The sequence below is a fragment of the Pimephales promelas genome, chromosome 13, assembly GCF_988280905.1.
Source record: "Pimephales promelas chromosome 13, fPimPro1.hap1.1, whole genome shotgun sequence".
Lineage (NCBI taxonomy): Eukaryota > Metazoa > Chordata > Actinopteri > Cypriniformes > Leuciscidae > Pimephales > Pimephales promelas.
This window is the reverse complement of record NC_142781.1, coordinates 30407375-30479463: the sequence shown is the minus strand read 5'-3', so window position 1 is coordinate 30479463 and position 72089 is coordinate 30407375. Positions and strand designations below refer to the sequence as shown.

Here is a 72089-nt window from a genome sequence, read left to right as displayed (position 1 = left end):
GCGAAAAATTAAGTATCCCCAATCTTCTCGAAACTCTGGATTCTGATACAGGGCACTGAGACTTACACCTGAGTGCAAAAATGGAGGCTCTAGACCCTTCCAGAGCTGAGATATCGAAACTCAAAATTTGGACCCAAAAAAAAAAACGACAGTGTTACCCCTTACGTTTTTTTTGGGGGGGCGAAAAATTAAGTATCCCCAATCTTCTCGAAACTCTGGATTCTGATAGAGGGCACTGAGACTTACACCTGAGTGCAAAAATGGAGGCTCTAGACCCTTCCAGAGCTGAGATATCGAAACTCAAAATTTCGACCCGAAAAAAAAACGACAGTGTTACCCCTTACGTTTTTTTTTTTTTTGCGAAAAATTAAGTATCCCCAATCTTCTCGAAACTCTGGATTCTGATAGAGGGCCATGAGACTTAGACCTGAGTGCAAAAATGGAGGCTCTAGACCCTTCCAGAGCTGAGATATCGCAACTCAAAATTTCGACCCGAAAAAAAAACGACAGTGTCACCCCTTACGTTTTTTTTTGGGGGGGCGAAAAATTAAGTATCCCCAATCTTCTCGAAACTCTGGATTCTGATAGAGGGCACTGAGACTTACACCTGAGCGCAAAAATGGAGGCTCTAGACCCTTCCAGAGCTGAGATATCGAAACTCAAAATTTCGACCCGAAAAAAAAACGACAGTGTTACCCCTTACGTTTTTTTTGGGGGGGCGAAAAATTAAGTATCCCCAATCTTCTCGAAACTCTGGATTCTGATACAGGGCACTGAGACTTACACCTGAGTGCAAAAATGGAGGCTCTAGACCCTTCCAGAGCTGAGATATCGAAACTCAAAATTTCGACCCGAAAAAAAAAACGACAGTGTTACCCCTTACAATTTTTTTTTGGGGCGAAAAATTAAGTATCCCCAATCTTCTCGAAACTCTGGATTCTGATAGAGGGCCATGAGACTTAGACCTGAGTGCAAAAATGGAGGCTCTAGACCCTTCCAGAGCTGAGATATCGCAACTCAAAATTTCGACCCGAAAAAAAAACGACAGTGTTACCCCTTACGTTTTTTTTTTGGGGCGAAAAATTAAGTATCCCCAATCTTCTCGAAACTCTGGATTCTGATAGAGGGCCATGAGACTTAGACCTGAGTGCAAAAATGGAGGCTCTAGACCCTTCCAGAGCTGAGATATCGCAACTCAAAATTTCGACCCGAAAAAAAAACGACAGTGTTACCCCTTACGTTTTTTTTTTTTGGGCGAAAAATTAAGTATCCCCAATCTTCTCGAAACTCTGGATTCTGATACAGGGCACTGAGACTTACACCTGAGTGCAAAAATGGAGGCTCTAGACCCTTCCAGAGCTGAGATATCGAAACTCAAAATTTCGACCCGAAAAAAAAACGACAGTGTTACCCCTTACGTTTTTTTGGGGGGGGCGAAAAATTAAGTATCCCCAATCTTCTCGAAACTCTGGATTCTGATAGAGGGCACTGAGACTTACACCTGAGTGCAAAAATGGAGGCTCTAGACCCTTCCAGAGCTGAGATATCGAAACTCAAAATTTCGACCCGAAAAAAAAACGACAGTGTTACCCCTTACGTTTTTTTTGGGGGGGCGAAAAATTAAGTATCCCCAATCTTCTCGAAACTCTGGATTCTGATAGAGGGCACTGAGACTTACACCTGAGTGCAAAAATGGAGGCTCTAGACCCTTCCAGAGCTGAGATATCGAAACTCAAAATTTCGACCCGAAAAAAAAATGACAGTGTTACCCCTTACGTTTTTTTTTTTTGGGCGAAAAATTAAGTATCCCCAATCTTCTCGAAACTCTGGATTCTGATAGAGGGCACTGAGACTTACACCTGAGCGCAAAAATGGAGGCTCTAGACCCTTCCAGAGCTGAGAAATCGAAACTCAAAATTTCGACCCGAAAAAAAAACGACAGTGTTACCCCTTACGTTTTTTTTGGGGGGGCGAAAAATTAAGTATCCCCAATCTTCTCGAAACTCTGGATTCTGATAGAGGGCACTGAGACTTACACCTGAGCGCAAAAATGGAGGCTCTAGACCCTTCCAGAGCTGAGATATCGAAACTCAAAATTTCGACCCGAAAAAAAAACGACAGTGTTACCCCTTACGTTTTTTTTTTTTGGGCGAAAAATTAAGTATCCCCAATCTTCTCGAAACTCTGGATTCTGATAGAGGGCACTGAGACTTACACCTGAGCGCAAAAATGGAGGCTCTAGACCCTTCCAGAGCTGAGATATCGAAACTCAAAATTTCGACCCGAAAAAAAAACGACAGTGTTACCCCTTACGTTTTTTTTTTTGGGCGAAAAATTAAGTATCCCCAATCTTCTCGAAACTCTGGATTCTGATAGAGGGCACTGAGACTTACACCTGAGCGCAAAAATGGAGGCTCTAGACCCTTCCAGAGCTGAGAAATCGAAACTCAAAATTTCGACCCGAAAAAAAAACGACAGTGTTACCCCTTACGTTTTTTTTGGGGGGGCGAAAAATTAAGTATCCCCAATCTTCTCGAAACTCTGGATTCTGATAGAGGGCACTGAGACTTACACCTGAGCGCAAAAATGGAGGCTCTAGACCCTTCCAGAGCTGAGATATCGAAACTCAAAATTTCGACCCGAAAAAAAAACGACAGTGTTACCCCTTACGTTTTTTTTTTTTGGGCGAAAAATTAAGTATCCCCAATCTTCTCGAAACTCTGGATTCTGATAGAGGGCACTGAGACTTACACCTGAGCGCAAAAATGGAGGCTCTAGACCCTTCCAGAGCTGAGATATCGAAACTCAAAATTTCGACCCGAAAAAAAACCGACAGTGTTACCCCTTACGTTTTTTTTTTTGGGCGAAAAATTAAGTATCCCCAATCTTCTCGAAACTCTGGATTCTGATACAGGGCACTGAGACTTACACCTGAGTGCAAAAATGGAGGCTCTAGACCCTTCCAGAGCTGAGATATCGCAACTCAAAATTTCGACCCGCAAAAAAAAAACGACAGTGTTACCCCTTACGTTTTTTTTTTTTTGGGAGAAAAATTAAGTATCCCCAATCTTCTCGAAACTCTGGATTCTGATACAGGGCACTGAGACTTACACCTGAGTGCAAAAATGGAGGCTCTAGACCCTTCCAGAGCTGAGATATCGAAACTCAAAATTTCGACCCGAAAAAAAAACCACAGTGTTACCCCTTACGTTTTTTTGGGGGGGGGCGAAAAATTAAGTATCCCCAATCTTCTCGAAACTCTGGATTCTGATAGAGGGCACTGAGACTTACACCTGAGTGCAAAAATGGAGGCTCTAGACCCTTCCAGAGCTGAGATATCGAAACTCAAAATTTCGACCCGAAAAAAAAACGACAGTGTTACCCCTTACGTTTTTTTTGGGGGGGCGAAAAATTAAGTATCCCCAATCTTCTCGAAACTCTGGATTCTGATAGAGGGCACTGAGACTTACACCTGAGTGCAAAAATGGAGGCTCTAGACCCTTCCAGAGCTGAGATATCGAAACTCAAAATTTCGACCCGAAAAAAAAACGACAGTGTTACCCCTTACGTTTTTTTTTTTTGGGCGAAAAATTAAGTATCCCCAATCTTCTCGAAACTCTGGATTCTGATAGAGGGCACTGAGACTTACACCTGAGCGCAAAAATGGAGGCTCTAGACCCTTCCAGAGCTGAGAAATCGAAACTCAAAATTTCGACCCGAAAAAAAAACGACAGTGTTACCCCTTACGTTTTTTTTGGGGGGGCGAAAAATTAAGTATCCCCAATCTTCTCGAAACTCTGGATTCTGATAGAGGGCACTGAGACTTACACCTGAGCGCAAAAATGGAGGCTCTAGACCCTTCCAGAGCTGAGATATCGAAACTCAAAATTTCGACCCGAAAAAAAAACGACAGTGTTACCCCTTACGTTTTTTTTTTTTGGGCGAAAAATTAAGTATCCCCAATCTTCTCGAAACTCTGGATTCTGATAGAGGGCACTGAGACTTACACCTGAGCGCAAAAATGGAGGCTCTAGACCCTTCCAGAGCTGAGATATCGAAACTCAAAATTTCGACCCGAAAAAAAAACGACAGTGTTACCCCTTACGTTTTTTTTTTTGGGCGAAAAATTAAGTATCCCCAATCTTCTCGAAACTCTGGATTCTGATAGAGGGCACTGAGACTTACACCTGAGTGCAAAAATGGAGGCTCTAGACCCTTCCAGAGCTGAGATATCGAAACTCAAAATTTCGACCCGAAAAAAAAACGACAGTGTTACCCCTTACGTTTTTTTTGGGGGGGCGAAAAATTAAGTATCCCCAATCTTCTCGAAACTCTGGATTCTGATAGAGGGCACTGAGACTTACACCTGAGTGCAAAAATGGAGGCTCTAGACCCTTCCAGAGCTGAGATATCGAAACTCAAAATTTCGACCCAAAAAAAAAACGACAGTGTTACCCCTTAAGTTTTTTTTTTTGGGCGAAAAATTAAGTATCCCCAATCTTCTCGAAACTCTGGATTCTGATAGAGGGCCATGAGACTTAGACCTGAGTGCAAAAATGGAGGCTCTAGACCCTTCCAGAGCTGAGATATCGCAACTCAATATTTCGACCCGAAAAAAAAAAACGACAGTGTTACCCCTTACGTTTTTTTTTTTTTGGGCGAAAAATTAAGTATCCCCAATCTTCTCGAAACTCTGGATTCTGATACAGGGCACTGAGACTTACACCTGAGTGCAAAAATGGAGGCTCTAGACCCTTCCAGAGCTGAGATATCGAAACTCAAAATTTCGACCCGAAAAAAAAAACGACAGTGTTACCCCTCACGTTTTTTTTGGGGGGGCGAAAAATTAAGTATCCCCAATCTTCTCGAAACTCTGGATTCTGATAGAGGGCACTGAGACTTACACCTGAGTGCAAAAATGGAGGCTCTAGACCCTTCCAGAGCTGAGATATCGAAACTCAAAATTTCGACCCGAAAAAAAAACCACAGTGTTACCCCTTACGTTTTTTTTTTTGGGCGAAAAATTAAGTATCCCCAATCTTCTCGAAACTCTGGATTCTGATAGAGGGCCATGAGACTTAGACCTGAGTGCAAAAATGGAGGCTCTAGACCCTTCCAGAGCTGAGATATCGCAACTCAAAATTTCGACCCGAAAAAAAAACGACAGTGTTACCCCTTACGTTTTTTTGGGGGGGGCGAAAAATTAAGTATCCCCAATCTTCTCAAAACTCTGGATTCTGATAGAGGCCAATGAGACTTAGACCTGAGTGCAAAAATGGAGGCTTTAGACCCTTCCAGAGCTGAGATATCGAAACTCAAAATTTCGACCCGAAAAAAAAACGACAGTGTTACCCCTTACGTTTTTTTTTTTTGGGCGAAAAATTAAGTATTCCCAATCTTCTCGAAACTCTGGATTCTGATAGAGGGCACTGAGACTTACACCTGAGCGCAAAAATGGAGGCTCTAGACCCTTCCAGAGCTGAGAAATCGAAACTCAAAATTTCGACCCGAAAAAAAAACGACAGTGTTACCCCTTACGTTTTTTTTGGGGGGCGAAAAATTAAGTATCCCCAATCTTCTCGAAACTCTGGATTCTGATAGAGGGCACTGAGACTTACACCTGAGTGCAAAAATGGAGGCTCTAGACCCTTCCAGAGCTGAGATATCGAAACTCAAAAATTCGACCCGAAAAAAAAAACGACAGTGTTACCCCTTACGTTTTTTTTGGGGGGGCGAAAAATTAAGTATCCCCAATCTTCTCGAAACTCTGGATTCTGATAGAGGGCACTGAGACTTACACCTGAGTGCAAAAATTGAGGCTCTAGACCCTTCCAGAGCTGAGATATCGAAACTCAAAATTTCGACCCGAAAAAAAAACGACAGTGTTACCCCTTACGTTTTTTTTGGGGGTGCGAAAAATTAAGTATCCCCAATCTTCTCGAAACTCTGGATTCTGATAGAGGGCACTGAGACTTACACCTGAGTGCAAAAATGGAGGCTCTAGACCCTTCCAGAGCTGAGATATCGAAACTCAAAATTTCGACCCGAAAAAAAAACGACAGTGTTACCCCTTACGTTTTTTTTTTTGGGCGAAAAATTAAGTATCCCCAATCTTCTCGAAACTCTGGATTCTGATAGAGGGCCATGAGACTTAGACCTGAGTGCAAAAATGGAGGCTCTAGACCCTTCCAGAGCTGAGATATCGAAACTCAAAATTTCGACCCGAAAAAAAAAACGACAGTGTTACCCCTTACGTTTTTTTTTTTGGGCGAAAAATTAAGTATCCCCAATCTTCTCGAAACTCTGGATTCTGATAGAGGGCACTGAGACTTACACCTGAGTGCAAAAATGGAGGCTCTAGACCCTTCCAGAGCTGAGATATCGAAACTCAAAATTTCGACCCGAAAAAAAAACGACAGTGTTACCCCTTACGTTTTTTTTTTTGGGCGAAAAATTAAGTATCCCCAATCTTCTCGAAACTCTGGATTCTGATACAGGGCACTGAGACTTACACCTGAGTGCAAAAATGGAGGCTCTAGACCCTTCCAGAGCTGAGATATCGAAACTTAAAATTTCGACCCGAAAAAAAAACGACAGTGTTACCCCTTACGTTTTTTTTGGGGGGGCGAAAAATTAAGTATCCCCAATCTTCTCGAAACTCTGGATTCTGATAGAGGGCACTGAGACTTACACCTGAGTGCAAAAATGGAGGCTCTAGACCCTTCCAGAGCTGAGATATCGAAACTCAAAATTTCGACCCGAAAAAAAAAACGACAGTGTTACCCCTTACGTTTTTTTTTTTGGGCGAAAAATTAAGTATCCCCAATCTTCTCGAAACTCTGGATTCTGATAGAGGGCCATGAGACTTAGACCTGAGTGCAAAAATGGAGGCTCTAGACCCTTCCAGAGCTGAGATATCGCAACTCAAAATTTCGACCCGAAAAAAAAAACGACAGTGTTACCCCTTACGTTTTTTTTGGGGGGGGCGAAAAATTAAGTATCCCCAATCTTCTCAAAACTCTGGATTCTGATAGAGGGCACTGAGACTTACACCTGAGCACAAAAATGGAGGCTCTAGACCCTTCCAGAGCTGAGAAATCGAAACTCAAAATTTCGACCCGAAAAAAAAACGACAGTGTTACCCCTTACGTTTTTTTTGGGGGGGCGAAAAATTAATTATCCCCAATCTTCTCGAAACTCTGGATTCTGATAGAGGGCACTGAGACTTACACCTGAGTGCAAAAATGGAGGCTCTAGACCCTTCCAGAGCTGAGATATCGAAACTCAAAATTTCGACCCGAAAAAAAAACGACAGTGTTACCCCTTACGTTTTTTTTGGGGGGGCGAAAAATTAAGTATCCCCAATCTTCTCGAAACTCTGGATTCTGATAGAGGGCACTGAGACTTACACCTGAGTGCAAAAATGGAGGCTCTAGACCCTTCCAGAGCTGAGATATCGAAACTCAAAATTTCGACCCGAAAAAAAAAACGACAGTGTTACCCCTTACGTTTTTTTTGGGTGGGCGAAAAATTAAGTATCCCCAATCTTCTCGAAACTCTGGATTCTGATAGAGGGCCATGAGACTTAGACCTGAGTGCAAAAATGGAGGCTCTAGACCCTTCCAGAGCTGAGATATCGAAACTCAAAATTTCGACCCGAAAAAAAAACGACAGTGTTACCCCTTACGTTTTTTTTGGGGGGGGCGAAAAATTAAGTATCCCCAATCTTCTCGAAACTCTGGATTCTGATAGAGGGCACTGAGACTTACACCTGAGTGCAAAAATGAAGGCTTTAGACCCTTCCAGAGCTGAGATATCGAAACTCAAAATTTCGACCAGTTTTAACTGTTGAAGGTATAAAGGAGTTGGACAGTACAGAATAGTTGTGATTTTGCTGTAAACACATCTTTTATTATGTATAGCTAGTTATCAGGGGAGCTCCAGTAAGCACATGTACGTAAAGTTACATTTCTAAAGTGGATTTACATAACCATACATCTTAAACACGCTTATTTAAAATGTCTATTTACATCCGGAAGGAAAATATTGTATAAGTTTTGCCAGTGAGCACATCCCAACATGAAAAATACATCTGAGTGATGTAACGTTATGTGTGCTATTATGTAGGATAATTCACTGTTGTCAACACTGCTAGACAAATGTGCTGTAAATAAGGAAAATAAACAGATCTAAAAAGTAACTAAACATGATATATATTTAATTTGTCCCTTATTAGTGTTGATATATTGAGGAACATTTAAGTTGGATTAAAAGTGAGTTAAGACATCAACCTCAGCATGTGGGCCAAATGCAGTGTTGAGCTCATAATATGAATCTTGTCTGTATGTTACAGGGACAGAAGAACACGCATGTGTTTATCCGGTGGAGGCTTTGAGTGAGTATACTACAGAAATGGATAGAAATTACAACATTTTTCTGAGTCTTGATTTCTGTGCATTTGCTGCAGAGCTTGTGTGGTGGAGCAGGACCTGCAAGGAAAGATGATGGCAGCATTTGTTTGGGAAAAAAAGTTTTGGGGATTTTACTCAGATATAAAGTAAGGTTATTTTTAATACATAGATCAAATGACATTGTGCTGTTAAAATGACTGCTTTTGTGTAATGTTTGTGCATTTTTGTAGGATCTGAAATGTCTGCAGACTGGTGTGAGCACTGAGGATGAGGAGCCCAGAGCTGAATCCTGGAAGTGGTCCCATGGATGAGTCCCTCTATCGCTCCACCTGCCCTTATTGCCTCAGATTGTGAAGCGCAGCACAGCAACAGGCTCTGGGACGAAGGCACTGGTGAATCCATCAGACTAAAGCTGCAGAATGGGAACCGCTGTGTTGAGTCGGCATTAGGATGTGGTGTTCAGCGCCTGTGAATACATGCTTGTAGTTTGAATAAAGCTTTGTTTCATGTGTTGTTGACTTGTATATGCATTTGTTTATTGTGATGGTTACTTTTATTTGTTCTTTTACTCATTTATTCATGTTTCTTATTGTTGTCAGTATATAAAATATAATTATTTCATTAATGTATGCATTCATTCATCGATTGACTGCTAAATGCAGTGAAATATCTCAATTATCAATGTATTCATGAATAACTGTGATATGAGAAAACAAATTTCATTTTGCTTGTTTTATTAAATTCTATTTTTAGTATGTAAAAAAGTTTTATAATTAAGTATTGGTCAGCATTTAATATTATTGTTGTGTTTAAGTTTTGGGGTGGGTTAACAATGCGATTCATTCTGAGGTAATATTAATTTTTAAGGCATGATACTTACGTTTTTTCAAGTACAAAATCAACAGTTTTCTCCAAAAGAGATCTTCGAGCAGCTGCCCGTCTCCTTTGTGGAGACATTACAAACGCAGAGAAAAACTGTTCTAGGTTGTGCTGTCGAGTTACTGATGTTATGAAGTGTTAGTGCACCTGTTGCATATAGTTTAAACTTATTACATACAAGATCATGGAAAGATACCATAGTTGTACGTAACAATCATAATGACAAAACAGAAAATATAAGGATCATTGGTTTGTGTACATCATAATGTGACATCATAAAATTATATTTATACACAGGAAAAAACAATAACAAGGCTATATATCTTCATAATAGTTCATAAAACATTAAAAAAATTTGTTGTTATAAGTCTGAGGGATGAAACGAGGTAAATTCATCAAGAAAAAGAGGAAAACTTTAAGGAGAAACTTTTTTGGGTATAAAAAGCTGAGATATTGAGATTTTTATAATGGCATAAATGCTACGTGAGATCTCAATATCTCAGCTCTGGAAGGATCTAGAGCCTCAATTTTTGCACTCAGGTCTAAGTCTCTTGGCCCTCTATCAGAATCCAGAGTTTCAGAAAGATCAGAGAAATTAAAATTTCGACCCCCAAAAAAAACGACAGTGGTACCCCTGTCGTTTTTTTTTTTTGGTGCGAAAAAAAAAGTTTCTCCAATCTTCTCAAAACTCTGGATTCTGATAGAGGGCTGTGAGACTTAGACTTGACTGCAAAAATGGAGGCTCTAGACCCTTCCAGAGCTGAGATATCGAAACTCAAAATTTCGACCCGAAAAAAAAACGACAGTGTTACCCCTTATGTTTTTTTTGGGGGGGGCGAAAAATTAAGTATCCTCAATCTTCTCGAAACTCTGGATTCTGAAAGAGGGCACTGAGACTTAGACCTGAGTGCAAAAATGGAGGCTTTAGACCCTTCCAGAGCTGAGATATCGAAACTCAAAATTTCGACCCGAAAAAAAAAAAACGACAGTGTTACCCCTTACGTTTTTTTTTGGGGGGGCGAAAAATTAAGTATCCCCAATCTTCTCGAAACTCTGGATTCTGATAGAGGGCACTGAGACTTACACCTGAGCGCAAAAATGGAGGCTCTAGACCCTTCCAGAGCTGAGATATCGAAACTCAAATTTTCGACCCGAAAAAAAAACGACAGTGTTACCCCTTACGTTTTTTTTTTGGGGTGAAAAATTAAGTATCCCCAACCTTCTCGAAACTCTGGATTCTGATAGAGGGCCATGAGACTTAGAACTGAGTGCAAAAATGGAGGCTCTAGACCCTTCTAAAGATGAGATATCGAAACTCAAAAATTCGACCCGAAAAAAAAACGACAGTGTTACCCCTTACGTTTTTTTTTTTTGGGCGAAAAATTAAGTATCCCCAATCTTCTCGAAACTCTGGATTCTGATACAGGGCACTGAGACTTACACCTGAGTGCAAAAATGGAGGCTCTAGACCCTTCCAGAGCTGAGATATCGAAACTCAAAATTTCGACCCGAAAAAAAACGACAGTGTTACCCCTTACGTTTTTTTTTTTTGGGCGAAAAATTAAGTATCCCCAATCTTCTTGAAACTCTGGATTCTGATACAGGGCACTGAGACTTACACCTGAGTGCAAAAATGGAGGCTCTAGACCCTTCCAGAGCTGAGATATCGAAACTCAAAATTTTGACCCGAAAAAAAAACGACAGTGTTACCCCTTACGTTTTTTTTGGGGGGGGCGAAAAATTAAGTATCCCCAATCTTCTCGAAACTCTGGATTCTGATAGAGGGCACTGAGACTTACACCTGAGTGCAAAAATTGAGGCTCTAGACCCTTCCAGAGCTGAGATATCGAAACTCAAAATTTTGACCCGAAAAAGAAACGACAGTGTTACCCCTTACGTTTTTTTTTGGGGGGCGAAAAATTAAGTATCCCCAATCTTCTCGAAACTCTGGATTCTGATAGAGGGCACTGAGACTTACACCTGAGTGCAAAAATGGAGGCTCTAGACCCTTCCAGAGCTGAGATATCGAAACTCAAAATTTCGACCCGAAAAAAAAACGACAGTATTACCCCTTATGTTTTTTTTGGGGGGGCGAAAAATTAAGTATCCTCAATCTTCTCGAAACTCTGGATTCTGATAGAGGGCACTGAGACTTACACCTGAGTGCAAAAATGGAGACTCTAGACCCTTCCAGAGCTGAGATATCGAAACTCAAAATTTCGACTTGAAAAAAAAAACGACAGTGTTACCCCTTACGTTTTTTTTGGGGGGGCGAAAAATTAAGTATCCCCAATCTTCTCGAAACTCTGGATTCTGATAGAGGGCACTGAGACTTACACCTGAGTGCAAAAATGGAGGCTCTAGACCCTTCTAGAGCTGAGATATCGAAACTCAAAATTTCGACCCGAAAAAAAAACGACAGTGTTACCCCTTACGTTTTTTTTGGGGGGGCGAAAAATTAAGTATCCCCAATCTTCTCGAAACTCTGGATTCTGATACAGGGCACTGAGACTTACACCTGAGTGCAAAAATGGAGGCTCTAGACCCTTCCAGAGCTGAGATATCGAAACTCAAAATTTCGACCCGAAAAAAAAAACGACAGTGTTACCCCTTAGGTTTTTTTTTTTTGGGCGAAAAATTAAGTATCCCCAATCTTCTCGAAACTCTGGATTCTGATAGAGGGCCATTAGACTTAGACCTGAGTGCAAAAATGGAGGCTCTAGACCCTTCCAGAGCTGAGATATTGAAACTCAAAATTTCGACCCGAAAAAAAAAACGACAGTGTTACCCCTTACGTTTTTTTTTGGGGGGCGAAAAATTAAGTATCCCCAATCTTCTCAAAACTCTGGATTCTGATAGAGGGCACTGAGACTTACACCTGAGTGCAAAAATGGAGGCTCTAGACCCTTCCAGAGCTAAGATATCGAAACTCAAAATTTCGACCCGAAAAAAAAACGACAGTGTTACCCCTTACGTTTTTTTTGGGGGGGCGAAAAATTAAGTATCCCCAATCTTCTCGAAACTCTGGATTCTGATAGAGGGCACTGAGACTTACACCTGAGTGCAAAAATGGAGGCTCTAGACCCTTCCAGAGCTGAGATATCGAAACTCAAAATTTCGACCCGAAAAAAAAACGACAGTGTTACCCCTTACGTTTTTTTTGGGGGGGCGAAAAATTAAGTATCCCCAATCTTCTCGAAACTCTGGATTCTGATACAGGGCACTGAGACTTACACCTGAGTGCAAAAATGGAGGCTCTAGACCCTTCCAGAGCTGAGATATCGAAACTCAAAATTTCGACCCGAAAAAAAAAACGACAGTGTTACCCCTTACGTTTTTTTTTGGGGGGCGAAAAATTAAGTATCCCCAATCTTCTCGAAACTCTGGATTCTGATACAGGGCACTGAGACTTACACCTGAGTGCAAAAATGGAGGCTCTAGACCCTTCCAGAGCTGAGATATCGAAACTCAAAATTTCGACCCGAAAAAAAAACGACAGTGTTACCCCTTACGTTTTTTTTTTTGGGCGAAAAATTAAGTATCCCCAATATTCTCGAAACTCTGGATTCTGATAGAGGGCCATTAGACTTAGACCTGAGTGCAAAAATGGAGGCTCTAGACCCTTCCAGAGCTGAGATATCGAAACTCAAAATTTCGACCCGAAAAAAAAACGACAGTGTTACCCCTTACGTTTTTTTTTTTGGGCGAAAAATTAAGTATCCCCAATCTTCTCGAAACTCTGGATTCTGATACAGGGCACTGAGACTTACACCTGAGTGCAAAAATGGAGGCTCTAGACCCTTCCAGAGCTGAGATATCGAAACTCAAAATTTCGACCCGAAAAAAAAAAATGACAGTGTTACCCCTTACGTTTTTTTTTTTTGGGCGAAAAATTAAGTATCCCCAATCTTCTCGAAACTCTGGATTCTGATAGAGGGCCATAAGACTTAGACCTGAGTGCAAAAATGGAGGCTCTAGACCCTTCCAGAGCTGAGATATCGAAACTCAAAATTTCGACCCGAAAAAAAAAACGACAGTGTTACCCCTTACGTTTTTTTTTTTTGGGCGAAAAATTAAGTATCCCCAATCTTCTCGAAACTCTGGATTCTGATACAGGGCACTGAGACTTACACCTGAGCGCAAAAATGGAGGCTCTAGACCCTTCCAGAGCTGAGATATCGAAACTCAAAATTTCGACCCGAAAAAAAAACGACAGTGTTACCCCTTACGTTTTTTTTTTTGGGCGAAAAATTAAGTATCCCCAACCTTCTCGAAACTCTGGATTCTGATAGAGGGCCATGAGACTTAGAACTGAGTGCAAAAATGGAGGCTCTAGACCCTTCTAAAGCTGAGATATCGAAACTCAAAAATTCGACCCGAAAAAAAAACGACAGTGTTACCCCTTACGTTTTTTTTTTTTGGGCGAAAAATTAAGTATCCCCAATCTTCTCGAAACTCTGGATTCTGATACAGGGCACTGAGACTTACACCTGAGTGCAAAAATGGAGGCTCTAGACCCTTCCAGAGCTGAGATATCGAAACTCAAAATTTCGACCCGAAAAAAAACGACAGTGTTACCCCTTACGTTTTTTTTTTTTGGGCGAAAAATTAAGTATCCCCAATCTTCTCGAAACTCTGGATTCTGATACAGGGCACTGAGACTTACACCTGAGTGCAAAAATGGAGGCTCTAGACCCTTCCAGAGCTGAGATATCGAAACTCAAAATTTCGACCCGAAAAAAAAAACGACAGTGTTACCCCTTACGTTTTTTTTTGGGGGGCCAAAAATTAAGTATCCCCAATCTTCTCGAAACTCTGGATTCTGATACAGGGCACTGAGACTTACACCTGAGTGCAAAAATGGAGGCTCTAGACCCTTCCAGAGCTGAGATATCGAAACTCAAAATTTCGACCCGAAAAAAAAACGACAGTGTTACCCCTTACGTTTTTTTTTTTGGGCGAAAAATTAAGTATCCCCAATATTCTCGAAACTCTGGATTCTGATAGAGGGCCATTAGACTTAGACCTGAGTGCAAAAATGGAGGCTCTAGACCCTTCCAGAGCTGAGATATCGAAACTCAAAATTTCGACCCGAAAAAAAAACGACAGTGTTACCCCTTACGTTTTTTTTTGGGGGGCGAAAAATTAAGTATCCCCAATCTTCTCGAAACTCTGGATTCTGATAGAGGGCACTGAGACTTACACCTGAGTGCAAAAATGGAGGCTCTAGACCCTTCCAGAGCTGAGATATCGAAACTCAAAATTTCGACCCGAAAAAAAAACGACAGTGTTACCCCTTACGTTTTTTTTGGGGGGCGAAAAATTAAGTATCCCCAATCTTCTCGAAACTCTGGATTCTGATAGAGGGCACTGAGACTTACACCTGAGTGCAAAAATGGAGAATCTAGACCCTTCCAGAGGTGAGATATCGAAACTCAAAATTTCGACCCAAAAAAAAAAACGACAGTGATACCCCTTACGTTTTTTTTGGGGGGGCGAAAAATTAAGTATCCCCAATCTTCTCGAAACTCTGGATTCTGATAGAGGGCACTGAGACTTACACCAAAGCGCAAAAATGGAGGCTCTATACCCTTCCAGAGCTGAGATATCGAAACTCAAAATTTCGACCCGAAAAAAAAACGACAGTGTTACCCCTTACGTTTTTTTTTTGGGCGAAAAATTAAGTATCCCCAATCTTCTCGAAACTCTGGATTCTGATACAGGGCACTGAGACTTACACCTGAGTGCAAAAATGGAGGCTCTAGACCCTTCCAGAGCTGAGATATCGAAACTCAAAATTTCGACCCGAAAAAAAAAAATGACAGTGTTACCCCTTACGTTTTTTTTTTTGGGCGAAAAATTAAGTATCCCCAATCTTCTCGAAACTCTGGATTCTGATACAGGGCACTGAGACTTACACCTGAGTGCAAAAATGGAGGCTCTAGACCCTTCCAGAGCTGAGATATCGAAACTCAAAATTTCGACCCGAAAAAAAAACGACAGTGTTACCCCTTACGTTTTTTTTGGGGGGGCGAAAAATTAAGTATCCCCAATCTTCTCGAAACTCTGGATTCTGATACAGGGCACTGAGACTTACACCTGAGTGCAAAAATGGAGGCTCTAGACCCTTCCAGAGCTGAGATATCGAAACTCAAAATTTCGACCCGAAAAAAAAAACGACAGTGTTACCCCTTACGTTTTTTTTTTTTGGGCGAAAAATTAAGTATCCCCAATCTTCTCGAAACTCTGGATTCTGATAGAGGGCCATTAGACTTAGACCTGAGTGCAAAAATGGAGGCTCTAGACCCTTCCAGAGCTGAGATATTGAAACTCAAAATTTCGACCCGAAAAAAAAAACGACAGTGTTACCCCTTACGTTTTTTTTGGGGGGGCGAAAAATTAAGTATCCCCAATCTTCTCAAAACTCTGGATTCTGATAGAGGGCACTGAGACTTACACCTGAGTGCAAAAATGGAGGCTCTAGACCCTTCCAGAGCTGAGATATCGAAACTCAAAATTTCGACCCGAAAAAAAAACGACAGTGTTACCCCTTACGTTTTTTTTGGGGGGGCGAAAAATTAAGTATCCCCAATCTTCTCGAAACTCTGGATTCTGATAGAGGGCACTGAGACTTACACCTGAGTGCAAAAATGGAGGCTCTAGACCCTTCCAGAGCTGAGATATCGAAACTCAAAATTTCGACCCGAAAAAAAAACGACAGTGTTACCCCTTACGTTTTTTTTGGGGGGGCGAAAAATTAAGTATCCCCAATCTTCTCGAAAATCTGGATTCTGATACAGGGCACTGAGACTTACACCTGAGTGCAAAAATGGAGGCTCTAGACCCTTCCAGAGCTGAGATATCGAAACTCAAAATTTCGACCCGAAAAAAAAAACGACAGTGTTACCCCTTACGTTTTTTTTTGGGGGCGAAAAATTAAGTATCCCCAATCTTCTCGAAACTCTGGATTCTGATAGAGGGCCATGAGACTTAGAACTGAGTGCAAAAATGGAGGCTCTAGACCCTTCTAGAGCTGAGATATCGAAACTCAAAATTTCGACTCGAAAAAAAAACGACAGTGTTACCCCTTACGTTTTTTTTTTGGGGGCGAAAAATTAAGTATCCCCAATCTTCTCGAAACTCTGGATTCTGATACAGGGCACTGAGACTTACACCTGAGTGCAAAAATGGAGGCTCTAGACCCTTCCAGAGCTGAGATATCGAAACTCAAAATTTCGACCCGAAAAAAAAACGACAGTGTTACCCCTTACGTTTTTTTTTTTGGGCGAAAAATTAAGTATCCCCAATATTCTCGAAACTCTGGATTCTGATAGAGGGCCATTAGACTTAGACCTGAGTGCAAAAATGGAGGCTCTAGACCCTTCCAGAGCTGAGATATCGAAACTCAAAATTTCGACCCGAAAAAAAAACGACAGTGTTACCCCTTACGTTTTTTTTTGGGGGGCGAAAAATTAAGTATCCCCAATCTTCTCGAAACTCTGGATTCTGATAGAGGGCACTGAGACTTACACCTGAGTGCAAAAATGGAGAATCTAGACCCTTCCAGAGGTGAGATATCGAAACTCAAAATTTCGACCCAAAAAAAAAACGACAGTGTTACCCCTTACGTTTTTTTTGGGGGGGCGAAAAATTAAGTATCCCCAATCTTCTCGAAACTCTGGATTCTGATAGAGGGCACTGAGACTTACACCAAAGCGCAAAAATGGAGGCTCTATACCCTTCCAGAGCTGAGATATCGAAACTCAAAATTTCGACCCGAAAAAAAAAACGACAGTGTTACCCCTTACGTTTTTTTTTTTTGGGCGAAAAATTAAGTATCCCCAATCTTCTCGAAACTCTGGATTCTGATACAGGGCACTGAGACTTACACCTGAGTGCAAAAATGGAGGCTCTAGACCCTTCCAGAGCTGAGATATCGAAACTCAAAATTTCGACCCGAAAAAAAAAAATGACAGTGTTACCCCTTACGTTTTTTTTTTTGGGCGAAAAATTAAGTATCCCCAATCTTCTCGAAACTCTGGATTCTGATAGAGGGCCATAAGACTTAGACCTGAGTGCAAAAATGGAGGCTCTAGACCCTTCCAGAGCTGAGATATCGAAACTCAAAATTTCGACCCGAAAAAAAAAACGACAGTGTTACCCCTTACGTTTTTTTTTGGGGGGCGAAAAATTAAGTATCCCCAATCTTCTCGAAACTCTGGATTCTGATACAGGGCACTGAGACTTACACCTGAGTGCAAAAATGGAGGCTCTAGACTCTTCCAGAGCTGAGATATCGAAACTCAAAATTTCGACCCGAAAAAAAAACGACAGTGTTACCCCTTACGTTTTTTTTTTTGGGCGAAAAATTAAGTATCCCCAATATTCTCGAAACTCTGGATTCTGATAGAGGGCCATTAGACTTAGACCTGAGTGCAAAAATGGAGGCTCTAGACCCTTCCAGAGCTGAGATATCGAAACTCAAAATTTCGACCCGAAAAAAAAAACGACAGTGTTACCCCTTACGTTTTTTTTTTTGGGCGAAAAATTAAGTATCCCCAATCTTCTCGAAACTCTGGATTCTGATACAGGGCACTGAGACTTACACCTGAGTGCAAAAATGGAGGCTCTAGACCCTTCCAGAGCTGAGATATCGAAACTCAAAATTTCGACCCGAAAAAAAAAAATGACAGTGTTACCCCTTACGTTTTTTTTTTTTGGGCGAAAAATTAAGTATCCCCAATCTTCTCGAAACTCTGGATTCTGATAGAGGGCCATAAGACTTAGACCTGAGTGCAAAAATGGAGGCTCTAGACCCTTCCAGAGCTGAGATATCGAAACTCAAAATTTCGACCCGAAAAAAAAACCGACAGTGTTACCCCTTACGTTTTTTTTTTTGGGCGAAAAATTAAGTATCCCCAACCTTCTCGAAACTCTGGATTCTGATAGAGGGCCATGAGACTTAGAACTGAGTGCAAAAATGGAGGCTCTAGACCCTTCTAAAGCTGAGATATCGAAACTCAAAAATTCGACCCGAAAAAAAAACGACAGTGTTACCCCTTACGTTTTTTTTTTTTGGGCGAAAAATTAAGTATCCCCAATCTTCTCGAAACTCTGGATTCTGATACAGGGCACTGAGACTTACACCTGAGTGCAAAAATGGAGGCTCTAGACCCTTCCAGAGCTGAGATATCGAAACTCAAAATTTCGACCCGAAAAAAAACGACAGTGTTACCCCTTACGTTTTTTTTTTTTGGGCGAAAAATTAAGTATCCCCAATCTTCTCGAAACTCTGGATTCTGATACAGGGCACTGAGACTTACACCTGAGTGCAAAAATGGAGGCTCTAGACCCTTCCAGAGCTGAGATATCGAAACTCAAAATTTCGACCCGAAAAAAAAACGACAGTGTTACCCCTTACGTTTTTTTTTGGGGGGCGAAAAATTAAGTATCCCCAATCTTCTCGAAACTCTGGATTCTGATAGAGGGCACTGAGACTTACACCTGAGTGCAAAAATTGAGGCTCTAGACCCTTCCAGAGCTGAGATATCGAAACTCAAAATTTTGACCCGAAAAAGAAACGACAGTGTTACCCCTTACGTTTTTTTTTGGGGGGCGAAAAATTAAGTATCCCCAATCTTCTCGAAACTCTGGATTCTGATAGAGGGCACTGAGACTTACACCTGAGTGCAAAAATGGAGGCTCTAGACCCTTCCAGAGCTGAGATATCGAAACTCAAAATTTCGACCCGAAAAAAAAAACGACAGTGTTACCCCTTATGTTTTTTTTGGGGGGGCGAAAAATTAAGTATCCTCAATCTTCTCGAAACTCTGGATTCTGATAGAGGGCACTGAGACTTACACCTGAGTGCAAAAATGGAGGCTCTAGACCCTTCCAGAGCTGAGATATCGAAACTCAAAATTTCGACTTGAAAAAAAAAACGACAGTGTTACCCCTTACGTTTTTTTTGGGGGGGCGAAAAATTAAGTATCCCCAATCTTCTCGAAACTCTGGATTCTGATAGAGGGCACTGAGACTTACACATGAGTGCAAAAATGGAGGCTCTAGACCCTTCCAGAGCTGAGATATCGAAACTCAAAATTTCGACCCGAAAAAAAAAACGACAGTGTTACCCCTTACGTTTTTTTTGGGGGGGCGAAAAATTAAGTATCCCCAATCTTCTCGAAACTCTGGATTCTGATAGAGGGCACTGAGACTTACACCTGAGTGCAAAAATGGAGGCTCTAGACCCTTCCAGAGCTGAGATATCGAAACTCAAAATTTCGACCCGAAAAAAAAACGACAGTGTTACCCCTTACGTTTTTTTTGGGGGGGCGAAAAATTAAGTATCCCCAATCTTCTCGAAACTCTGGATTCTGATAGAGGGCACTGAGACTTACACCTGAGTGCAAAAATGGAGGCTCTAGACCCTTCCAGAGCTGAGATATCGAAACTCAAAATTTCGACCCGAAAAAAAAACGACAGTGTTACCCCTTACGTTTTTTTTTGGGGGCGAAAAATTAAGTATCCCCAATCTTCTCGAAACTCTGGATTCTGATAGAGGGCCATGAGACTTAGAACTGAGTGCAAAAATGGAGGCTCTAGACCCTTCTAGAGCTGAGATATCGAAACTCAAAATTTCGACTCGAAAAAAAAACGACAGTGTTACCCCTTACGTTTTTTTTTGGGGGGCGAAAAATTAAGTATCCCCAATCTTCTCGAAACTCTGGATTCTGATACAGGGCACTGAGACTTACACCTGAGTGCAAAAATGGAGGCTCTAGACCCTTCCAGAGCTGAAATATCGAAACTCAAAATTTCGACCCGAAAAAAAAAACGACAGTGTTACCCCTTACGTTTTTTTTTTTGGGCGAAAAATTAAGTATCCCCAATATTCTCGAAACTCTGGATTCTGATAGAGGGCCATTAGACTTAGACCTGAGTGCAAAAATGGAGGCTCTAGACCCTTCCAGAGCTGAGATATCGAAACTCAAAATTTCGACCCGAAAAAAAAAACGACAGTGTTACCCCTTACGTTTTTTTTTGGGGGGCGAAAAATTAAGTATCCCCAATCTTCTCGAAACTCTGGATTCTGATAGAGGGCACTGAGACTTACACCTGAGTGCAAAAATGGAGGCTCTAGACCCTTCCAGAGCTGAGATATCGAAACTCAAAATTTCGACCCGAAAAAAAAACGACAGTGTTACCCCTTACGGTTTTTTTTGGGGGCGAAAAATTAAGTATCCCCAATCTTCTCGAAACTCTGGATTCTGATAGAGGGCCATGAGACTTAGAACTGAGTGCAAAAATGGAGGCTCTAGACCCTTCTAGAGCTGAGATATCGAAACTCAAAATTTCGACTCGAAAAAAAAACGACAGTGTTACCCCTTACGTTTTTTTTTGGGGGGCGAAAAATTAAGTATCCCCAATCTTCTCGAAACTCTGGATTCTGATACAGGGCACTGAGACTTACACCTGAGTGCAAAAATGGAGGCTCTAGACCCTTCCAGAGCTGAGATATCGAAACTCAAAATTTCGACCCGAAAAAAAAACGACAGTGTTACCCCTTACGTTTTTTTTTTGGGCGAAAAATTAAGTATCCCCAATATTCTCGAAACTCTGGATTCTGATAGAGGGCCATTAGACTTAGACCTGAGTGCAAAAATGGAGGCTCTAGACCCTTCCAGAGCTGAGATATCGAAACTCAAAATTTCGACCCGAAAAAAAAACGACAGTGTTACCCCTTACGTTTTTTTTGGGGGGGGCGAAAAATTAAGTATCCCCAATCTTCTCGAAACTCTGGATTCTGATAGAGGGCACTGAGACTTACACCTGAGTGCAAAAATGGAGGCTCTAGACCCTTCCAGAGCTGAGATATCGAAACTCAAAATTTCGACCCGAAAAAAAAACGACAGTGTTACCCCTAACGTTTTTTTTTGGGGGGCGAAAAATTAAGTATCCCCAATCTTCTCGAAACTCTGGATTCTGATAGAGGGCACTGAGACTTACACCTGAGTGCAAAAGTGGAGAATCTAGACCCTTCCAGAGGTGAGATATCGAAACTCAAAATTTCGACCCCAAAAAAAAACGACAGTGTTACCCCTTACGTTTTTTTTGGGGGGGCGAAAAATTAAGTATCCCCAATCTTCTCGAAACTCTGGATTCTGATAGAGGGCACTGAGACTTACACCAAAGCGCAAAAATGGAGGCTCTATACCCTTCCAGAGCTGAGATATCGAAACTCAAAATTTCGACCCGAAAAAAAAACGACAGTGTTACCCCTTACGTTTTTTTTTTGGGGCGAAAAATTAAGTATCCCCAATCTTCTCGAAACTCTGGATTCTGATACAGGGCACTGAGACTTACACCTGAGTGCAAAAATGGAGGCTCTAGACCCTTCCAGAGCTGAGATATCGAAACTCAAAATTTCGACCCGAAAAAAAAAAATGACAGTGTTACCCCTTACGTTTTTTTTTTTGGGCGAAAAATTAAGTATCCCCAATCTTCTCGAAACTCTGGATTCTGATAGAGGGCCATAAGACTTAGACCTGAGTGCAAAAATGGAGGCTCTAGACCCTTCCAGAGCTGAGATATCGAAACTCAAAATTTCGACCCGAAAAAAAAACGACAGTGTTACCCCTTACGTTTTTTTTTGGGGGGCGAAAAATTAAGTATCCCCAATCTTCTCGAAACTCTGGATTCTGATAGAGGGCCATAAGACTTAGACCTGAGTGCAAAAATGGAGGCTCTAGACCCTTCCAGAGCTGAGATATCGAAACTCAAAATTTCGACCCGAAAAAAAACCGACAGTGTTACCCCTTACGTTTTTTTTTTTGGGCGAAAAATTAAGTATCCCCAATATTCTCGAAACTCTGGATTCTGATAGAGGGCCATTAGACTTAGACCTGAGTGCAAAAATGGAGGCTCTAGACCCTTCCAGAGCTGAGATATCGAAACTCAAAATTTCGACCCGAAAAAAAAAACGACAGTGTTACCCCTTACGTTTTTTTTTTTTGGGCGAAAAATTAAGTATCCCCAATCTTCTCGAAACTCTGGATTCTGATACAGGGCACTGAGACTTACACCTGAGTGCAAAAATGGAGGCTCTAGACCCTTCCAGAGCTGAGATATCGAAACTCAAAATTTCGACCCGAAAAAAAAAAATGACAGTGTTACCCCTTACGTTTTTTTTTTTTGGGCGAAAAATTAAGTATCCCCAATCTTCTCGAAACTCTGGATTCTGATAGAGGGCCATAAGACTTAGACCTGAGTGCAAAAATGGAGGCTCTAGACCCTTCCAGAGCTGAGATATCGAAACTCAAAATTTCGACCCGAAAAAAAAAACGACAGTGTTACCCCTTACGTTTTTTTTTTTGGGCGAAAAATTAAGTATCCCCAATCTTCTCGAAACTCTGGATTCTGATACAGGGCACTGAGACTTAGACCTGAGTGCAAAAATGGAGGCTCTAGACCCTTCCAGAGCTGAGATATCGAAACTCAAAATTTCGACCCGAAAAAAAACCGACAGTGTTACCCCTTACGTTTTTTTTGGGGGGGCGAAAAATTAAGTATCCCCAATCTTCTCGAAACTCTGGATTCTGATAGAGGGCACTGAGACTTACACCTGAGTGCAAAAATGGAGAATCTAGACCCTTCCAGAGCTGAGATATCGAAACTCAAAATTTCGACCCAAAAAAAAAACGACAGTGTTACCCCTTACGTTTTTTTTGGGGGGGCGAAAAATTAAGTATCCCCAATCTTCTCGAAACTCTGGATTCTGATAGAGGGCACTGAGACTTACACCCGAGTGCAAAAATGGAGGCTCTAGACCCTTCCAGAGCTGAGATTTCGAAACTCAAAATTTCGACCCGAAAAAAAAACGACAGTGTTACCCCTTACGTTTTTTTTTTTGGGCGAAAAATTAAGTATCCCCAATCTTCTCGAAACTCTGGATTCTGATACAGGGCACTGAGACTTAGACCTGAGTGCAAAAATGGAGGCTCTAGACCCTTCCAGAGCTGAGATATCGAAACTCAAAATTTCGACCCGAAAAAAACCCGACAGTGTTACCCCTTACGTTTTTTTTTGGGGGGGGCGAAAAATTAAGTATCCCCAATCTTCTCGAAACTCTGGATTCTGATAGAGGGCACTGAGACTTACACCTGAGTGCAAAAATGGAGTCTCTAGACCCTTCCAGAGCTGAGATATTGAGATCCCACGTAGCATTTAGGCCATTATAAAAATCTCAATATCTCAGCTCTGGAAGGGTCTAGAGCCTCAATTTTTGCACTCAGGTCTAAGTCTCTTGGCCCTCTATCGGATTCCAGAGTTTCAAGAAGATCAGAGAAACTCAAAATTTTGACCCCCCAAAAAAACGACAGTGGTACCCCTGTCGTTTTTTTTCCGATGCGAAAAAATAGGTTTCTCCAATCTTCTCAAAACTCTGGATTCTGAAAGAGGGCCATGAGACTTAGACCTGAGTGCAAAAATGGAGTCTCTAGACCCTTCCAGAGCTGAGATATTGAGATCCCACGTAGCATTTATGCCATTATAAAAATCTCAATATCTCATTTCTGGAAGGGTCTAGAGCCTCCATTTTACATAACAATACATTACGCATACAATAACGAACGCCATAGAAGAAGTCATCTTAAAGGCATATCAACATGTCATGAACACTACTGAACACTAGGTGGCCATTACGGAGTTCCATCTTTTGGACATTCATCATACCGCATTGGTTTTCATTTCTTGTCCTCAAAACAGGGCACTAATCTTTTTTTTTTTTAAGTGTTTGTAGTATTATTTTATACGGAAATCAATTATTTATAATTATTAGTTTAATTAACAGACTAATTATATGAAACTATTATCAGTACACTACAAATAAACTGGTTCTATGCCTTTATTAGTAAATTAAATCTAAGCCTTCATTAATGTACTTTATTATTTTTAAGACATTTATAAAAATGCCTTCTATATTTCTTTTCACTCCACTGTACTCCACCACAGGCGACTGCATGTACGGAATTGACACTTGGTTATTGTCATTTCACCATATTTTTGAACAGACAGTGTGTTTACTTGGAAATATTACTGTATATTTTCAGTTTTAATTTATATTTCCATTGTAAGTTTGGTCTTAAATTTAATTTAGAAGTGGTATTAAAAAGTCTTACATTTAAATTATTTATACCTGTAACCACCCTGATAAAACTTCAATTTCTGCATCCGAAAAATCTTTCTTTTTCATTCGCATTCATGTTATTATATGCCTATATATAGATGTCAGTTGGATATAATGGGCGGGATTTATGGTAATTGAGAATGAACGTGCACGCGCATCCCATTTACGACTGGTTGGAATTCATTAACACACACACACGTTTCACAATCACATCTGACGTTTACAAAGTATTTGTGAATCAGGAGAAGAGTTTTCGGGAAGGTCTCTGTACGCGCAAATCACTCTCATATTTACTCGTATATTTACGAATGTTTCATGAATGAGACCCAATATGTGGGTAAACATTCTACGCTCATAATAAAAATCTCTATAAACCACCAAAATACAGCCTCTGAGCCTTTATGAAGATAATAGAAATCAATTTATTTACAAATGTTTTGTGTCATGCATACACTTACAGGTTAAAAAAAAAACCCTCCACAAAACGACCGCTTTGAAAAACACACCAGTGGGGCATTTGGGTGATTATTTCTTCTTCTAAGGACAAGACAAACTGTTTTGTTTCACACAGCTGTCTATTACAGGCCTTGTATAAACAGAATGGTTTCTTTGCAAAAATACCTAAATCTGGCAAGTCAAAAATGTCCACGTTACCCTATATATGATCGATTTATTGATATATTTTGAGTGAACTGTACAATTATCTACAATGTACATATTTAAAACATACAGAACGGTTTAAAACAGACAGAACAGTACCTCTTCTCTCAGGACGCTCAAAGTTAAGCACTTTGAGAAAGAAACAGAGGAAATAAAATTATGCGAAACGGTATCAAACGAACTGCACCAGGAAGTAGTGTTGCTCGGCGTACACCCTAGTTGTACACCAGCAATAATAATAAAAATAAGGGGAAACTTAAATATCAAAATGAGTAACATCTGAAATTGTGTCAAACATTTACATCTACAAAAAAAACTTCACACTCTTTTTTTTTTTACTAGCTAGTCGAACCTCGTCCAAGACACTGGTGCCTTTGGGCGTGGAATTTGAACACTACTTTTGCAGGTACAGTCAATGAACAAACATTCTGACCTTCCATAACGTCAAAAAGAACGAACACAAAAGAACAAAGTGGTGATCTGAAGAGGTGAGTTGCTATCCGCATTTGCGATCTGATTCCCGGGAGGCGTGCAAGTTTATTTCAGTCACGTTCTGTTGGTGTTGTTGGCAGAGAAAGCATGGAGGTTACCCAGCTGGCTCAGACCGCTTTGTATGTGTGCTACATGGATCTCCACATTATCCTGAAAACAACTGTAGAAGACGGATTATTGCAGATGACAATGTTTTGAAAGCAAAGCATATAAATGTTTGGAGTTTTGGGAAATGGGAAAAACAACAACATTGAGGTAAAAAAAAAAAATTTAAGAGTAGTTCACTTTAAAAAAAAACTTTTGCTGATAATTTACTCACCCCCATGTCACCCAAGATATCCATGTCTTTCTTTCTTCAGTCGAAAACAAATTAAGGTTTTTGATTAAAACATTCCAGCATTTTTCTCCATATAATGGACTTCAGAGGGAACCAAACGGTTCAAGGTCCAAACAACAGTTTAAGTACAAACTGTTCAAAGGGCTTTAAATGATTTCAGACAATGAAAAAGGGTCTAATTAAGCGAAACAATCACTTATTTAATAAAACAAAGTTTGTTTTATAAGCTCAAATGCTCACCTTTCTCTGTTCTGACTGTGACGCACATTTGTGACTCTCCTGTTCGAACTCGTTTATCAAAATGGACGAATATTTTTCCGAGTTATGTGGTTCATTCAATGAACGAAACGAACGAATTGACTCGGAAAAAGATTCGTTCATTTTGATGAACGAGTTTGAACAGGAGAGTCACAAACGTGTGTCATAAAACTCAAACTTTGTTATTTATTTATTAAATGAGCGCTCGTTTCGCTTGATAAGACCCTTATTCATCGTCTGGTGTCGTTTAAACCTCAATCGGGTCATGGGGTCTATACAACCCCAATCGATTCGACTTATACTTAAAGGTATAGCGGAGGATTTTCTTTTTCCGGGTGGGTAGTCTATACTATTGGTCCACCTAAGTGTCAATCATTCTGGTGATATGTTTACGTAAGGCCGTCGTACGTGCTCATCCCTATGTAGTTTTCACTTTCAGGTGTATTATGTCGGAGTTGCGGTTTCAGCCATTCCTTTAAAAATGGCTGAGGGTCGAAACAGAAAAAAATGTATACGAAGTGTATGATAAGAAGAGAAAGGCCACAGAATGGTCTTGTTTCTAATAGAAACTAAAAGCACAGGTTGGGCTTCTCACTGTTGCAGCAGTCGCGAAGATTTTACTAGACAGGTAAAGTTTGTCATGCTATTTGGAGAAATCAATTTAAAATCACTAGTAAAAGTTAATGCAAGCTACTTAGCAATGCTAGCCCTGGCACGAGTCATGCACCGCATAGACACGGTAAACATCTCAATTTGTCTAAAGTAGCCTTTTGACCAAATGATAAATGGTATCACCCTGAAATATTCTAAAACTTGTGTGTTCATGTGTTCATATTCTAAAACCTTGTGTGTTTATTATTACACAAATGCAACAAGCTACTTCTCCATTACACATGCAACTATGTATAAAAATAACGTATTATTAACAATGGGACATATTAGGTTAAGGACCAACGTAATAGCACTGCTTATATGTTGCCATGTAACGTAATTGCGATTTGCAAAATAGTTTCCTCAGAACGTAGTTCGTGTGATACAGGGTTGCACATACCATGTCTTGAGTTCTCGGTCACTCAATCGATCAGTATAATAAGTAAATAAAACACGGAAGGGCATTTGACATGTTGTCTTTTTTATGAATGTTTTTGAGTTAGTTTATAATTTGCAACATAATTGTGTAAGGCGTAAGACGTTCCCTCTCGGGAGCAAGAGTGTTGTGTTTGTCCATGTGCATTTTTTTGAAATTGGAGAGGGCGGGTCTTCTCTAAAATTCGGAAAGATCCTCCGCTATACCTTTAATAAAAAAAGGTTCCCTTCATCTCAGTGGAATAAGATTTTGTGACTTTTCTTACATTATCTATCTATACACACACAAAAAACTGGGCTTGATTCAGTTGTTCTGAAGGTAAGTAAAAAAATGTTTACACTTCTGGTCTTCGAGGTCAATATGACCCCACATTGAAATGAATGGGAAATGTGAAAAAAACTAAATATATTTTCTTCATGTGTCAAAAAAAAAAAAAAAAAATCCGGCATAAATCTGAACATTTTTACACAGAAATGAAGGCCTAGTACTAGAGCATAAATGCAATGTATCATAAAAAAATAATATTTCATATGCAAGCTAATGGTGTAGTTGAGGAATTGTGTGGTATATGGATACAAAAGTACTTTATATCTTCAAAAACACAGCATTAATGAATAGATGAGAAGTAAACAAAAAAAATTATATATTATTTGTATGATTAAAAATATATATTTTTTGTACAATTACTCAATCAATTGTTGGGGTCGTATAGACCCCGAAGCCCAGAAGTGGTTTTTAAGGTTAAAGCTCTTTGAACAGTTTGCAGTTTGCACTGAAACTCTCATTTGGACCTTGAACTGTTTGGTTCCCACTGAAGTGCATTATATGGAGAAAAATCCTGGAATGTTTTAATCAAAAACCTTAATTTCTTTTCGACTGAAGAAAGAAAGACATGGACATCTTGGATGACATGGGGGTGAGTAAATTATCAGCAAAAGTTTTTGGAACAGTGAACTACTCCTTTAAACGAATGCAGGAAAAACACATCAAAATAAGTATTACCTGAGGTTGGAGTCATCTATTGAACTCTTTATGTCATTAAGAGAGTCTGTGAGTGATTTGAATTCAAACGAGTTCAAGTCTCCCCCTTCGGCCAAACACTGCATTAAATAACGAGAAAAATATGATCAGGATCCAATGTACATGTGTAGTATGTAAAAGTGCTTGATAGAGCAGGACAAACAACTTGGTTAAGCTAGTATTAATTAAGCTGGATTTTGGCAATCCTGACTCTCAAGTTCTTGGTTTGTGCTCTATGTAAATGCCTTTTAGTGAAAAGGATGGCCACAAACATTTTTTTAATCAGAAAATGTAAAAATGTTCTTTGTTGTTCTGAACAACATGCAACAGTGAACACTATGGTCTGGTACCCTGATCTGCAGGAGGAGTGCCGTGAGACGAGAGACGAGCTGAGTGAGGCCGGGGCTCTGGACACGCTGTTCTCCGTCAGGCAACACATTACTCAGACGCACAACGTCCTGTGACTCTTCTTCACAGCGCCGTCGCAGCTCACTGGGCTGATCTGCAGGCTGCATGCCCTGATCTGGGGCCAGCTGAGCAGAGAAGATTATAAAAGAGTGAATGCATGTTTTGTGTCCAAAATATTACAAAGAAAACCAGAACTGAACATCTGGAGAGCAAGTGAAGTGAGGAAAACTCGTACCTCAAAGCAAAACTGCTGTACTTCATGGAGGACTTTGTTGAGGTCTTTGTTGAGTTGTTCCAGGTCCAGCACTGTTGTGGCATATCTCTTCTGCAAGTCCAACCCAATCGGCATGGAATAGGACTTCTGCAGTGGCAGAATGGAAAAAGTTACTTGCTGTACAACCATTACAAAAGAACAAATCCAAATAAGCTCATGTCATTTACTGACAGCACTTTAAAAACGTACTAGTTTCTCAGCTTCTGTGTTCATCTCCTTCAAATGCTTTATATGCTCCTTTTTAATCATGAGGATTTTGGACAGGCGTGTCTAGCAGGAAAATAAAACAAAATGAAAAAAAAATGTGTAAAACGAAAGCCACTTAAATAGATTAGTGACTGCAATTCTCACCACTTGCACAAGAAACTTGACAGGAAATCCACCCAATGTCTCTCCATCAGTTCCTGTCAGTTTACTTTTCCAGGGGGACTGACTGAATAGAGGGTCATTATCCTGGGAAGAGAGCAAAAAGAACCACAATTATTGTTTCTAAAAATGTTGGTGGAAAAATTATTAAACATGTATCATTTGAGTCAGTGGTTGTCAACTGGTTTTGGTTAAGGACCCAGCTTTTACATTGAATATCAATTGGGTACCCTGCATAGTACCAAAATTGTTTTTAATAAAAGAAAGAAAAAAAATGATCCTTTAAAATATATATATATATATATATATATATATATATATATTATTTTTTTCACACATACCCTTAAATTAATAAAATGGCCCAATAATCTAAAAATTGTTATGAAATAAAATTAGATTTAATAGATTAAATAGAAGATTCCAAACTCGATATCGTGGACGATATGATCAAAGTCTTATTTCACAATTTGAGTAATGTTAACAATTACCCAAATAATCACAATTATCGACAAAAACTAATACATCATGGTTAACTAACTAAGATAAAGTTTCTCAAAAAATGTAAACAAATAAATAGATACAACAGAACGAAAATACAAATTAAATAAACAGTGTTATTTGTTTTTCAGGAAGATGTACAAACAGAAGTATTCAGATAAGCAATATTAGAGTGACCAGGGGCCTCATGTACAAAGACTTGCATTGAATTCATACTAAAACATTGCATACGAACAAATCTGTAAATGTGTGTAAATTAGTGTAACCTGTAAATTAGCTGTAAATGAGTGTAAAAACTAATCGTTTTACCTTAATTATCTTGTTTTCATAATAGTTGGAAGCCAAAATCAAAATCAAAAATCAATCACGATAAAGGACAGATAGCACAGCTCTAGCATTTAAAATTGTTTTATATCGTCAGCCATGCAACCCTAGCAGAACAGACCTGCAAAACATTTTTTGGGTAAAGACACCAGTAAACCACCACTAATTCAAGGAACACATCTTTGAAAGTTTCATTTTACCATTAAGATGGACTGGGTTGAGCCTGGATAGGATCCACGGGGTGGGGTCAGAAAGTTTTGGAAACGAGGTGGCCGCTGTTTCTGAGCAAAAGCAGATATGGGCATCGTCTCATGAGGTTCATTACTCTGAGGAGAAAGCATTGCAGAGTGTTAGCCATCAAAATCATATGACAAGGTTTTTGACATGACAGAAAAATGATAATAGCCATTTATGACTAAACTGTTTTTTTCTTACAAGCACTTCATAGTCAGGAACCGTGTGTGTGCCGAGCCCATTTCTGTCAAAAGTCACGCGATATGTTGCTGCACTGGTATCCACTGCATCAATCTGACCAGTAAACAAGCCATCATGGACACCCCTAAGACGAGCTAGTGTTTAAAGAAAAAAGAAAAAGTAGAGGATCTTAATTCAAACCCTTTTATTTTGTACATTTTTTCTTTTGCTCTAGAAGACATTAACTGACATTATGCTTCAAGAGTGCAACATTTCTGCAAATGCAAAACTAGATCATCACCTGATCAAGTTCACTCTTTCTAAACCCACAATCTAAAGAAAATGACTATTTTGCAATGTTCTTTTCACATGTACTGATAGTATCAGATAATGGCAGATATCAAACGTGTATAATCAGATCCTCACCTGTAACTTTAGTGCCGATGACCAAGGGCAAAGGAATCTCATCTGGCAAGTCTTTGCATAAAGACATATCTGTGATTTTCCTCTGCTGCAGGAGACGCATCTTCTGCCTCTTCTGTTTCAAAGCCATTCGCTCTTCAGAGAAGAATGCTGAGGAACATCTGAAAAACATTAAATATTAACACAAGTCCATGCATTTGAATGCAAGATATTCACATTCTAATGCAGCTTTAAAGTGCAAATCTAGATGTATACATACTATAACTGTAAATCATTAGTAATGTACATTATGGGTATTTATTGTGATTATTACTGTATGAGGTTAAAAAAAACGAGGAGTCAGTTAACCTTCGAGGTTTGCCCATAAGTCTTCTGATTGTTCCCCATTCAACTCTTGTTAATTTTCTGGTCTTTAAATTGGGAAAAGACTCCTTCAAACACAGGCAGAAGTCATTGTCTCCTTCAAATAAAGGCCTAAAAAAAGACAACATTTGGAAAGATAATCATTTAAAATATTTGTGGTAAATCAATATTCCAATTTAATGCTGATACAGACCTAATAAAGATGTATGTTAGCAAATCACATCTAAGTAATATTGTTTACTTTAAAGTTTAAACAATATTTATCGAATTTGGTACTTATTAATTCATATTTATTAGAATTTGGTTAAAATAAAAAGGATTTTTTCTTTATTATAAATTGACATGAACATCTGTTAATCAACCAAGCAGACCATTATAGCAAATTTAGTTTAGTCTTTGACTATTAATATCTATTCATAATGGAAACACAATGTCATGACATGTCTTATTCATGGAAGAGAGACACTACTCTAACTTTCCAATAATCTAAATGATTACAAATTTAAGAATGTGAATATTAAAGGTAAGGTTAGGCAATTTCGGAGTGGCTAGCATTAGCAAGCTAGCTTTGAAAGCATTAGATCCCACCCTTCCTTCAGAGCGTCTCCAAATCAAATCCATTCAAAACACATGAAAGCACAGCCAAAGCAGATTCAGCAAAGCGTCATAAGAGACGCTGTTAAATTACCTCATGTCTCAAAGCACATAGAATTACAATAATAATGAATGTTAACAACTTAGAGCTCTTATTTGTACCAATAAATCTTACATTTATTTCAGCATTGATAGTGTTGACACAGAAACGCACAAATCTGAGTCTGAGGAAACATCACGGACTGAATGCAATGATTGAACGAACATTAGTAGGTCATGAGACATCCACAGATAATATATGTACATTATTTAATATTTAGACCACTTCGATTATTGATTGGGATGATCAGGATATGATAAGAATGTTTCAACCAGAATTCCCCAAAATTGCCTACGCTACCCTTTAACAGCACAAGAAATACACAAAACACAGTGACTGGAAATATAAAGTCTGCAAAACATACCTGTCAATATTTGAATAGAACCATTCATAGATGCACCATTTATGCGCTTTGGGCAGTTTGAGCAAGTTTCTTAGTCTCAGACCAATTTTCTGTGAAACCCTTTTGTCTGGTGTTGTGACATTTGTAAGTTTCTGCAAGGGAAAAATTCAAAATTAAAATGCAATTCCACCAAACTTCATGTCAAAAGATCCATCTATCCTTCTTATTAAAAACACATCCTGGTCATCGATCACCTGAGGCACAGCGGTGACCCTCTGGCTCCTCCTTGGAGATCTGGAGGCGACAGGCCGTTCCTCATCCTCACACGACAGTCGACTCCTCTTTGAGCTCCTTGTTGGCTGAAGGACAAAGCAGATATTAGTTATTGGGGAGCAATGCTAAGATGCAAAACTGCCACCATTGCAAGCAATCCAGAAACACAGAGAAGAGTATGAAGCATTGATGACAACTTACCGTTTCCACAGAAACATAACTGCTCCGTCCCCTGGTGGTCTGAGATTTTGGTAAATTGTTCTTCTCATTTAGAGTATTAGACAAACTTCCTTCTGTAGAAGAACAAAACCAAAGTGCCAAAAATTACTCAGCTGTGGAGGGGATGTAAAGAAAAAACGCATGCAATCTAGGCCTATTAGTTTCAGAAACAAAAGATTGACGTACCTCTTAAACTTACAAGAGCTTTAGCTGAAGAGCCTGAAGGTAAAAAAGCACAAAGAGTTTGATCTATTTCCATACATAATGTTTTCAATAGCAAAATGTGATTAAGAATTTGCAATAAATCTTACAAACCATGCAACAGACTCAGGAAAAAGTCCTAAATCAGATTTCAATTCAGTTTTGTTCATCTTGCACCTCAAAGTTTTTCAACAATAAAGATGGAGAAATAGAAGACTGACTTCTTAATAAAAATAATATCATGTATAAATAATTACATTTTTTTTACACTCTCTAGTCTACAGTCATTACATATGGATTGATAGAGCAGTGATATAAATGACACAGCTTTTGGTTTCTGAATGGATCACCCTGGTTGATAAAAAATAAATGTATTATTATTTGAGATCACTAACCATGGTGATACAACCAGAAAACACAAATAATCTATCTGTAACAATACGGGGCTTATAGAACTAACTAAATAACATTTTATATCACTGCTCTAGCTCAATATGCAATCAGTTCATATTGCAAATATTAACAGTAATAAAGATTAATTAATGGCAATAACAACAACACTTGAAGAGCAAAGCTAAGGAATCACATCATGGTCCATCCTGATGTAATAAAACAAAGAATGTATATGATAGTGGAACAAAACAATCCACTGAGAACTATTTTGATGAACCAGATAAAATCCAAAAACCAGGACTGTATCATACAAAAAGAGTATTTTATCATAGGATGAGTATTGTGAACATATGGAACGTGTTTGTTTATCATATGGAGAGTGTTTTAATACACAAACAAATTGACACTGACAAGAACAACAAAACCCAGCAGCTGTCATCGAGTTACGACCCTATAAATGTCTGTAAAGTTCAACCCTGTCCGTATCGTAACCACCACGCTACTACTACCATCCGTACGGTTTATGCTGATTAAAAATAAATGATTATAACAAGATTTTACGGCAAAAATCTCCTCAGGTATTATGTTTATTTATAGTAGTAGCCTCTGAAAGCTAACTGTTAGCTCGTTAGCCTGAGCGCTAATAACTTTACGTCTATTTTAACACCACTGATAACATTGAAAAACACTTTAAATTTATGGCGAGTAAAATGAACAATAAAGCGCTTTTAAATTGGACACATGCTCGGCAGGAGAGTTGTGAACGTTTAGTGAGGAGTTTGTTATTTTACTCACTCTCGTCTAACAGCTGCTCGAGCTCCGCCATCTTGAATTAGCCGCGCCGGTTTTTCAAAGGCCGAGTGCCCCGATGCATTGTGGGACAGAGAGGGCAGTTCAAACAAACACTCGACAGTATGCGCTCACAAAACTATCAAAACATTTTTATTACAGCTGCATGGTATAGAAAAATGAGAATCTTAAGATACATTGGGAATTTTTATGCAGTTCCTTCTTTTCATATAACCCTTATAAAACATGTTTAAAAAGGTTCATCATCTTCTGTATTCCCATAAACGTTTCATTGTTCAGCGGTTGTCAACCAGGGGATTGGGGCACATTAGGGAGCCTCAAGATGATTTAAGTTACATTTTTATCAAAAAGAAAAAAAGTAAAAAAAAATTTAATTTCAAAACCTTTATGAACTGTATTACTTTCTTAATGAATCCTTTCTTTAGTCCTTGATACTCATGGAATAATTAAATAAAAAAAGATTTATTCAAACATATTTACATTGAGTTCCTATTAAAAGTAGTTTGAAAACAAGCAGCTTCTTCAAAATGACAGCAGAACATATAGCAGAGAAATTGTATAGCTTATACAAGCCTTTAAATATTGTGCATTCAAATAAAAAAAAAAAAAGCACTGCCATAGTTTATTTGCGGTATCTGTTGCAAAATCATAGTAATCACAGGTAAAACCATGAATGCAAGAGGTTGAATCAGTTCTAAACTCTAGAGAAAGTGCTTTTTTGCTGTCTGGGACTAAAGTTAAACAAACTGACCATAGTTCTTGCACTGTAACCATAGTTTAATTGAGGGAATTCCAACAGGACCAAAGCTGTATTAAAATAAAAAAAATTACATAATAGATTTAATGCAAATCAGATATCCACCAAAATGCCAGTTTTGTAGTAAACCCCCCCAAAAAACTGTTCTTAAAGATTTAGTCAGAACAAATTCTCTGAATGTAAATACTGAACAATTGTACTTATAATATATACAGAAATAGGTTATTCCAGTACATTTTAGTTAAATCGATACCATAACCCCCTGCAAAACATGATTTTATTTATTTATTTTCTTTGTATTATTATGGAAGCATTGGACAGAAATAAGTGAGCTTCAAACAAAATAAGCCAAACTTTTTTTATTTATGAAGCAAAGACGTTTGTCAGGATGCAAACAGGCTTTTTGTTCACAAAAAGTTTGTCGTTTACCAAAAAAAAAAAAAAAATTACAGGTGTGTGAGTACAGCAGCAGCCATTGCTCTTAGCTTTACATTGCAATTTCAATTGGCCAAAGAACAATTTGACATGGGACAAAACTGGAAAGCAAAACCAGGACAGTACACATTTAACATACAAAAAAAATATTTGTCCAAACATGGCAATTCTAGTAAAAGGTTACTCAGTCATGGCAGGCTATATCCTAGCTTACAACACTTTTTTTTCTAAAACTGTACATTTTCTCTTTTTTATATTGAGAACACAACCAAAAACATGTACACTACAAAAGTATTAAAACAAAGAAAAAAATCTATGAAAAATGGAAGACTGTCTACCTATTATTGTTGGTAGCTTACAAGAAAGATCTCCACAGATAAGTCCAAAAAATTCTGTGAATATATACCAAAGCTTGTAACATTTGCAACAATGCTGTGATACAATTTGTGATTGCAAATGAAGATATAGATATAGCCACTTAACTTACTTCAAAATAACAGGCTAGAGCAACAGGGAATGTGTTGCTGAAGCACTAGATAACTGATTTAACCGTTTGTCAACTCGTATACAGCTTAGTCTTGGTGCTAAAGCTGCAGCAGTTGGCTTCAGTGGAGTCCAAAAGCCTGTCCACATGGGCAGATCTGACCCGCTGTCTCACCAGAGAGAGGATTGATAGTTGAAGCGAACCTTCAGCAGGTATTTCAGGTTAACCTGAGCAATATCATACACAATGTACCTGAAAGGAAATTTTGAGTCAAAGAAAACACAGTGAAAGATGAAAGTGTAGTTATATAAATAAAGGAAGCAGCTAATAGTGATATGTGCTATTTACATTAAATGAAAATATGTATTTTCTTTACACTAAGTGTGAATAGTTGTTAGATGCTATTTATACTTAGTGCAAATTGTGGCAGATACTGTTTTCACTTCAGTGTTAATATTATAAAACAGTGTGCAATAGCAACAACATATTCAGTGTATATGATTGTATTTATTATAACTATAAACAACATTACCTCCACTACACCTACCCCTGCCTAAAAACCCTTAAAAACTTTATTCCTGCAATTAAACAGGCCCTTTAATTTCCACTTCTCATTTATTTTCTTAATTTCTATTTTTTGAACTTATCTCCAAGCTGATATGCGATGGGAAAAGGGATAAGTAAGAGTTTTAAAAAAGCCAGATTCGAACTCAGGTCGCTCACGTCAAAATAGTGGTTATCCGCCTTATGCGGCTATGAGCAGGATTTATTTTATAATCTTGTCTGGTTCAATCAGACAATGGTGGGCGACTGGGCGGAGTTAGTGTAAATGGCATCTGCAGAAAAACGATAGGCTCTTTGCACTTGGTGTAAAATAGACACTCCGTAAAATATTTTAAGATGCATATATATGTAAAACAACAGATGAAAGGATACTCGTTGTAGAGCAGACTTGTGTCATCAATGTTTGTGTTGACCCCTTTGCCCAGCGGAACGTCCACTCCATTCAGAGATACAGTAGCCGTTGGGTCCGGAGCAGTTCGTCCCAAACCTTAACACGGCAAAAACATGGTAAAACATTTGTCAGAAACAAAAAAACAGAACTACAAAATAAGATTTCTTTCTAAATGTAGAACCACCGTACCTTTTACACTGTGTTTACCCTTTGGTAACTTTGTAATGTGCGAGGCTTTCTTCAGTTCATGCCTTTAGAGTAGAATAAAAGTCAAAATAAGATCATTATAGAGCACTCAGCAACATCATAAAAGGGTTTCATTTTTCCAAAAATCATTTGCCTTCCTAAAAGTGGTGACAACTGAATGAAGGAAACTAAAACTTATAATGTGACAGAGTTATATTTCAAATAAACACTGTTTTTTGATCAAAGAATCCTGAAACAAAATGCATCTTGGTTCAGACAAAACACCAGCACAACTGTTTTCAGCATGGATGGATGGTAAGAAATGTTTCTTGAGCAGTAAATCAGCATATTAGAATAATTTCTGAAGGATTATGTGACACTGAAGACTGAAGTAACGAAGCTGAAAATTCATCTTTGCCATCACAGGAATAAATAAACATTTTAATATATTCAAATAGAAAACAGTTGTATTGTAAAAACTAATAAAGTTTCACAACATTACTGTTTTTACTCTATTTTTGATCAAATAAATGCAGCATTTGTGAGCATAAGAGACAAAACAACAACTTCTGAAGAGAAATGTATTAACTTGTTTAACTTTAGCGGCTTTCGCATCAGAGGAACGTGTCCATAGTTCCTAGAACTATTGGCATGTTCATACCACAGGAACTAGGAACAATTTTAGTCCTACAATCTCCTTTTGGAGGAACTAATTTAGTTCCTACTACACAGTAGGGTCTAAACCAGCACTATAGAAACTACCAGTGACGTTATTGTACGCCGATTGGCTGAATGCAAGCGAAACACCAGCACCTGTCATTTAAAAAAAAAAGAGATTATAACCTATACATTTACTCCAGGTGGATCTAACTCTACGAACATGGAAATCAGTGACAGATGGGCCTCTCAACCTTTACGCTGAGGGGACCAAGCGAAATATGATTATGTATTTCTGCTCAGCTAGCATCACTGGACATCAACCACACAGCAAATGCTAATACCTTTTCATATACGCTCTATATTCTATGTATAACAGTTTTATCTGATATCGTATTAGACAGGACTGTTAGACAGATTGTAAACTATTGAACATGGAGAATGTAAGCACTGTGTACTCTGGCGTTCTTAGCGGCGTCGTAATAAGTCGCAATAACTACCGCAGCTAACGTCACTTCAGAGTTCCTACTGGCGGTGCGATTGCAAACAGGAAAAATTTTCCTAAGGGAACTATTAGTTCTCAGGGAACCACCCTGGTGGCTAGTTTTCGGTGCGAAAGCCCCTCTTGATACCATAATTACAAAAGCAGACTTAAAACAAACTAGGACAAAAAGAGCATCTCTCACATGTTTCCAAGGGCAACCTCTCCTAACAGAAGGAGGCCAACAGGGTCAGCCTGGGACGTGTGGCAGTAGTTCGCACTCTTCGACACCATGTCAGCAAAGTAAACGCCTTTGCCAAACATGTAACCTGTCTGTATTAAAGATCACACAATCAGTATCGATATCATTAGAGTATAGCAGTATTCCAAATGTGTGTTTTATATCAAAGCACAACAAATATGCATAAACTAAGAAAGAAACTGATTGAGTCATTAATCAATAAGAAGATTTCTGCGTACTAATTTTTCAGAGAGAGGCAGCTAATGGCACTAGAGGGTGCAGAAACTCACCACTGGAGCCTCAGGAGGAGCGATACGTAGACCCTGAGACAGGATACCCGCGTAGTTGGTGGTGCGGGAGCCGTGCCACAACAGCTGCCGGTTGGGTAATTCTTTGAAGGGGCGGAAACGCTGGTACTCACCCTCCCTGTCGATCTTAAAGATCTAATGGTATAAAAACACAGTAGTCAGAGTTAATGTGTGTTATTTTGCAGCTATGGTGTACCCAGTGCATTTATGAAACAATAATTAAATGTATTTATTTTGACAAGAACCTTTAGGCAAAGTAGTATGCATGTGCATTTAATTATATTTGATACATCAAGCTTATGGCTCATATAGTATAATATAAGAGAATATAGAGCTCAAAGGATTATTATTTTTTATATTTAGAGACCCAAACTGTGCAAAAATGTGTAATTTGGTGCAGATGCTAAATGTTAAAATAAATACATTCTAATAGCTTGTAATGTAAATCAGTGAGATCTTTACAACAGTATAGCAGACTACTAGCATAAAAGGCATATCAATATCAGTTGACACCTAATAATGTCTTAGTAAGTTAATTTAAATGCTTAGTTTTATGATCAAAGCTCTGTATTTCTTTATTGTGGGATGCAAAACATACTGTAAAATGCATTGATTGAGAGATGTACAAAAAAAGTTCTTCAAGCCTAATGTATCATATTTGATACATTTTAGATTGATTTTTCAAAAAAAAAAAAAAATTATGTATGGATAATCAAATAAAACTAAGATCCTTCAGTCTAGTAAGTGTTCATATTGAAATTTTACTAACAATCTAACAATTATTCTTAAATCATTAAAGACTACACAGAAAAAAATAAATAAAAGAGTACCACAACCTGAAGGAGACTTTCTTTATACTAGACTACACTTAAAAAGTTTAAACTATTAGTCAGATGATAGAAGGTAGGGGTGGAGCCGAATCCGAATACGGTATTCGGAAAGGTACAAATAATGTGTTTTTTACGAATACTTATTCCGAACAAATACTTAAAAAAATATTTGTATTCGGGAACAAGAAATACTTTATATCAAAAAGCTGCGTTCCTCACGAGACGCGAGTTGAGTGACTTGAGTCAGTGCGCGAGTTGAGTGAGTGACGTTCAGGAAGAGGTGACTGACTGACACAGGCTGCTCCACACAGCAACAGAGGGCTCGGCTGAGCGAAAAAAAAAACAAACACTTAACTGCATCACTATTTTTGTTTAATAGATGTTTGTACCTTAACTATGTTCCGGTGGCAGTTTATAACTTTTGGGAAGCGGAGTTTGATCGGGAGTATATTCCATTATTGACGTCTGCAGACGGGTGCTTTCATGTTCGCTCTGTTTACGTAGCTCTGTTAGCTCGGTAACGGTAATTATTTGTTTCATGGCTTGGTTGAATTCCAATGTAGAATGCGGTCTGTTATTATAACAGGCCGCTGCTTATAAGTATAACACACCGTTGCTATGAAAAACAGAGCGTTGCCATGGATTCTAAACGTAGAGACAGAACGGACTATTTTTCTTTTTTAGCGGGAGCGATACAATCGTTTTTTAAATCAATAAACTCCTTTTTATATCCATATTTTGAGTCAAATTATTGATTTATTTGGTAGGTAGCCATGTAATAAGCGGGGTAATGTAGAGCGAGGCGTAGTTATAGCGAAAACCCTTCAGGCTTCGCGTCGGGCTCATAATCAACCTCCTCACTATAAATTATCCATATAACTTATTCTGTGTCTGCACAGCGTCCTCCACCGTGGTGTTGGGGTTCATAATGTTCACAATTGTATTTTATTAGTTGTTGGTTTAACCATGGTTCATGAGGTAATGGCTGACTGTTATTTTCTTTTCAACTTTTCTTGTTACATGTTCATTGCTGGATTTATAGAAAAAATCAACCAATATTGCATATCCATAATTATTATAATGGATATAATTAAAGAATCCATACACTATAAAGTAGGCCTATTTTTAAAGATTTTTATGCCTATTTTGAATTTTACTCGAATACAAATACAAATACAAATACTTTTCCTCCCTGAACAAATACAAATACAAATACAAATAGCGGCTGCTTTGCACACCCCTAATAGAAGGCATGTAGTAGATTGTGTAAAACAGTGTTTTCAGCCATTTATCATCATATTGACCTCAGAAATTTGCACATCAAATGGTACAAATGGAGAGATGAGTTTCCATTAACTTTAACAACTTAAATATTATTTTGTACCTCACATTAAGCAACCGAATGGCTTCAGAAGTCTTGGAATATAGTGCACTAAAATTTTAAGGTGTTTTACAATATTTTTTATATCTTTAGTGGGTCTTAACAATATAAGAGAATAGCCCGTACAATATCGGACGGTATGGAGAAGCTGCAGCCGAGCCAGTGAGGATTTTGGGGGATGAATCCTGAGCATCGTCTTCCACCATGTCTTCTTGTTCAAAAAACACAACGTTGCATGCTGTGGCTGCATCAAACTGATGCTACTAGGACAGAATTTTCCCAGAGTTTTCAAAATCGTGATAATCGAACACTATTTTCGTGATAATTAAATTTTAAACGATAATACTAACCGTCAGGACATTTTATCTTGGTAGGTACAGTAGACTTTTTTTTAGTGTTAATCTCACCTCCTCAACATCCAGTGTGTAGGTGTTGTGAGTAGCAGCGTGTGTGTTCTTCACATATTGCAGTATAAGCTCAGCCTCATTTGATGACTTGTCGACCACCTAGAAACACAAAATCAGTATCAAACACGAGAGCTGTTTTAATCAATACTAGCCGCAAAGGAAAATTCACTGGTCTTGCAATGAAATACATTTTTACCTCAATTTTGGTTTTGAGTTTCTCATAGTTAATGTCAATTGGATCTTTCTTATTGTCCTCCACTCCTCCCCGTAGCAGGCTGTAGGCCACCTCGATGTCCAACAGGTTGTCCAGCATCTGCACCTTTTGCTATAAAGAATATGCAACAGGTTTAAGACAGACATCACAACAAGACTGCTGCCGAGACAGTATTTTTGACAGTTGCCCAAGCCATACCTGTATGTAATCCACGTTACTCAACAGCGGTGGCTTCTTCATGCCGAAGTCATGAGGTATTAGTGTGTAGAAGCGATTGGACAGGTCTAAGATCAGTGCTTCTGAAGAGCAATCAGCCACAGCCTATAGAAATAAAGGAGTTAAAATAAAAGGAGTGCATATTTGATGGACTGGTTCCATAGACAAAACTGTTCACAAAGTCACAAAGCTGACTGTCAGCTGTTCTTGAAAACACCAAAGAACTAAAGGCGACTAGCACGTGCGTTCTGCACCTGCCTGTAAGGAAATATCTGTCTATATTAGCAGGTATTTTAATATTTTCTTCATTCAAAAAGGAAAATCAAAACTAGGACTGCAAATTAGACCATATTTCAGCAGGGGAAAAAAAAGAAAAAAGCTATTGCATCAGCATTCAAGTGCATGAATTGCGGTTGGCGCTCTACCTTTATAAAGCAGCACCGAATGCCAATTCCAGTGAATCATTCTTCTTCATTTATTTGTCACCATCTGAACAAGGATGGCATAGAAGTTGCTTGCAATAGAAATGCATCGCTTTTCAGGTGTTTTACATTGCACATGCATTTCAATTTAAAAAATCTTTCCATTTTTAGTTAAATTATTTGGTAGTCAGAGGTTTGTTTTTTTTAAAGGTGGGAGTAACCAAAAAAAATTGAGAACCACTGGATTAAGCCAAGATTAGACCTTAGTTCAATTAGGACATTTAAGTAGCTTTTATAAACGTGCCCTAGAAAAAACATTACCATGTGCATATCTTAAGCCTTATCTATGAAACCAGGGGGATAACTTATTTATGAATATAGTGAAGAACTGGACTACCAACATATATTTTCAGAAACACTAAGACCAACCTGTTGGACCTCGCTCAGAAGGGAATAGGCACTTTGGATCTGTCGTTTGCTTAGTTTTCCCAAAGGCATCTTTTGCAAGTCAATCTGTAGGAGAAATTAAAACCAGTTACAATCAAATCCATGACCACAGACATGCGCTTCTTAATTTTGCTATAGTAAAAAAAAGGAAGTGAACACACCTCAAACTCAACCATGGCTTTCTTCATGCTCTCTACATCAAAGATCGTTCGGATGAGGTCTTGGATGGGTTTGGCCAACTTGGATTTGGCGCCTGCGTTTGCAGTCAACAACTTTACAGCCTCCTCATCCTAGGTAAATATATGTGAAAAAATAATGCATTTGGAAGAAATACATATTCTCTACATAAATGGAAACATTTGGAAATGTGTCAACTGCCACAATACATACATATATATATAGATAAAAAGATTTTATTGAAATAAGAGAAAAAAAAAGTAAAAAAGGTCAATTTTGACCTGGCATCATCAACTGAGGCTTCAGATTAATTGCAATTAATCGCATCCAAAACAAAAGTTTGTGTTTATATAATATATGTGTATATAATATATGTGTGTGTGCTGTGTACATATGCATGCATGTACATATTTAAGAATTATTTGCATGTAAATACTGTATATATAAATTCATAATCTACATTATGTATAAATACAAATATTTTATATATGAATAACACATTTTCTTAAATATATACATGCACGTGTGTGTATTTATATATACAAAATAATGCAGATTGTTTTGATTTCTGAGTTAGATTTGTCCCAAAAATACTTGTATACGTTTAAATACTTAACTTAAAAATATATTTGGCCTCTTTCCCATCTTTCACACACTTTCAGGACTGTAACACTTATATCATGATTACATTTGTAGGTTCTTCACTGAAAGCAGGGAGAAGAAGATCTAGTTCATTCTTTCTAACCTTTTATTCATGTTGACAGGCCCTACTAAGATGTATGCACAATTCTGGCAATGCTTTTGAACTCAAACTCATGCCCAACCATTCTCTGGCTACATGTTGTCCCAGTTCTTACCTGTCCGTAGTCAATCTCAAGAGGGTAAAACTTATTGGGGTGTTTTGTGAAGTTGCTTGAGGCCCAGGAATTCCCTGTTTTTTCCTCATACACACTGCAAAAATTATCCATAGCAGAGTTCTTATCGTAAAACTTGTCCAGTTTGTTTCCCCCAATGGTGGTGCCGACTCGACCCCATGACCTGAACACCCAGTATCTGAAAAAGCAACACAAGCATGCTCAAGAAAAGTGGAAATTGGTGCAATTGCTGATATAAAATAATTACTATTGAAAAGGTATTTCACTTAAAACAAGTGCACATTACAAAATGCTTGCATTAATGAACATACATTTATTGTACCATACATTCACACTTTTATAAGAGAAATGCCTTATGGGAAACATGCATAAATACACAAATATTTAAGGTTTTGAAGCAAGTGTTGGATTAAAAAGTCTTAAAAACTCATATACAGTATGAAATTACTATAAATTATATATTTTTAATTGCCTGTATATAGATGTCCTAAATAATACTGTGTTTGAGATGAAATTATGTTTTTATAACAGTAATTTATAGTAAATCACAAAAAATGGGTAAGGCTCACCGTTTCTGGACGTCATCCTCCAGCAACTGTAATTTGTAGTATGAATTTGTCCCTCTAACAATGTCCACGAGACCCAGTGTGGCGCTGTAAATCTTCCCATTCTGATCCAGGACGTGAGCACAGTCTTCCAGACCTGAGCAATTAAATCATGAATAAGGCACTGAACAATCAATACATATCAAAATATAGTATATTAACTTTAAATGAGTATGGGATTAAGTAAAATTTTACCTGAGGCAGGATCTACGGCTGCCCCTCCCTTCACTGTCAGTTTCATTTTCTTTGATATGCTTTCAACTGGAGGAGTAATAAACGTATTATTCAGCAAAAATAATTATTATAGTTAAATATCATGTAGGCGTGTTTCTGAAATCTTTCTGACAGTGCATTTATGCATGCATATAAATAAGGGCTGTGCAAAGATTAATTGCAATTAATCGCATCCAAAACAAAAGTTTGTGTTTATATATGTGTGTGTGCTGTGTATAATTATTTTGTATATATATAAATACATATGCATGCATGCATATATTTAAGAATTATTTGCACATAAATACTGTATATATAAATTCATAATCTTTATTATATATAAATACAAACATGTGTGTTTATTTATATATACAAAATAATTATACACAGCACACACACATATATTATGTAAACACACTTGGATGCTATTAATCAAAATTAATCTTTGCACAGCCCTAATATATATGGAATTCAAAAATAAAAAATGCTTCACAACCCTAGAACAAAACTACAATAAATTCAAATAAAAGGAAACCCTGTTTATTTCTTAATGAACGTCCCTGGATTCATACTAGAAAATTGATATTATATACATTTTAAATAATAATAATAATATACTTTAAATATTTTCATATAATATAGAATTATTAAAATATATTAGTTATATAATTATATAATATTTCATCTATAATATTTAATACATTTTATTAAAATAATATTAATATCAAAGCTTAACATGTTTTACCCAATCAAATCCCACCCAAAATAATTTCCATATTTTGATTTAATCTCAAATATTTTATACAATTGAAGTTAAATGTTTTGCAAATATAATTAATCAAAAATAAAAACAAAATCATGCAAAATCTTGCTTTTACAGAAAAATGTCTCTAACCTTTTTCCTCTTTGACTCTGCCAGTACTCTTTGAGGAATGAGCTCCAGTGGATTTGGAGGCCGCGCTTGCAGCCTGGGCCTCGACTTTAACTTCAGCACCCCAAGGGGAGATGCTGTGCAGGGAGATGAGCTCCTGGAGGGCCTTGCCCGACTCCTTGATGTCAGTGAGGAAGTCCTCTGCCACCACACGCACACCTGCGTCCCTCACCTCCTCCATCTTCTTGCTCATTTTTTCAATCTCCTCTGACACACAAGAAGAACAGAGCAGGTTATTAAAGACTTTCAAAGTGACACGGCAAAAAATAAATAAGCTGGTCAAAAATCAGAAGGGACAAATTTATAAATCGGCAAGTAGAAGCAGACCGCCGATTCCTGTGAGAACATACTGGCCTATATAGGACACCTAGCTAACACGCACACCTCATTTTGTATTATAGACAAACCATTTTTGGACCATTTTGAATCATTCTTAAAAGTGTAAAGAACATTTGAATAATATAAAGAACCTTTTTCCACTGTAAAGAACCTTTTGTCCAGTGCAAAGGTTCCATGGATGTTAAACGTTCTTCATAGAACCATCAATGCCACAATTAAAGAATCTTTATTTTTAAGAGTAGGGCTATGGAAAATAATCTACTTGCGATATTAACCAATTATTTTAACCAATCATTTTAACCAATATTGCGATTGTGATTTCATTTGCGATTACTTTTTAAATTCTTTACCTTCTGTATTTGTTGACAAAGACAAGCAATAAATCATTGTACAGTGTAGGGATGGGAATCTTTAGGTAGCTCATGACCAGACCTACTTTTTTTTCTTATTAATTAATCTTAATAACACTTCAAATATGTACTTAACTACATGTGTAAAATACATACTTTAAATATATGTATGTATGTATATATATATATATATATATATATATAGAAAACATTTAATAAAACCAATTACATGTTAAGAATTTTAAATAGGCTATATAGCTTAAAAATATAAAAGCTAGTAACACACATCTGTTTAAAAAAAAAGCTCAGATTTGACTCTGAAATTCTTTGAATCGATCCAGACTTGTTGGAGAGAGAATAAATAACACAATATCACATACATTATAAATAAACTGTTCTTTCCTGTATGCCTGACCTATATGCGTTGCGTGCCAAGTTGATGCTTGATCTTGCAGACTGTTTTTCTCTCATGTCATCTGACCATTTAATGGCAGCTTTTGCGGTGACAAAAACGTGTTTCATCATATCGCAATATTATAGCAAATGCAATTAATCGTTCAGCCCTATTTAAGAGTGTATTGGGCATTACTTAATTTAGTCAGTGCAAACCAGCTAAACACAAAATCTGTCTACTTAGCAAGGAAGCTCACTAGAGTCTGTAAAAGAGCTACAGATCATCACTCACTCTTGCTGCTGATGCAGAGAGCAGATTTGTTGGCAGTGCCTGTGATTTTTCCTCCCAGTTCTTCCACTGCAGTTTTCAGCTCATCTTTGTTCTTGCTTAGTTTTCCCACAGCCAGCAGCTTCAGTCCTGTCAGAGGCTTATCTAGAGAACACATTTAGACAAAAATAGTTTATACCCATAAAATTGAAAGAGCAGAGTAATCCTTAACAACCTGCTTGCCAAATACTCAGTTCCTGAGAGAATATTAAATAATACAAGTGATAGACTGAAGCAGATTGCACAATATCTGGCCACTTTGAGTAAAATATCCACATATTTTACATGTATTAAGTTGTGAATGAAACTTTCATTGTTGCATGAACTTTCCCTTTAAGAAAACAACAAAATAAATGTAGCGTTCATTTAATTTCAGTAATACTTATCAGTATTATTGACAAACGAAAATGGTTTTCATTAACTGAAATACAATTTATTTTTTTCAGTTAGTTGCCAAGGCAGCATTTCTAATTTAAGTTAATGTAGTAAAACGTGTTATATTAGTATCATCGATGTACCAGTTAAATTAATATTTAGAATTTTTGTTAGAAGTTTTTTTTTTTAAATATGTTTTGTTTTTAGTTATAAGTTATACTTTAATTCAAGCAACAAAGGCTATGTAACTGTATTAACTGTAACTCTTTTAAAAAAATAAATTTAAATTTAAATAAAAAAGTAAAAATAGAAGATAAACTAAATTAAAAAATTACAATAAATATAACTTTTATATGTATTTAAAATATAAAACGCAGGTTCCTCTGTCCGGCGCCCATCATTAATAATTCACCTCATGACAAACAAGCTGATAAACATCCCCACTGAGCCTACTTTCCCTCTATAATGTAATTAACACCCATTTGGGTGGCGATAATGATAACCGATAGTGGAAAAAACCCAAACAGGAGCATTTTCCCATTGGAATGAAAGGCTTATAAAAGCCCATATTACAGTGATGGGTGAAGAGCAACACAGCAAGAGAAAATAAATGAAAATATTAAAGTCAAAGCTAATTCAAAACATACTGCAATAGCCCATAAAAAAATGCAAAAATAATTTTGCTTACATCTGATAAGCTATCATTTATTTGTGTAGGCATCCAACCCACTAAATAAGCATCAGTATTTGTCAAGGTTTGTCTCAGTCACTGACCTGCAGGCACCTCTGAGAGGTTGTTACTGGAGGAAGTGGACATGCTCGGGACGGCTGAGGTCACGGTAGCAGACGAGGGGGTGGGGGTCGCAGGAGGAGCATCTTTGGGAAACAAACGGTCCTGCCGTTTGAACTTAAACTTCTTCAGGAAGGGAATATCACTGAACTCCTGAGGAAGTATAACATTGTGTTAGGATTTGGAGAACTGCGTACTGAAATCCAAAGACCACAGATCTACTAACCTTAGGAGTGACCCAGTCTTTGCGATCAGGTGTCTGAGTCTTGAATACACACTTGGTCCATGCAGAGATGTCTCCAGTACAGTAGTATGCATCGCTCTTAAACACAAGTTGTCCTTTGCAAGTCTCACAAGGCTTCAGGGACCCAAACGCCATGCAATCTGATAGCCGGTCCACAACCTGTCAGTCAAACACAATTTTAATTAAAGAAATGACACACAAAGTCATGAAGGTAAAGTGAAAATAGTCAGATTCTACTTGGTATCTGATGTTTGATGCTGCTGCTATTGAAATTGCCAGTCAGACAGTGAGCATCAGGTCAAATGAGCATGTAAATACAGTTTCTCTGTATTGCACACTTACATTTGACTCCCCAGAGGGAACTTCCTGTTTGTTAGCAATAAGCAGTTCCTTCATGTCATTGATGGAGCAGAACTTCTTTAGCTTGTCTTTAATTCCCCAGATCAGCTGGCTTTGCTCCTAGAATACATAAAAAACCAGACAAAAGCATTTTTAGGCTGATATTTTCTTATATTTACAGAAAAAACAAAAGAGAAATGAGTTAAATGTTGGGAGCCAACGCTACAATGCAAAATGCTAAATGCAAATAACTATAAAATCATGTTAAGAGTAGAAAAAACAAATAAAACTTTATTTCTATACATTATAATGGTGTAAATTAATTTGTTAATAGGTAAAAATGATCCACCATAATCCATACCATGTTATATAGATGATCTCATCTCATACCTTCAGTTTCAGCTCCAGTTTTTCATCTTCTTTCTTCTGTTTCTTAGACACTCCTCCATCAACATCATCTGTCTTTCTCTTCCTGAAAAAAAAAAGGCATGTATAAAAACACCAGATGCACGGGCCTAAAACACTTTATGAAAACACAATGAAAATTGTAGTGGTCATTTTGAAATAGGGCTGGGCAATGATTAATCGCATCCAAAATAAATGTTGTGTTTACATAATATATGTGTGTAGTGTGTATAATTATTTTGTCTATATAAATACACACACATGCATGTATATATATAATTAAAATGTGATATTAATATATCAAATATGTATTTTTATATATAAAATTAATTATGTATAAATATATAAAGTATATACATGCAAATATTTCTTTAAAAAAAAATTTAAGAAACTTTTCAAACTTTTATTTTGGATGCTTGCCCAGCCCTATTTTGAAATTAGGACATTACTTTAGTACGCTGCAAACAATGACTTATTACATTCAAAATTCTGAGTTTCTTGATTCTCAATGATCGACTGAGGTATTTACCAGTTAAAAACTTCTGCATAATGATGCTATTCTTAATTATGAAAACTATTAAAAATGCATTTGTTATTTTAAAGCTGAAATAAAAAAAATAAAATGAAAAACTTAAATCTAATTTAAAAAAATAATAATAATAACTGAAATAAAATGTTGTACTAAAATTGCTACAAATTCTAAAATAATAATAAAAAAAGAAGCTAAATTGTAATATTAAGAAAAAGTTAAAATGTCAAAAGCACATAAAAAACTAATGTTATGCAAATAATACTTAAATTACACTGCTACATTGCTCCTTTATACTGATGTAAATAGGATATTCTCACTGTAAACTTCAAAAAACAAACCCTGATCCATGATCTGATCATCTGATCTGAATGGTGAACTTTTCCACCTTGTGGATTTGAGTTAATCCTACAGAGAGATGTTGGCCTCCTCTGATCTCGTGTGGTGGCTCATCTATCAGTGGACCTCATTATAAGATTATCAGTCCTCTGAGTCACAGTCACGTCTGGACAGGTTCCTCTGTCCGGCGCCCATCATTAATAATTCACCTCATGACAAACAAGCTGATATCAACATCACCACTGAGCCTACTTTCCCTCCATAATGTAATTAACATCCATTTGGGTGGCGGTAATGATGACCGTTAGTGGGAAAAACACAAACAGGAGCATTTTTCCCATTAGAGTGAAAGGCTTATAAAAGCCACACTGTGATGGGTGAAAGGCGACACAGCGAGAGAAAATAAATGAATATAGATGTGGCATCTTTTGCTAATGGATAGAACATTTCGAAGTAGATCCAAAGAAGTCAAATGCATTGGCAGAACATAGGCAAACAACAAACGACGAGTGACATCTCAAAGCAATAATACGAAGCATACACGACAGACTTGGTATGTACATCAATAATACTTATTCTTAATTAGATGTTTTGAAATTTTATATTTTGCTAAATTTTAAGTAGGGGTTTACCGATACCCACATGTCATGATTCAGTACAGATCACGATAGGATATTATTGCGATACTGCAACACACATATGGTAAAAGGTTAACAAAAATTGTTTTACTGTTGATTTAAAATGATAAATTTGGTGTTCGATGTGTAATGTATCGATGTGTGTGTAAATTAATAGAGCGGACTTTGTGCTCCAAAGCACAGGACAATAGAGACACCAGAATAACAATATTGAAAATACTGAATTATTTAAGCTTGGACTCCGTCAATGACTAGATATACAGAGGATAACTTTTGAAATTGTCCAAAAACAAGAACGGTATTGTTCAAAAATCATATATAACTCTAATGAAAGGTTTTGATCCACTTCAAATGTTGACTACTGTATTTAAAAAAATTTACCACTTTTGGTACTGGTAACATCAGACATTTAGTATTATCAGGACCCAAAAATATTCCCCCATTGCATTATTATATTACATTCAACTTTATATGTTAGTGTTTATCATTCTAAAACTCTGAAAACTCACACCGTACAATACATCAGCATTTTTGTATGGCGATATATTAAGAAACAATATATTGTCACACACCTAATTTTAAGTACTTTTTTTAGTTTTACTTTAACACTTAATGTTAATTAATAATATATTGTTTTTAATAATAATAATAATATATTTGACATTTATACTTGTAATTTTATTCAGCAAAATGCAAATAATTCTGCAAAAATTTTACAGTTTTCATAAAAATAATAAGCAATAAACTACATTTAAACATATATTTGTTATTATATTAATACAAGCAGGGCTTGACATTAACTTTTTTGCTCACCAGCCACTATGGTTAGTGATTTACCAAAGATACTATCCACTTAGCATTTTCACCAGCCACAACTTTGACATCGACACCATAGGGAAATACTTATATTATATGAGATATTTTTAATATTATCTCATAATGTTTTATATAGCCAATATAATCGTCTTTATGTGCACACACTTTAGGAGTGAGCATAAAATCTGCGGGAATAAGTAAAATTATGCTGAATACGCCGAAATTCACGCCGAAATTCAAGCCCTGTAACACTAATATTAATCCGGTTCAAATGAAACAAGGGAGTGAAGGGTTTGTGTGTCAGAGATATAAGAGTTACAAGCATTACTCCCTTCACTATACATACATATGAGGAGTTTCTTTACCGACTGATGGTTTATTCAGAAGGTCAATTGCTCATTTAAAGGCACAGTAAAGGCAATCAGATTGACCATTTTATATCATTTTAATAGAGAATTGCGAGATGTAAACAACACTGGTCCAGAAACACTTCCTGTTTCAATTTGTAACCGTTTTCTTTATTTCACATGTAAAGAAAAAACCTTAAAGATGTTTGTTTAATTTTTTGATTCAGTTTTATATGTTCTGTTGGTTGTATTTTATCCCAGATTTTATGTAGTGTTAAAAAACACAGGAAGTGCTTCTGAATCTTGCAAAATGGTCTATACAAAGCGTAACAAAGGATTTTCAATCATCATTTTTCTTCCTGGCTTGGTTTTATATCTACAGGTCAAAATGAACGAGTCTATCGCCAACTTCACTTTCTCGCCGACTCAGCTCTACCTCAACGCGACTTTAATGAATGACACCTCTTATGAAAATAACACATTTGTGCAGTTCACCAACGGCCTGTCCACCATGTCCACACTTACGCAAGGTAAACTTACTCAAACTACCTCTACTACGGCTACAACTACAACATCCGCACCCAACATCCTAGCATCAATAAACCTGCCTTACATGATAGCCGAGCTCATAATAGCCTTCCTCTCCGCCGTGGGAAACCTGCTGGTTTGTGTTGCAGTGGGACTGAACCGAAAGCTCCAAACGGTTACGAATTACTTCCTGGTGTCTCTAGCAGTGGCGGATATATGCGTGGGTGTCCTGGCAATCCCTTGCGCCATTATGACAGACCTGGGAATTCCACGGCACAATCTGTATCTGTGTTTGCTAATGTTATCTGTGCTCATCATGTTAACCCAGAGTTCCATCTTCAGCTTGCTAGCGGTCGCTGTGGAGCGTTACGTGGCCATTTTCATGCCCTTCCAGTACCACCGGCTCATGACGCCTCGCAACGCAGTGCTAGTCTTGTGTTTGACTTGGACGCTGGCGTTCCTGATCGGCCTGGTGCCATTGATGGGCTGGTTCAAGCCACCACCTCCGTCGGGCTACTGTTTCTTTGTGTTTGTGGTGGATATGACCTACATGGTCTACTTCAACTTTTTCGCCTGCGTCCTGACCCCACTGGTGGTGATGTTCCTCATCTACGCGCAGATCTTCGTCACGGTAAAACGTCAGATGAGGAGGATTGCAGCAGAGCGGGGCGGCGCAACCAACACAGAGGGAACGGCGAAGATGAAGAGAGAGATGAAAATGGCCACTTCGCTCTTTCTGGTCCTCTTCCTTTTCACGGTCTGCTGGATTCCACTACATATCATAAACTGCTTCCTGCTGCTGTGCCCTTCGTGTCCCGTCCCCATACCGCTGCTACTAACGGCCATTATTCTCTCCCACGCGAACTCTGCTGTTAACCCTTTCCTCTATGCCTACAAGATGAAAACCTTCAGAAAAGCCTTCAAGTCTATCTTTCTATGCGGCAGGGGCATCAGTGATGGTGATGAGCAGCATGATGATGGGGGACGCAACAACACCCAAAGAACCTGAACGCTAACATTTTATCCAGTCCTAAAGTAAAGACTGAAAAGAATCAAAACAATGGCAGTAAAAACTATATTCTGAGGGTGATCGTGATTTAATGTGTAAATCCAGACCTATATTTTCTATGAGTCACTCTTGTCTATATGTTTCTAAGAAAGGTTCTTTGTTTTGAGAGAGAAAACATAACACTATTTTTTTTACTCAGCTTTTATTTATTTATTTTTTTTACTTTATTTATTACATCCAAACAAACAATGAAAAAACTACATTAGGGTTGGGCTACGTCGCCCGTGACCTTTTGAACGTAATTACGTATTACGTGACGTTACAAACGTGCCTCACAGAATAGAGCAAGGCTAGCATTTGTCCTTAGAAAAGTTACATTTTTGGAATAAGCTTTGAAATAACCGATCGTTTCGCATGATAAGACCCTTATTCATCGTCTGGTGTCGTTTAAAGACATTTGAAGCTGCATCTGAAACTGTTATTAACTGTCGTTTGGACCTTGGACCGTCTGGTTCCCATGTAAGTCCATTTTATGGAGAAAAATCCTGGAATGTTTTCATCAAAAACCTTAATTTCTTTTCGACTGAGGAAAGAAAGAGATGGACATCTTGGATGACATGGGGTGAGTAAATTATCAGCAAAAGTTTTTTCAAAAGTGAACTAATCCTTTGACTCGCGATTAATCGCACATTTTTATCTATTCTAAATGTTTCTTGATTTCCTTTTCTCACATTATTATTTTTTTATTTTATTTTAATGCTCTTATCAACATGAAAATGTGGATCGGCTTGCTTTGCGCAAATGTTTTTTTATTGAAAACAACATTGGCATATACTGTGTTCAATTTTACACTAACATTCTCTCTTGGAGAAAATAATCTCTCACACAATGTAACACTGTTCATCAATAAAAGGGTGAAAGAAATACTGACGAGGTCCTGATATTGACGAGGGGGGCGGAGAATTCGCATCAGTGTGTGTGTGTGTGTGATCCAGCTCTCAGATTTAATTCAAAAATATCTGAATTTGTGTTCTGAGAATATAAATGAAAGTCTTACAGGGTTGAAACAATATATGAGGGCGAGTAATTACCAACAGAACTATCCCTTTAAGCTGAAATTGCTACACAAACCTATCCAGTTTACATAAACAGGTAAGCTGCATTTCTTGTAAAACTAAAAGCTTTAGAAAAAACTGTGCTTATACAGTTTGAGGCAACATGATGACACCAAAAAGAAATCAGACACTCACCCTTCATTCTTCACTGCAGGAAGTCTTTTCTTCAGCTCCTCCTTGTCTTCATCTCGTAGAGCTCCGAAACCTTTGAGCTGGGTGGCACCGTACTCTGGTTTAAACAATAGTTCCTCACGCCGGCTCACAAAGCAGCCAGTGTGGTACCAGCGATCTATCAGACCAAGCTGAGGTTTCTCTGGGTCCACAGACTTCTTTGACACACGGATGTGGTCCTGAAGATCAGCAGGGAAGATTCAGATTATTTTATTTAACGCCATCTCAGCATTCAAAGCTATTTTAATGGCAAAAATTAAATTACAAAAATACAAATATCTTAAAAATACAATAAAAACAAATACAAAAACAGCAAGTCATATTACAAAAGATCTTTAAAATTAACATATGATACAAAAATCCAAAACCATTTCAGGCATAATCTGATTAAATATATCCTTAAGTGAAGTAAATTCATAAAAGAGCATTCTGCTTGTACTAAGCCTTTTAGTAAAAAACCATGGGTCAAACTTGTGTGACCCATACGTCATCTGGTGTAGAATACTTGATCAAGTTAAGCTTTAAGAGTGATAAAAAGTCTGTAATTTCCCAGCAGGGAAGAACAGACTAACTCATGTCTTGTGTTCAAAAAGCATAATTTGTTAAACAAAAGAATAAATTATGCACCTTTTCAATCTTTTGATCACATCCCTTGCAGGTGCTTCTGTTGGATTTGGCGTACTCCACAGCAAAGTCATTCAGTATCTTTTCCCCTTTAGCTGCTCCCTTCTGCTCTCCTTTCCCTGCAAAGCAATGAGGATTAATGAATTCATTTAAGACTTAGTGCCTAACTGCTTTGCAGCCCATATGGCAAATCAAACCAAACAAAAACAGTGCTTAGGTCAAAATGACTATAATTTTAACAAATCACCTCCAGTAGCACCACCGCTCTCAATGGCTTTCTTCACTTTATCCTGGTCATCCCAGCGCAGGTCAGTAAATCCAGATATGTCAGAGGGTGACTGTACAGCAGCCCGGAGCCAAAAGCAGGAAAAATGGTGCCAGTGAGGCACTTTGCCATCAAACATGGGAGACTGTGAGAGACAGACAGGTGCAGCATGATTAAGAAACATCCGCTAAAACACTAGTTCCCTGCTAAATGAAACCGAAAGCACACACAAACATAACATTACAGCAGTTTGGTCATTTTTGGTTGAGGATTTGCAGTAAAACAGATCATGTCTAAACATATATTGTGTATTGTACAGCACTATTGCTTGTCAATTGTTGCAGAAGTCTATCATAACCATATGTAAACATTGTGTTTATTAAGCCATGAATCAAATTATAAGATATTTGAAATTCAGTCACTGCAAACAAATTGTTTCTTTTGAGATTCATTGTTTTATCATCAATTCATTACAACAACACAGCTTTGATTTTATTGTTTCCACATTTCCATTTGTTTCTTGTTAATGTTGTCCAATGCACCACTAAAAGCAATTTCAAACTGATGTCCATATTTAATTCCATAACCATTTAAACTCTTGGGCCTGAGAAACTTACATACATAATGTTACGTGTAATGCAATTGCATTGACTAAGTTAACTTAACACTACGCGTTCAAAAGCATACCTGCAAAATACAAATGCATTTACACCAAAATACTGATGTTTAATAGCAATATTGGGTCAAAATAGCACATAATTCATTACCTGCACCATAATGGCCATTCTCAGCGAGTCCTTAGCAATGTTTTCTTTGCATTTCTTGCAAGAGGCGCGTCCACTTTTCGCATATTCGGCTTTGTAGAGCTTGTCGTCCTGTGAATCAGCCATTTCTACAGATATAACTGTGAAAAGTGGAGGTTTGGGGTTTAATTCTAGTCAGACAGGGCAATAACTAACGTTACAATGCAATGAGAAATAGCACTCAGTCCGCGTGCAGAAGCAGCACCAGAAACACCCGCGCAGAATACCAGCCCAAACTAATCGAGTCTACATTCCTCTAGAGTAGAGAATACGCGCAGGCAGAATTAATCGAACTCGAGCAACCTTTACGATAATGACAGTGAATTTTTAGTGACATGTTTGTTTTAAACATTACGACTCTTGAACTTACACAGGGGTAAGGAGCAGTGGTGTTATGTTGTTAATGATAACTTTAATTCCTTCTAACTTGATAACCTGCTCATTCCTAGATGAAGTGATAGGAGAAATGCTGGTGACGCATGCTGGTCCTGTCTGATGGTTAAAACACTTTTTTACAAACCAAATTATGTTTTATTAAAAGTATCATCTATTAAATGCAAAATTGACAAAGTCAAAGATCATATAATATTATCAAATATGAAGTGACAGTATAATATGTGTTAAAGGCATCTTTGCAGAGCTGGTTAGTCAGGCCAAGAAGAGACTACTACAACTCTTCCTTTTTATTATGACAAATTTGTCATTAAAATGTTTACAAATTTATTAAGCAATATAAACATAGCCTATAGACAGTGTTTTAATGAGTCGGGTAACAAAAAACATTGAAATAATTATGACCACGAATCCCTGGTTCGAAACAAATTATTTTGAAGCTTCACGAAGCAGTTTCGGAAGTGTCCATGACTACTAAAAATGCTATCTTCAAACAAGGTAAGGATTGAAATCTTTCTGTTTGAATTATTTTACATTATATAAAATAATTGTGGTCAATATATTTTGGCGTGAACTAGTTATCATGGTAAAGTTTTTGTAAGGGATGGGAATCATCATGGGATATGCCAACTGTGGTATCTGGGTACACAAGCCTGGATTTTTATCATAAATAAGAGAACAGAAAAAGGTAAATGCATTTATTTTTTATTTATTTCATTCATACATATAAATATTGGCCTATGCAAATTGTTCCATCATGCAAATTCACGCCGTGTAGCAGTAGAAGAAAGAATATCATGGTGTTATTATCATGGTAAATTTGTTTTGACAAATTCTACAAAAAAAGCTACAAAATCAGTTTGTGGTGAACATGTGGAGGTGTTTAGTATGACATTTTCTATTTTAAATAAGATACTCTGATCATTAAACTTTAATTATATGAAAGCATTTCCTGGTGTATAAAGGTGGTTTTATGTACATATCTCTTTTAGCACACATTACTAACTACAGTGTAGTTTCAAGGCAATATAAAATGGCTGTTACACATGTATTTTTACATTTTAAATGGCATTTACATGTATAACATCTCAGTGGAAATCAGAAACAAATGTCTAATGTAAACAAAGAAAAAGTAAAGAATAAAGACTATTAACTTATAAAACTAACTGTACGTTAATGTTAAAAACAAATATTGTAGACTTAATTTTTTTTTAAATTTTCTTAATCTTTATTATTCTTCTGAGGTACAAAATAGTTATAGTCATCACAAAACTTAAAAAGCAGTGGCAGTTTGTGCACAATTTGTATCTGTGGTACATATGAGGTATTTTATGTCATGGCAGGAATGAGGAACAATTCTGTAAAATGCCTTTTAACACGATTATCTGAACCTTTACATTGACTGTAGCAAGGTAAAAAGTCTCCTTAGATTTGGATCTCATTAGATTGTTTCATTATAAGAAGTTACAAGTGAAATTTATGAAAATATAATAAAATAAGTTCTACAAATATATTCTACAGACAAGTCCATATGAGGATTTTATAAGATATTTGAGGTATCCTTTCAAAGATGAAGGCAGGGTCTCAACTGAGTGTCATTCAAGTTACAGTGAATCCAGGTATGATGTGTCGCATCATAATCTTTAGTGGCTAAAGTTGCTGTTTGGCAGAGTGAAACCTCCATTGGTACCTCTCTGTTTCTCTCTGTGAATGGCCTGTACAAGGCCAAAGACCACAGCGGCCAGGGTGGTCCTCCCACTGCGTCCATTCTTTCCTCTGTCCGAAATACCGTTGCTTGCCATCTGACGCCTTTTGGTGCTGATGAAGTACGTTCGGACATGTCCCTTTCTTTCACTGACGCCTTTGATGTATATCTCACCACGCAACTCTAGCGCAAAGCCCCAGTCTGCTAGTATATTACGTGTGCCCTCGGGGACCTGAATCCTTCCACTGACTCCAGTACTGTCCATCCGACTTGCCAAATTCACTGTCATACCCCAGATATCATACTGGGGTTTGGTGGCACCAATGACCCCAGCAACAACAGGGCCATGGGCAATTCCTAGGGGGGTATATTGAAGTTACTCATATATATACTCATTGTAATTGTCAGAAATTATGGGTAACTGTATAGACTTCATATTCAGAGTAGATGGCATATTTAAAGGAACCGAAAAATATTTTTTATTAAGATAAGCAACACTTAACCCCTCAGCAAAACATGGTCTCCACGGTTTGCAGTGTATTTACTCGCTACTCCCAATGTGTGCACACTAACTTTAATGGGTTAAATGCAGTGCACAAAGTATGGGTTACCAATCTTGGCCTTTCACTTTCACTTTACAGTGACCAGGGTCTGTCAAGATCCAAAAAGGGCAAGCCTTCTGAAGCCATTCAATGCTAATTTATTACAAAATGTAGCTGAATTATTTCTTAAATGTGACATGACCAAAACCAAAAGGCTGTAAAAGACAGACGTACAGTCTGTTCATTATTTACAACCCATGTTTTTATGGAAATGATGACGCAGTGGATAAGACACATGCCTTTGGTGTGAGAGACCCGGGTTCGAATCCAATGTGAGACACCAATGTTTTCCTGAGCTAGACACTTAACCCCTAGTTTCTCCAGAGGCGTGCAACCTCTGATATTTATAGCAATTGTAAGTTGCTTTGGATAAAAACGTCAGCTAAATGAATAAATGTAACTGTATTGTGCTACACAACAACAGTCCAAAATATTTCTATATTACAGCCTCATTTGCATTAGATTAAATACAGCATCTACTTTGACTGAGGTCTATTCCACTAGCCATTACCAGCGCGCAGTTGGAAATTGTTTGAAGAATGTTTGTTGATCTCTCTCAGAGTCTCTTGCATAGCCAAAGCGAACAGAACCAACTCACTGATATGATGCAAGTCATTCAAAACACAAGACTGTCAGGATGAAGCACAGAACAATTATAGTGCATTACAGTTGGAAATTCCAAATGTATATAATTAAGAAGGCTAATCAAATGAATAAGAATGGTTTACCTGTTTATCGGGTGATAAACCAGATGCTGCCATGTAGCAACTGCCAATGGTTTTGATTTTCTCAATGTTCAAAAAATATGACTCTTCTAACAACTTTTCCAGAGAGAAACAAAAACAGTGAGGGCTTTGTATAAGACAGATGAGAGAAAAAACACCAGCACAAAAAGTACAACCTTCCATCAAAGTCCTACCTCATCAAAGTCTGCAATGATCTCATTGAGCAGTCTGAGACACTCAACTCCCTCGTGTTTGATCTCCTTTTGCTCATAGTAGTCATTAAAGCCAGCGATGGAGGCAAACATCACCCCCACCTCATCATAGGACTGAGAGTACAGCTCCTGAGAGGACAAAGACAACATCATGCATGGACTTTTATTTGGTCTTCGTAGTTTATTAGTTGTGGGTCATTACACAGGAATGCACAAAACAACTCCATTAAGGCTTTTTAAGTCCAAGTGCTTATAAAATAAAACAATATTGAGACAATATCATATGTGTACATCACATTTCTGAACATTTCTATTCATTCTAAAAGTGATGTGATCTCTCTCAGAGGACCTCAAACAAGAGTTATGAATTATACGAGTTCACCCGAGTGCATGTTTTTCTTTCTCAACAAAGTATTTCAGCTGAAATATGTTTAAAATGTCTAAAATGCTGAAGTTAGCTATAGCCTGATATAATAACATGGGAAATAAGCAGCAGTTTTGACCGTCTCCATACTCAGGTAAACTCTGCCTTTGTTCATGACTGCTCCTCAAGCCCCAATTGGCCCATTTTTGGACCAAAGTATTCGGCGGGCCAAAAAACCCTGACTGTTGGACCTTAGGAAGTCCCAACAGGCCCAATAGTGACAATAGAAATGGGACTGGCCCTGGCCCGACAGTGGAAACACGGCTAATGACTCTCAAAACTGTCCAGTTACTAGAGCTAATTACAACAATATTAGTTTTGTTCTCAGTCAGTTTCCTTTATAATAATAATAATAATAATAATTCGTTACATTTATATAGCGCTTTTCTGGACACTCAAAGCGCTTCACATAGAAGGGGGGGGATCTCCTCAGCCACCACCAATGTGCAGCATCCACCTGGATGATGCGACGGCAGCCATATTGCGCCAGAACGCTCACCACACACCAGCTTACTGGTGGAGAGGAGACAGTGATGAAGCCAATTGGTGTATATGGGGATGATTAGGAGGCCATGATGGACAGAGGATACTGGGCAAATTTGGCCAGGATGCTGGGGTTACACCCCTACTCTTTCGAAAGACATCCTGGGATTTTTTATGACCACAGAGAGTCAAGACCTCGGTTTAACGTCTCATCCGAAGGACGGTGCTCTTTTGACAGCATAGTGTCCCCATCACTTTACTGGGGCGTTAGGACCCACACAGACCACAGGGTGAGCACCCCCTGCTGGCCTCACTAACACCTCTACCAGCAGCAACCTGGCTTTCTCAGAAGGTCTCCCATCCAGGTACTAACCAGGCTCAGCCCTGCTTAGCTTTAATGGGCAACCAGTCTTGGGCTACAGGGTGATGTGGCTGTTTCCTTTGGAAACACTGTAAAACCAAAGTTACTCACTATGGAGCAGAAACAAAACAACCTTGGCATCTGTTTTCAGGCTTTCCCACTGAAGGCATCTCCAGCGCTAGAAAGCTTTTCTATATTAATACGGATCCTAAAGTTCTTGTCTGATCATAACCCTTCTTTTTCCAGTGATATTCCTCTGAGCTTTTCTCTTTTGTAATGTCTCTCTTTCTATAGTCTTTTTTCAAATCTCGCTCTTGCTCACTCTCTCTCCTCCCCCATCATGAGTGGGCATGCCTCCTACTGCTGATTGGCTACATTTTTATTGTGGTGCTTGGTCCGATCCACTTTCAACAGCATTTTGAAAAAAAAAAATCGTTTACTGCAACTTAAAGCTATTACTGTTTTCACCCGGCTGATGATAAGATCACCCTTGCATCATGGGAGCAAAGCATCTGCACAGGCAAGCATCACTCACATTTTCTTTAAGTTTGCTCAAAATTAATATCATCACTGATAGTTGCTTATATATGACTCTGATGTACCTGGTCATTTCTGTTCCTCTCTAGGAAGTGACGAGCAACGTGTGCAGGGAGGATGTTGTGCAATAGACACTCATTGTGTTCTCTCAGGTCTCTCATCTCCTCCACTTCCTGCTGAGCTTGCAAACGCCACAGGAAGTCAAGCCGTGTTGTGGCCTCCCACTGGATCAGAATGAGATGGCACAGAATAAGGAAAGATCCCAGATGTGTATTACAGTTTTCTACATTTTATAATTCCCTGTCAGATAATGACTACATTCTATATAGAGAATGTGTTGTCAAAACGGGAATACTGAAACCGGGGTTGCCAACTTTTGAGTTTAACTTGCAGTGAGAATTATACACAAAGTAATACACAAAAACCTTGCAATACAAATTTGTGTATTGTGATTGTGAAACAGAATTTCGTTAAGTTTAGTTTCAACATGTTACAATTTTTACATGGTGCAATAACTGCTGTTTTTACAAGTGCTTGATACAAATTTCACAATTTTAATTCATAAGATTGCGATAAGATTCAGATTAATTAAGATAAATATCAGGTACAGTAGCTACAAGTTATTTTTTCTCAAGGAAAAATCTTATAACCAATGCTGTAAACATAGAGGGAGCCCTGTCAACTGGTATTATTATTAAAGAGTAAATTAACAACTTAAATTAATAATAGTTATTTCAGATGTGTAAATCTGCTTGTGTGCACAAATACTATATTTCACAGTGCTGCCTAAACAACTTTGATGAGCATTGCACAGGTAGGGGTCAGGGGTCAGACTGGTCCAATCAAAAGGTTGAATTAAAAACCATTTCTCTTGCAATTATTGATGTCATACGCTAAACGGGCTGCACAGCACGTTAGCTTTTTTAATTTGACGTGAGATTTACTTTGGCAGGGTGAGAGCGTCAGAGAAAGCCTGAAAGTCTGTCTCATGTCAAATGCGTGATAGTTGGCAACCCTGGTGAAACTGAAAAAAAAAAAAAAAACCTGAAAAATTCATACCCGTCGTCCATTGTAAAACACAGCTATGATGAACATTGCCATCAACAGAATTGAGACTCCCTTTCTTCTGAGGTAGTGAGACCTTGATGGTATAAAATGCAAGTGAACGTTAGTATGAAAGTGTTTTTGTTTTGTGTTTTTTTTTTACTATTTGAGATTTATGATAGACACTCACCTGTTACTTAACTGTTTCTGCTCTGGTTGATGTACATACAGCATGTGGAAGGACACTTCGATGAAGTAAGCATAGACAGCCACCACTAACAACAGAATAGTCAACTTCAAGAGAGAGCTCAGCCTCAGGAACACAGCACAGGTCACCATAGAAACCACCCCACTCAGAATGAAGAACTGTGTATATAAACATAATAGGCATGAAATATAATAACAGGTAGGTGAAGTCTTCACAACAGGACAGTTTATATGGAAGTCACACCTCTGGATAGGTACAGGCAGTAAATGGCTTCTGGCTGGTGTGATAGTCCTCTGTTTCACTGGTGTTTATTTCTCTTGTCTCAGTGGAGTTGCACCATATCTGGATAAGCACAAGATAAAGAATTATAATGAATGGACCAAAATTGACATTGTAAAGCCCAATTTTTATCCTCCAATAAACATAAGGTGGAACACTATGAATCAATTTAAATAATTTGACGTGGTAAGAATTTGGCATTTTATCCAAATCAACTTAACAAAATACAAGGTGAGCAGGGTTAAGTGTCTTGCTCAAGGGTTGTGTTTGGATAACCCTCTCTAAAATATCTTTTGAGATTCACATTCGACATTCATAAACAGTTTATTTGAAATCCCACAGTAATCCTATCTCGAACCCTAACCTTGGTAAGAACTAATCCAAATCTCACAAGAGTTTCACAGAACAATGTTTATCACCTCAAAACAACCTTGGTCAAGGAACCAATGATGCGTGAATCAGCCAACCATCAATTACCAGCCCTGAGCTTTGCCCACTATGCCACACCATCCAAAAAAAAAAAACTACATATTTTGTTTGGGTATCAAATTGATTTACCTCCTAAAATGCAATCATAATCACAGAATTAAAAATGCAATTTAAAAAACAAAAACAAAATTCATGCAAATCTCACCGTGTCAAAGAGGGCCATGCCAAAATTGATGGCTATAGCTGCGACAGTGAGAATGTTCCGCATACTGTTGTTTTCATGGACCCAGCAGCAAAACTGCTGAAGGATGCCTGGAGAATGTTTAAACTCTTCAGCCAGGACCATCACAAGCAATATTAGATATCCCAGCAAGAACAGACAAAACTGTAATGCTGTCCAGTAATACAACCTGCAGGTAAGACAGTGGGGAATGGAGGTGAAGTTTAACATATCTAGCCTCTATGTAAATGTGACAAAAATATAATCTTTTTCAGGTGCTGAACATCAATTGAGTAGACTCTTTACCTGGGTACAGGGATGAGGGCTTGGACAGCCATGAGGAGAAGAAACATTATGAAGGAGCATACTAAATTGGTCTTAAACATCTCATCCCTCACCTGTGAGAACTGAACCAAGGAGCAAAATATAAACAGTCAGTTACTTGCTTTTGTTTTTGTTTCAAAAGACACCCTTAGGTTTAGAAAGAAAACAAATCTTTGGGAACTCAAAAGATTTACATATTTCAGTAACTTCATGTTTTATGATCAATTGGATTGCTAAATTATTTTCATGATGGTCTTTTCATGAGCTAAACTATACAAACCAGCGTTATTACTCGAGACCAGCTCATTCAAGCCAGAGACCAAGTCAAGTCTGAGTCAAGTCCTCATGCACCTAAGTTCATGACAGGACTCAAGCCCTGTTTACACCAGGTATTAAGATGCGTTTCGGTCGATCGGATCAAGTGGATGACGCTAAATACAGGAGCCAACATTTATTTTGAGCTTGTCCACTTTCGACCACTTCCAGAGGTAGTTGAAAACGCATTTGACCGGATTTCTTTCATGGTGTAAACACCCATGTGGTCAAAAGTGCACGAACAGCCACAAAAGACAACCTACTGACCTAACACTTAACATTATTGGAAGGCCGCTATAGCCAGATGGGATCTAAACTTTGTCAGCTGAAGACCCAAATTTGGTTTGAAGACAAAAAACGTACTAAGCACAATGTTCACTCTCCATTCTTGATTTCTAACACACACACAGCATTCAGCGTGGTCTTGCGGCAGTCAAAGCAAAAACGAAAGCTGCTGCTCTACAGATGTTTTTATGTTTTTTTTCCCATCATCTCAGGATGCGCTCATAAGTAAATTGCACAATTTTATTTTGGCAATTAGATCTGAAGAAAAAGATCTGAAGAAAAAAATCTTAGATTTACCCACCCATAGACCCTCCCCTCGAAAAAATCAGGACAGAAGTGGTTGAAAGTGGACGTATTGAAATACCAGATGTAAATGGGTATGTGTCTCCCTCCTCGTCTACTTGTGATCCCATCGACCATAAGGGATCTTAATATATTAGGTGTAAACATGGCCTCAGTCTCAAGTCCAAGATAATATTTTTATCACATCACATCCTGCGCCTTGTACCTTCTCCTCAATGTGTGCATCCTTAAACACCAATGTGGCTGAAGTAATGTGCTCTTGGCGCATGCGCTCACTGCTGCGGAGATCGACTGCATGCTCTATCCGTTTGTTGATCTCCTTGGATGTGGATCTGCTCACTGAGGATGTAGGAAGTTGTGTGTAAGAGCCACTGGAGAAGGAGGCCAAGATCTGCAAGGTTAAAGTTCAACAGAGAGAATTGGAAATCATCTTCAGTGTTATTCTTCTACTGATAGAAAGCCATGCACAGTTAATATCAATGATGTTGCTAAATAGAACCTCTTTGTTCCAGGGACGGGTTTTTAGATTTTCAGCTTTCATTTCATCTAGGTCCTCTTCCTTGTGGCAGATAAGGAAAGTGTCAATTTTGTATTTTCGCAGGAACTCATTGCGTTCATATCCACGCCCGTCCTCTGTTTGGTAGTTCCCATCCAAGCAGTCCAGAGTTGCGCGTGAAATGTGTATGCGTCTGTTGATAAAGTGGACAGTCAGAAGAGAGTGTTACACACAAAAGCAGTTCCTTTTAACTCTAAAGTGAAACTGCGCCAACATTAGTAACTAAAAGACTTAGAGCAAAGACTGGGGAAATGTGTTCGTATGATATCTACCCTTTATAAAGTTTTGGTCACTCACCCAGGGATCCCCCCTGCTTCAAGCATGTTGGCAATGCCTACATCCCAGGACCACACATCAAACTGCCATTTTTGTAGACCAAGAACCCCACAAAGGACAGAGCCAGAGTGGATCCCAATCCGCATATCCATGTCAAAGTTCAGCTGTTTCCTTATAGATCTAAGTATACAGACATAAATCCTTAATGCCTGTACAAATAAGCTCAGAAGGAGAGTAAACTATTATTAGATTAAGCCACAAATATATGTGGAGCCATTGATTCAGCTTTGCAGATTGAGGCAACCTAAATAATGTTTGCCTTATCCAGCGCTACAGTTTTTCATTGTATGCACTTTGATCGCCTAAAGCACACTATTTCTAATTCTACAGAAACTCTCTGAACTCATTGGTTATACTGGGAATAGCACTGTGTTGTACCGTATAGTGCTGATCATAGCTAGTCCCATCTCCACACAGCAACTGGCATGTGCCCGCTGAGGCTCTGGTACTCCAGACACACAGTAGTAACAGTCCCCTAAGATTTTTATTCTCAAGCAGTCATATTCCTAAAAAGACACACATTGGAAATATCAGCTGAACACATCTTATATGAGTTTTAAAATGGACTTTGGTGTTCTGTCAGTGATTTTACATTAAGACACTCTAAAATACCAATTTTACCAGAAAATCAAATAAAATCTGAAAGCATACCTCGGCTAGCCGGTCGAAACGTCCAAAGAGCTCATTGAGTAAGCGCACTAACTCCTGAGCAGACATGTTCATGGATAATAGTGTGAATCCCTTTATATCAGCAAAGAGAATACTGGGAAAGAAAGATAATGATGAGGTAGTGATAAAGGTTACTATAGACCATTTCACAAGATGTAAACACTGGTCCAGAAGCACTTCCTGTTTCAGTTTGTAACTGTTTTCTTTATTTCACGTGTAAAGAAAGCATCTTAAAGATGTTTGTTTTACTTTTTGATTCAGTTTTAAATGTTCTGTTGGTTGTATTTTATCCCAGCTTTTATGTAGTGTTAAAAAACTGAAACAGGAAGTGTTGTTTACATCTTGTGAAATGGTCTATAATAGTTTAATATAATCTACAAATCAGTTTTTAATTTCATCTTTCCATGAGGACCAAACTGCACATTACATTTACAGTGGCATTGGGGTGTTAAGGACAACACTGACATTGCATTATTTAGGTGATCCAAATGGTTGGTATTTTTAATCCAAATGATCTTCTCTGGAAAATTATTTTTCACCACGAATTGAATGGTCATATTCTATTCATCCTCGCTGTATAACTTATCGCTAAAACATGTCCATGTTAGATACCTGACATCTTTGTATTGATGGATATATATTTTGTGAAATTGCTGTGGATCAAGGTCATCATCCATAGAAGTCATATCTGCAATCATCTCCAAGGCAACAAAGCGGGGTATGATTGACAGCACCAAACGCTCCTGAGGCGGGAACAAAAGCTGACCTCAGATATTCTCACTGAACCAACTTTTACATATTCTACCAGATGTGTTCTTCCAATCGTAAGTATTAATGCTAATTTGTTAACATTATTGGACAAAGGACACTAGAATCTCAGCAAAACCTACAGACTTCAATTCCACTTGCCTGTCTCTGGTTTTCCATTTCTAGTTTCATACGGCCTTCGATGCAGCGGCGTGTCTCAAGAAACGCTTGTCTCTGGGACCGGTCGGTCAGGTAATGGATGAACAGACCTGCCACATTCATGCATGTGTACAATAAAGCCTTGGCGAGAATCTAAAGACAAAGAGGCCAATTGAGAACCAATCTCTTAAAAAGGAAAATTGAATTATTGTAGTCTACCTGGGATGACTAGAGCAAGATTGATAAATGGTTTGTTTGGTTAGACAAGGAACATCTACACAGGTCATCCATACATCTACCTTTCTGAGCAGTCCAACTTCACTGAGGTGACGTGTGGTCTCTGCAATGAGGTGCAGTATGGAGGTGAGTGTGCCAGCTCCGATTGCCCAGAGCAGTGACAGTGGCAGCAGAGTGTATGTGGCAAACAGGTTGAACAGAACATACCAGGATTGGTCTCTTTCTAATCCGTATGCCAGCCCCCCCAATATCTGAGCAGTCTGTGACAGCCAGCTAGCCATACCAGCGTAATGCAACCATCTTGGGGAATGTGAGCGTTTACAGGTGAGTACCAAAACACACAGGGCAGTTGCGCAGGCCATGAAGAAGCCCGTAAACCAGCCCAGCAGTACGTCCGAACTGTCCGGTGCCAGGGCCAGGTAGAGCAAAAGCAGGTGTAGTTTGGCAGCTGCATCAATAATGTTGGTGACGACTAATGAGGTTCTTCTAGTGTGCGATGAATGGCGCTGGTAGAGTTTCTCGAGATCTTTGGATTTGAAGATGTGTCTCAATGTTGGCATATACACCCCATGGATGATGTGGCCCCAGTGCACAAAAAAGTCAGCATCACTGACATAGCGCGCAGACGCTCCAGTCTGTGTACTAGATGCACTGCCTCGTTCCCCGAAAAAGGATGGATGAACTCTGGCAGCCGAGGAACGCCGTTTAGTCATGCCCCGTGATGCTTTGCTGCGTATCTGTTGGTTGATTTCCTCAATATAGGCATCAGTGACATGAATCTTTTGGGCTGGCTCCATGCCGAACTGCTGCTTCAGCTCCCGTTGGATGATGATGTGTTTCACTGCGTTCTGCCACAGCAGTTGTTTGCGCCGTACACTAGGTGACATTGAAGTGGGTATGCAGGATGGTGGCTGCATATTGTGGATGTCAGTTGTATCACTAAACGTTACCATGACAATCACAGGCTTATCTTGCCACCATTACCATAGGGACATAGGGACTCGCCCTAGAGAGAGAGAAAAGGAAATTCAGCACTTCACATGTATTTTCTCTAAAGCCATAAGCACTTCACTTCTAGAATTTAAATAAAAAGTTGAAACTTCTCTATAAATTAGACTCCTTGTTACTTTACTCGTTGCTAACTGCATTAGTTTATTTATTTATTCTACAGGTGTACAAGTTACAACTGTTTACTGCATTGTTGACACATCAGACTGAACTGCTTAGCTGGACCTGTGATGTCTCCCTCTAAAAGAGGCTGCCAGATTTAGCACTGAGCTTCATAATACTGTTAGCTGCTATAAACAATCCCTTACTGTGTGGCTCTATCTCGCCGTACACAACCCATCCCACACCTGTGATCCCAACTTAAACCAGCTCTTACTCAGAAAGATCAGTTTACAGATTTCAAATGTAAACAGAAGTAGTCAACGAAACCATTACCACAGAGTACATTAGAGTGTAAATGTTGTTTCTAAAACTAGATGGAAAAAAATTAGGTAAAACATTTTTTTTTCAGTTCATTTCTATATAAAATATATTTTTGTTTTTACACTAATATAGAAACTGACCGGAAAAAATTATAACTTACACATTAGGATTGTTTTCAAGTAAAATTAAAATAAAAAAATATATAAAACAGATTATTTATAGATAAATTGATGTAAAAATTATTTTGTTGTATATTTATACATAAAAAAATAAATATATATTTATCATTTCCAATACTTTAAGTATCAATCATTAAAATGTATTTGCTTACCTGTGAGTTAATAAACTTCCCAAAGCTTCTTTGTACATTTTCCTGCTCTTAGAATAATCCACTTGTTCAACTCCATCGAAGAGTCGTTCCTTTGATTCTCTTGATCCTACATATTGTTGTTATACACAGCATTCTTCTCAAAATGCAGGTAAAGGAAGACAGACAAAAAACCTACGCAATCTAGATACCAACTTGGTGATGAAAAAGCACAACACGTTTTTACGACTCATTGAGCTGAGAAGCGATCAACAGATTGCCACGCCGAAAGCGAGACGGAAGCTCAAGTTTCCCAAATAGGATTACTTACTCAGCACTCATGCCCTGGCTACTCAAAGCATCCATCACTGACATCACATGATGCACAGTAGAGAAAACTTTAGCTAACAAGAGCCCTTCGGGGTCAAAGGTCAGTACCTTAAAAATTCTGGGAGATTTGTCAATAGATCTTTCATGAAATATATGTTATTAGTATAAAAGGCTAAACAAAGTAAATGCAAAATAAGTGCAGTGTAAAAATGGTACATACAATTTGGACACTACATTTATATTTAGATGAAATACAGGCAGGGCAGGGCATAGAAATATATATAGATGCCTCATTACATAAGTAAGCCGTCCGCCATATTGGAGCAGTCTGTGAACATTCAAGAGCGAGCTGACTGAGCATCTGCAACCGTAATTAGATGCACGTTTGAATAAAATATCTATATATGAAATAGACTTCGGCAGATGTTTTCAACACAACAAGACGAAGACATCAGCTGACATTACAAAGTTACCACAGTAAAAGTAAAAACATTAAAATTATCATAGTAAAAATATATAATACATGTAATAACACAAACCAAACACAATCTCATTTCTTCGAGAATTTAAATCTTGGCAGTTTCACAACCAGAAGCTGCGCAATGATGTGGCATCATATACTTTTAGTGACGACATGCCTGGAGAGGTCAAATGAGGCATCTACATATACATATCTGTGGAGCAGAGGAGTAAAAGAAAGTATCTTATTGGCTGAACTGAGCTAAGCAGGTCAGTAGGATCAGTTAATGTTGGCTATAAGCTGGATAAAGTGCTTGCGACAGAATTTACTAATTGTGCACTATGCACAAGACTTCGGACAATGACCTGATGAGGAGAAAGTCTTTTGCGAACACACCAAGTAAAATCAGGAACTAAACAAACAAAGCAAACTAAAAGCGAGTGACTCAACAACCCTTTGTAGCCCACAACTGTTGCCGTACCAGGAGACAATAATGGTACCAATGGCTGATGTACTATTGTGCCATTTAGTTTTTTTTTTAACCAGAGCAATCATACAGTGTATATAAATGATTGTCCACAATCACAGTTCTCAAATAAGTGCACATTCTCATTACACATACATTTCCTGAAGAAAGTGAGAGTGGTACTTGCCTGTGCTACACTTTCTGCTAAAAAAATATTAGTGTGGGTAAGGGTAGTTACTACAAGGGTGTTGCTAGTGTTTTGGGTGGTTCATTTACTAGGTAAAAATAGAAAAATAAGTTTATAGAGGCTACATGCGTTTCCTGAAATTTAAACTCGCGACTGACACCTGTGGCCAAAAACAGAACTTCTCTTTTCCTTTCTGCTCGCTCTCGCAATGCGCGCTTTTACGTGCACACTTAACATCTGCTGCAAGGAGGTCAACATTATGTTTACAGAGGTAAGAACATTGTTTGAGATAAAGCTTGCGAGTGTAGGCTACTTGCTGACTAGCGGTGGTGGCAGGGTGATCTGAAACGTTTAACATGAACGTGCTTGACGTCACATCCGCAGACAGCACGGGAAAAGTCCGACCCGACAGAAAATAGGAAAAATAGGCTTATAGGTGCAGCAACTGTGAGCGGACAAGGTGTCGGTATGCTCATCAGGAGATGTTTTAGTCATAAATGGTAAAATAAAAAGGGTATTGTTACGTTTATTTTGGGGAAAAAGTTGCATATAGCCTCTTTAATACTTAGGGTTAGGGATTTCATCAAACACCTGAACCTAAGCAAGTAATTCATGCCACCAATATGCTTCACATGAGGAAAATGAGGAAACACCAGAGTATTATGGGTAGACATATTGAACAAATTGACCATATGTCTTTATCTACAAAAAAATACTGCATCACATTAATGGAAATGAAAAGTTAAATGTGCTTTTCATGCAGCTTCATTATTGGGAGAGGATGAGGTTTTACTGTGGACTGTGGTCTATGGGCTCTAGAGGGACTTAATCAGCATTAGCAATGGTAGCTTGGCTCTAATGGGATTCCCAGAGCTCACTAATCAGTTAATACACACATGATTCAATCCAGTCCTCCTTAAACAGCAGCCGATCTATCCTGAGCCGTGCAGGCTGCCAGGCACCTGCTATTTCTGTTCCTGGCCAAACCCTACAGGAGCTAAACTTAGCATTTACTTTTCTAGTTCACAAGGAAGTCAAACCACGAGCGTTTT

The 72089-nt window shown here is 38.2% G+C and overlaps 4 protein-coding genes and 1 long non-coding RNA gene across 5 annotated transcripts; 2 read left to right on the top strand and 3 right to left on the bottom strand.

Annotated features, from left to right (window-relative positions):
* Nucleotides 1-7881: 7881 nt before the first annotated feature.
* LOC148976866 (uncharacterized) lies at nucleotides 7882-9186 on the top strand. The gene is made up of 3 exons (XR_016145929.1): nucleotides 7882-8395; nucleotides 8468-8557; nucleotides 8642-9186. It is a non-coding gene; the product is annotated as an uncharacterized LOC148976866 (long non-coding RNA).
* Nucleotides 9187-24869: 15683 nt separating this feature from the next.
* lin9 (lin-9 DREAM MuvB core complex component) lies at nucleotides 24870-34417 on the bottom strand. The gene is made up of 15 exons (XM_039693467.2): nucleotides 34320-34417; nucleotides 33117-33149; nucleotides 32913-33004; nucleotides 32693-32797; nucleotides 32460-32590; nucleotides 31387-31512; nucleotides 31042-31199; nucleotides 30637-30770; nucleotides 30402-30527; nucleotides 29365-29466; nucleotides 29203-29283; nucleotides 28975-29100; nucleotides 28682-28864; nucleotides 28314-28411; nucleotides 24870-25789 (listed from the first exon to the last, which is right to left on the bottom strand). Exons 1-15 carry the CDS (start codon nucleotides 34348-34350, stop codon nucleotides 25684-25686), a joined length of 1632 nt encoding a protein of 543 aa, XP_039549401.1. The 5' UTR covers nucleotides 34351-34417; the 3' UTR covers nucleotides 24870-25683.
* A 1403-nt stretch (nucleotides 34418-35820) lies between these two features.
* On the bottom strand, nucleotides 35821-56539 carry parp1 (poly (ADP-ribose) polymerase 1). Its single transcript, XM_039693032.2, has 23 exons — nucleotides 56268-56539; nucleotides 55483-55645; nucleotides 55239-55354; nucleotides 54576-54790; nucleotides 49105-49186; nucleotides 48718-48834; nucleotides 48358-48534; nucleotides 48116-48284; nucleotides 46931-47071; nucleotides 45521-45763; nucleotides 44608-44673; nucleotides 44377-44509; nucleotides 43790-43985; nucleotides 42917-43045; nucleotides 42738-42821; nucleotides 41869-41991; nucleotides 41653-41781; nucleotides 41457-41555; nucleotides 38821-38973; nucleotides 38495-38622; nucleotides 37155-37216; nucleotides 36947-37061; nucleotides 35821-36262 (listed from the first exon to the last, which is right to left on the bottom strand). The coding sequence occupies exons 1-23, from the start codon at nucleotides 56388-56390 to the stop codon at nucleotides 36181-36183; spliced, it is 3045 nt and encodes a 1014-aa protein (XP_039548966.2). The 5' UTR covers nucleotides 56391-56539; the 3' UTR covers nucleotides 35821-36180.
* Nucleotides 52081-53439, top strand: adorb1a (adenosine receptor B1a). Its single transcript, XM_039693033.2, has one exon. The coding sequence runs from the start codon at nucleotides 52099-52101 to the stop codon at nucleotides 53323-53325; it is 1227 nt and encodes a 408-aa protein (XP_039548967.2). The 5' UTR covers nucleotides 52081-52098; the 3' UTR covers nucleotides 53326-53439.
* A 1791-nt stretch (nucleotides 56540-58330) lies between the features above and the next one.
* LOC120494248 (adenylate cyclase type 8) lies at nucleotides 58331-71118 on the bottom strand. Its single transcript, XM_039693471.2, is given in 19 exon segments — nucleotides 58331-58758; nucleotides 59515-59632; nucleotides 59732-59824; nucleotides 59923-60069; nucleotides 61811-61969; nucleotides 62805-62886; nucleotides 62980-63155; nucleotides 63241-63339; nucleotides 63911-64115; nucleotides 64232-64332; nucleotides 65358-65543; nucleotides 65652-65841; nucleotides 66006-66164; nucleotides 66423-66550; nucleotides 66696-66807; nucleotides 67326-67456; nucleotides 67623-67772; nucleotides 67919-68862; nucleotides 69619-71118. Coding segments are annotated over 18 exon segments (3555 nt in total). The 5' UTR covers nucleotides 68810-68862; nucleotides 69619-71118.
* Nucleotides 71119-72089: the final 971 nt, after the last annotated feature.

Bases quoted from the DNA above. Each gene is read 5' to 3' on its own strand.
- lin9 (XM_039693467.2), bottom strand. From the start codon at position 34,350: ATGGCGGAGCTCGAGCAGCTGTTAGACGAGA. The intron at 32,591-32,692 runs GTGATCGATGAC...TTTCCCTTGCAG, and splicing joins GGGTCACCGCTGTGCCTCAG to AAACTTACAAATGTCACAAC. The intron at 28,865-28,974 runs GTACGAGTTTTC...TTCTCTGCTCAG, and splicing joins TACAGCAGTTTTGCTTTGAG to CTGGCCCCAGATCAGGGCAT.
- adorb1a (XM_039693033.2), top strand. From the start codon at position 52,099: ATGGTCTATACAAAGCGTAACAAAGGATTTTCAATCATCATTTTTCTT.
- parp1 (XM_039693032.2), bottom strand. From the start codon at position 56,390: ATGGCTGATTCACAGGACGACAAGCTCTACAAAGCCGAATATGCGAAA. The intron at 41,556-41,652 runs GTAAAAATGTAT...TTGTGTTTCTAG, and splicing joins AACTCAAAACCAAAATTGAG to GTGGTCGACAAGTCATCAAA. The intron at 37,062-37,154 runs GTACGGTGGTTC...TGCCGTGTTAAG, and splicing joins GGGTAAACACAGTGTAAAAG to GTTTGGGACGAACTGCTCCG.